At 35.5% G+C, this 72,089-nt stretch overlaps 1 long non-coding RNA gene and 3 other non-coding genes across 9 annotated transcripts; 1 reads left to right on the forward strand and 3 right to left on the reverse strand.

Annotated features, from left to right (window-relative positions):
• Positions 1 to 20,577: 20,577 nt before the first annotated feature.
• On the reverse strand, positions 20,578 to 29,598 carry LOC141724624 (uncharacterized). 6 transcript variants are annotated; one of them, XR_012576814.1, is made up of 10 exons: positions 29,365 to 29,598; positions 29,213 to 29,282; positions 28,980 to 29,113; positions 28,722 to 28,898; positions 28,292 to 28,602; positions 28,092 to 28,199; positions 27,893 to 28,003; positions 26,667 to 26,761; positions 26,480 to 26,512; positions 20,578 to 20,832 (listed from the first exon to the last, which is right to left on the reverse strand). It is a non-coding gene; the product is annotated as an uncharacterized LOC141724624 (long non-coding RNA). The 6 variants fall into 6 exon arrangements; XR_012576813.1 differs by lacking the exon at positions 20,578 to 20,832 and adding an exon at positions 20,854 to 22,081; XR_012576812.1 differs by lacking the exon at positions 20,578 to 20,832 and adding an exon at positions 25,774 to 26,343.
• On the reverse strand, positions 25,021 to 25,127 carry LOC141662882 (small nucleolar RNA R71). The gene has a single exon (XR_012550983.1). It is a non-coding gene; the product is annotated as a small nucleolar RNA R71 (small nucleolar RNA).
• Positions 29,599 to 47,240: 17,642 nt separating the features above from the next.
• LOC141663363 (small nucleolar RNA R71) lies at positions 47,241 to 47,347 on the reverse strand. The gene has a single exon (XR_012551438.1). It is a non-coding gene; the product is annotated as a small nucleolar RNA R71 (small nucleolar RNA).
• A 15,348-nt stretch (positions 47,348 to 62,695) lies between these two features.
• On the forward strand, positions 62,696 to 62,802 carry LOC141662636 (small nucleolar RNA R71). Its single transcript, XR_012550742.1, has one exon. It is a non-coding gene; the product is annotated as a small nucleolar RNA R71 (small nucleolar RNA).
• The last annotated feature ends 9,287 nt before the right edge of the window (positions 62,803 to 72,089 follow it).

Here is a 72,089-nt window from a genome sequence, read left to right on the forward strand (position 1 = left end):
GTTCAATCAGATTTGTCCTATGTGGAGCAACCAATCCAGATATTAGATCGTAAAGAGCGAGTACTTAGAAATAAATCCATCCCTATAGTTAAAGTACTTTGGAAAAACCCTAGGGTAGAAGAGTCTACCTGGGAGTTAAAATCAGATATGCTTGACAAATATCCTCACTTGTTTAATTAGTTAAGATTCTGAGGACATAATCTTTTTAGGGGGGGAGGATATAATGACTCGTACATTTTTGTAATATTTAAATATGTAATTATTGTGTAAGTAATTAAATAAAGAATTTTATATTGATTATGGTCTCCGTGTTGTACTTATAATTATTTATATGTGATTGTTGGACTGCGTGGTGTGTTTTATGATTAATTATTGCACCATAATTTTTTTGTTTCGCTTTTAAAAGTGGTGTTATTGCAGCTTTAATTTCATAAATATTTGGAGTGTCTTTAAAATTGTTTTTATGAGTTTGTAATTTCAATAATAATTTTTGGGATTTTAGAAAATTTACAAATCAATATTTTGTGAATTACTTATTCTTAAATGATTTTCGGATTGCGTTTAATTGTAAAATCCATATTTAATTCCAAGATTCTTCAAAAATCATGAAACTCATATTTTACTATGTTTGCAATATTCTGAGGATTTTAAAATTAGTTTGATAATTTTCGGGATTAATTTCACCTGCGCATTGTTTCATTTAATTGGTAAAAGCGGGTATAGATTACATTTCAGAAATTATTTTAAAAATCCCAAAATTTATGATTTTATTAACTTCGAGTTGTTCATAATATTTTAAAACTAATTTGGAATTTTTTTGGTTAATTTTTATCCGTAGGTTTGTTTGTTATTTCGCAAAATACGAGTGCAATTTTGGGATTTACAGTAACAAAAGGGGACACGTGTCATAATAATATTAAACCACAGACATGTTTCTGTTTCCGGTTGCTTCGTTGCCGCCGCCGTCCATTTCCGGTGAGGCTTGGTGGTTTTGATCAGTCTTATTGGATTATATATGTATATATATGCCACTGTATATATATATATGTGTGTGTGTGGGTACTGTATGATTGTGTGTTTGTGTGTGTTGTGTGTGTTGTGTGTGTTTGTTAGTGTGTGCTGTGTGTGTGTTGCGGCGACGGCCGTGTGTGGCAATGTGGCGCCGTGTTGTGCTCTGTTTCTTCTTCCTGTTGTTGCAGTTGGGCCTTGCTGTTGGTTTTGTGTTGGGCTTTTATTGAGCCCGTGTGTGCAGATGAACTGGATTGTTATAATTTTTAATTTTAATTTCCTCTTTTCTGCAAGAAGTTCTTGACTAAAATTCCTGATGTTAAATTATAATTTAAGAGAGCGATAATTTTAATCGGTGAAATTTATTCGGATACCCGTATATTTTCGGACACCAATAAGTTTTGCCGCCGTGTGCGATGAATTCTTTTACGAGCGCACGATGGACGGTGATGACCCCGTTCTGAGTCCTAAATATTTTAAATAAATAAAGCAACTCGTATAAATTATTTTTGGGACTAAAAATTTATTTAAGTGGCAATTCGAATTGGTTGTTGGGAATTGGCGTCGATTGATGTTACGACGGGTAGGCCTATAAACAGAGGAGTCGCTGTCCAAATTTTTCTAAAAATTACTTTTAATTATGAATCGAGTGTATATATCTCGATAAATACAAATCAAACCCTGTTGCTATGTGTACTATTATTATGTGTATATTATTATTATTCGAATATATACGAGTCGGGAATTGTATCGTTGGGTAATTAGTTTAGTGAGGATAAGTCAAGCATAATCGGTCATTTATCCTAGGTTGTTTCGATTTCGTAGGTTCGAGTCGAAGGACCCAGTAGTTGAAGTCAATTAGAGTCAAGTCAGTGTTAGTACAAAGCTTCGCAAGGCAAGTACACCTGAACTAATCTCTTATAGTTCAGTATATATGAATAGTTGTGGATTTCAATTACGTACTGGAACATAACGTTTTAAGTTACGTATTCCCCGTATTTAATTATGTTTTACTAAACGATGTTTTGGGGAAAAAGTAACTTCTAAAAATGCCTATCTCTAGATTGTGATAAAAAAATTAAAAAGGATTTTCAGAATGTGTGCTGTAATCGTTTAAAAAGAGATAGGTGTAAATGATTTTGGAAACTGGATAAACACGAATCAGATATTGGATGGTCAGTTGCGTAAGAGGCCGTTATTAGCTAACGGCCCAACATGGTTGCGTAAGAGGCTAAGTCAGATGCACGCACTGGTAGGCCGCTTAGTCCAGCATAACAGAGACCTAGCTAGTCTCTGAGTTCCGGAACAAATTATGGTGGGATAGACTGATCAGCTATCCCTAGAATTCATCCACTTTTATATTTGACTTTGGTTTATGGTCCCGTAACGGAACAAATAATTTATGGTCCCCGTAACGGGACAGATGATTTATGGGTCCAACAATAGATATTGGTTTGGGAAAGGAAATAGCATGCTAAAATTTGACTCTGGTATTTTGACATAGCATACTATAGATGATATTATTTTATAAAGCATGCTAGTTTTGATATCCAGTTTATAGCTGTTTTACCTGTTTTACCTGTTTTCGTAAACCATTTTTGATATATGTTCCTATATTGTTTTATATATACTATTTTACTTGTTATTCATATAGAGGTACTGTTGAGCAATTGATTGCTCACCCTTGCAGCTTATTTTGTACTTATTTATTGCAGATGTCTAAAAGACCAGGTCAGCGTAGAGTGTCAGCCCCCTCCGGTCCCGGCTCCTCTGAGGTAGTTATATCAGACCCTGAGGTCTGATGAGTTGCTGTAATAAGTTAGGGTGTTGGATCAGGGAATAAGTTATTGTTGTTTTGTAACCTAAATAATACTTAAACCTGCATCGGCTCCTGGTTTGGGGTCGTGTTTAATAATAAAGTTTATTTAGTATTTTTATATTTTGGTGACGTCAGCCCCTGACCCCGGGGTTGAGGCCGTCACAAAAATGACCAGAAAAAGATTATCTACATGATGGAATCATCAAATCATATCAACAACATCAAGAACAAATTTTCATAATTTAATCTTTAAATAATTCAAAATAAAACAATTAAATAAGAAACATACCTTGATTCCTGCATAAAAATAGATGATTGATTATGAAAGTATTTTTCGAGAGCTTCGTTTTGATATATTGCACGCTTGAATCAGAGTTCGATAATGCCTTCGTTCATACGTTTGATTATGAAGAACGAAACGTTTTAAGGTTTTTCTCTGTAAATCTTATATGTTTACCGATCGATTATGATTTTACGAATAAAATAAAATAATAAAAGGGCTATATATATTTATGGAATATTGGATCGTGTTGGATCGATAAATTACTTTCTTAGCCGCTAAGTAACTGTAAAAATGATCTGATTTGGTACCTGTATTGGATAATTATCCAAACCGGGCTTTTTATAAAACACTTTATACGAAAATAATGTAATAATATCCCGTCTTTCGAGAATACGGGTTTTGATGATTCACCGAAATGATTATTGTATCGAAAATCTTGCGCCGGGCCGCGCACGGGTCAAACCGTAATCCGGATTGAAAAAGTCAAAACAAGGAAAATGTCCGGAATTACCAGATTAGGTTATGAAGGGGTTTTCGGAAGAGTTTTGGATTGTAAAAATGTAAAAACGGTTGAAGTCGGACGATTCCCGACTTTATAAAAAAATTTGTAATTATTCAAAAAATAATTAATAAATTCATAAATCAATATAAAATCATATAATACTCCAAAAATTACTAGAAAAATACCTTAATTATCTGTATTTTGTTCTGGACATAATAAAATTAACATACATATACTTTACCACATATCAACATCCACATAACAACACCAATCGTCAAATAATTCACCAAAAATCACATAATAATCACATAATAATCATTTATTGATGATATTACAATATGTTCAGAAAATACTGGATTTATTCCGATAGTTTTCCATGATGAGGAAGTTTGTAGCATTACAGATACAATAATAGATGACATACATGTTGAATGCTCAACGTTATGTCATATTGTGTATACATTAACAATATTTATATTATACAAATTCAACTTAAATGATTTTTCTAGGAAGAAGAGGAGGAGAAATTCCCGGATATCCTTAAACTTCTGCTCAATCAGAAGTACACGATCACAATTGAAGTTACAAAGGAAAACATAGATAAGGGATCAACCATTTACGAGGCAAAAGAAGTTATTGCAAGTTTGGAAATATCTGACAGCTTTGATCCAAACAAAGACACTGTAATGGAAGTTGTTGATGATCCTAAATTGAAAGTAAGAGGTTTAGAATATTTCCAAAAATTAGTAGTTTCCAGAATTTAAACTAATATGCAATTCTTCTTTTAGGATTTTGAAACACAGGAAATCCAAAACAATACTCCTCATACTGGAAATTCCTCCAACAAGAAGACTAGAGCAAGAAAAAATGTTGACCTAGTTGACTACGATCCCAAATAAAATATCAAGATTCAACCACTTAGGAATATTAAAAAGGAAAAAGTAAGTTCATAACTAGTACAAAATTTGGTTCAAATAATGGACTCTCCTAATTTCACAAATTTGGTTTCACAGAAATACGGTGGAGGTACAAAGAAGAAGAAGCGATACATGTTACTACATCTTACCATGTTGTAACAAATTTTATTTTTTTGTAACGCATGCTTTTCTTACTTGCGAAAATTATGTAATCACCTTTACTGTAAGAAGTGGAAAGTTCCTAATGGATAATTTAATCAACATTGAAAGTTAACAATTAAATAGCTTACATCTCGTTTAAAATTTTGGGAAGTACACTACTTACTTTTCACTTTCAATCATGAATAAATGCAAGCACAGCAGGTTGAACTTTAAGATAAAACAAACTTACAAACACAATCTTGCACAACCTTATTAAAACCATTCCCTCTTACAAACAATTTCACTAAATAGACTGTACAAATTTCAAAAACAAAATTTGATTCTATTTCAACTCTGAATCCTGGAAAATATGACTAAATTTTTTTAGCAAGGGTAGTGCGCCTGTGGAGAGGTGCAACTCTAGATAGGGAAGAGTTTAAGAGCTTCAACGTGCTACTACTTGATCGAGAGGTAGAAATTAGTAATTCAAATTTTCCTTTACGTTTGATATAGTACTATCTAACATATCTTCGCCATACCATATGCAGAAAAATAGAATCCATGCTTTTATACCAGGAGTATGTTCAGGAAATATTTACTCACAAATAATAGTTGGGAATGTTTATAGCATCAAATTTTTTACTATCCAACTTTATAAACCTACAGATCTGTTTAGATGTCTGCGGAATGACAACAAAATTATCTTCTCCAAAGATACTAAAATAGAAGATATGCACCAAACTACATCGATCATTCCAGAAGATGTTTTCGATTTCTATGATCATATCGAACTTAGAGCTTTGTGCGAACAAAAGGTGTACTTGGCATGTTTGTATAGTAAAACATATATGATCTGCCTTCTACAATCTACACATACAATTTTACTAATTAACAAAATTCTATCATTTTCAGATGTAGTGGGAATAATAAAAAAACATGAACAATTCAGAGAAATAAATACAAAAAAGGGAAGAAGCAAACTCAGGCCAAATTTACAATAACTGATGGAAGGTAAGTGCTCAAATACTATTAAATTTTGATAAACCTGAAATAATTTAAATTTTTATTATACTTTCTTTGCAGCTAAAACGTTAACGTAACTTTCTGCGATCATTTTGGAGTGAAGTTTGAAGAAGACATGAAAAATGTTATTGAAAAACCGGTTATCATTATCCTTTCATGTTGTAGAATTGGAAAGTGGAATGGTATATCCACTATATTTTCACTCACAAACAACTATATATCTATTATAATTTACATGATAACCTGTGATTATATCCAACTTCCACAGGAGAGGTGGACATCAAAAATGTGGCTGCTACAAAATACTACATTAATTTCAAAGATCACAGTATTTTACATATGAGGAAAATATACTCCAACTTATTAATCTAATATCACCTCAAAGTTAAAAGATGTATAAACGTAACCTGACTTGGTTAAATACAATAATAGGTTGACCAAATCGGATTTTGCAAACCAAGTTATCGTAACACCTCAGAAGAGAAAGATGGCATTACTTACGGTTGACGGTATTGTTAACTTAGAGAAGGATCATGTCGAGGTTTGGCTTATTTTTTCCTTATCTCTAATGCATTCTCGGTAAAATTTTAAAATATAATTTTTATTATAGGAAAAAATCTTTACACATATAAAAATTAGTCCGGTTGAAGAAAAGGAAACATGGTTCTACAACATATGTACCACTTGTGAGGTGGAAGCAAAGCTTGACAATGAGGTTTTTATCTGCGAAAAATGCACAAGAATCGTGCCACATCCGAATAAGAGGTGAAATTTGTTTCACTACACTTATACATTAAAATATAGCCTTAATATGATTGCTAAATAATATTTATCTCTCATTTTTCTTTAAAATGCCTCCAGGTACAAAATCCATGTTCTCGCCTTAGATAGCACCGTAGAAATTGAGATTATTCTCGAAGATAGAGAAGTGCGTACATTGGTTGGCAAGAGAGCACGTGAATTATATGAGGAGGTATCTAACATTACATTTTGTAAGTAATGTCATTTTCCTATACATAATACCAATTTTCTGTTAACAACTACACAAAGAAAACAAGCAAAATTTGTTCCCAGATTGTCTGAAAAGTCTTGCAAGGAATGACTATACCGTTGTCATCAAAATTAGAGAAATGAGCGTGCTACAAAAATTTAAGGTTTACTGGGCAACAAATATTTCCAAAGGTTTTGTACTGCCCATTGAAGAAGAAACTTATGTCATGCAAACCCAAACATCATCTTCGGTGGTAAGCTCACAATCCTTAGACTCAACTGCTTTATAGCACAAAAATATAACTTAAACATTTACTCTTGTAACAACAGGGAACAACATCGTTCTACCAGCTTCAACAAATATCAGAACTCAATTTCCAATCACCTTAGACCACACAATATTCGTCCAACAACAAAGGATTTCCTAAAATAATCAACAATATTTAATTTTAACAAGTATTATTTCGGATTGCAGTATGTAATTGGTTATGGTTTTTATTATCATTTTGTAACAAAGTTAAAAGTATGTAAACTGTACTCCCTCCATGACGACCTTCTGATTCATTCACGGATAGGTGTATACAAGAAAATTTTCCCGTGACTAATTTGCAGGGCCATGTGCCCAAAATACTTTTTTAGCTGTATTGTCATACATCGGCACATTTTCTCTTTTCAGAAGTACACACTATTCACTTTAATAATTTACAAGAAAAGAATATAATCTCTTTTATCCAACAACTTTCATCACTTATGTTTTATATATGACAGTGATCAAAGGTTCATTGCATTTCTACTTCACACTCCACTCTTTCATATACTCCATTAAGAAAATGGATGACATGCAATATCACAAACTACATGAACTTGAGAATGTTCTGAATTTTGAAGGGAAGATTAAAGTTCAGGTGGCAAGAAAATGGAGAACCAACCTTGACAATGTACAAGGAAATCTGAATGTAATTATCATTGATGTAAATGTAAGTTAATAGTTTTACTATGATGTTATTGTTTAATTACGTAGGAAAATCGGATGCATGTTACCATGACTTCACCTGTGAGCAATAATTTTGACAACCGGTTACTGGTGGGACAAACTTACTATTTGCAGAATTTAAGGGTCACACCGTTTACAAACAAGTACAAATGTGTGAAGGGTGATTCACACATTATCTTCACAAACTTGACAACAGCAAACATCATGCCATCGATGAAGAATCTACGACTTCATCAATTCTTCGACTTTACTCCGTTACGAACTATACATGAGGCTCAGTTTCAGGAAACCCACTGCATTGGTATGACATTCATGCATTATTCTAATGTCTTCCTTTTTTCCAAAACTAATGATTCAATTTTTCATTAGACGTGGTTTGAATAGTTCATACAAAATCATGTCGGATGCACTGTATAGTTCTAATGTTTCTTCTCTATTTTTATGAATTTCTTTGATTTTTATTAGTAAACAATACATACAGTTATATGCAGGAATCATGTTACAGTACAATTGTGGAATGATCTTGCTATATCTTGTAATGAGGCACTTACCAATGCTGAAACGTATTTTCTTCAACCAACCCGTATCATTCTTTCAAGCTGTAGAATGGTAAAAGAAAACTTCCGATGTGAAATTTCCCTCTCAAGCTTCCCTTCCACCATTTTTTTCGTCAACCATAACAACGAAAATTGCCATGCGCTTCGAGACATGTAATTTCATTTAGATTTGACATCAACTTAATAACTACCCTAAATTTATTCATGCTAATTACAGGTACTGGAAATATAGGATACTTCGCTAATTCAAGTGTCATGGCCGATGAAAATTCGATGGAGAAGAGCTACAATATTTATGTTCTCCCAACAATGTATCCGATTTACTTTCATTATGGCTATATTTATGATGATCATGATTTCCTATTGCTAGGAATTTCACTTATTTTATTAATTCATAATAATTAATTCACTTTGTCATTTCTATAACTCTATAACGGGAATCTTCAAAAATTAAATCTAACAAAATCTTTTCAAAGGCAATCAAATATTAAAACTACATAGATCATAATTTTTTTTCCTAAAACAACTAAATCATGCAACAAAATGAAAATGAAAAACTGTCGCCAATTCGTTCAACATTTCAATTTCAATATTATACAATTTCTTTAAAAAAATATTGCTTCCAAATCTTCAACAACTTAGGAAACATCAATCCAACTATGCGTTCAACTTTAACCAATGCGTTCAACATTTCAATTTCATAATTATACAATTTTTTTACAAAAAAACTTTAATTAAAACTTCTCAAATTTAATATTTAAATTTATACTTTTTAACAAACCCAGCAACACGGGCTTAAATACTACTAGGGCTGAGCATTCGGCTGGTTCGGTCAGAAACCGAACCGCACCGAATTGACCGAAAATCGAAATGATATTTTTTTCCTAACCGAGCCGAACCGAACTGAACTTACGCATAAACCGAACCGAAAACCAAACTGAATTATTTCGGTTGATTCGGTTCGGTTTATGAAAACTGAAATATTTAAAAAATTGACATCAAACATTGATCTACTGCAAGAGGCTTTCTTAGTATCCATATCGTAAATACATCCAAGCTGGGGCAGTGCTCAAAAATCAACAATCTAGTGAACAATGTAATATAACCAAGTAAACAAGCTGGATAACTGATACATGTTGCAAGAAGATTATAACTTATATGAATCATTAATACTAGAATTCTAGAAAATTGGAACGTATCAAATGGGTGATTCTATTCAAATTGAAGCAGCCGACACGGGATCTGTGTTTGTGACTTGTTATTTATAATCATTCACTCATTCTAGTCGACTCTGTATGTTCTTTTGTATATATTTACTACTCCCTCTTTCCCATTCAAATGGTACTGTATTTTTGCTAGAGATGCACAAAAGGCCCACCGGGCCAGGCTTTGACCGGGCCCTGAAAAGCCCGGGCTTTGACCAGGCCGGGCTTTTCGGGCTTTAATTTTGACCGGGCCGGGCCGGACCGGGCTTTCGGAAAATATGAGAGCCCGTTTGGGCCCTCGAGGCGGGCCTAACCGGGCTTTTTTTCGGGCCGGATCGGATCGGGCCGGGCTTTTTTCTAATTTCATCGGATCGAGTTTTATTAGATATTTCGAAGACAACATATGTTGGCAACTAGATCATAATAAAAATATATTAGTGCACATGAGTTATTTTATGAAAATATTACTTCGTTGAAAACATTTAAGTTCGGCAAAAAATAAACATGTTTATAGAATAATATATTTTATCATTGTTATCCAAATATATATATAGTGTACTTACTATATCTTCTTTCATTATTTATGCAATAAAGTATATAAATAATATTATTAATCACAAATATGTAAATATATATGTGTTTTAAGTATTATTTATACTAGCATAAATCTCGTGCGATGCACGGATTTCCATTAATATTTTAAATTTTTATTTATTAAGTTATATTATATTTTTAAAATATTTATATAAATATATAATGATTATAAATTTATAACAAAAATAATAGAATAACATGTGGTTGTAATTTAGTAGAATAAATAGAGTATTTCTAGTAGTTTAGCAGATATGTAACACTATTATTTATATATTTTAATAATAGGATAAGTTGTATTCGTAGTTTAGTAGGATAAGTATGCTATATTTAGTAGTAGTTTAATAATTTAGTAGTTTATTAGATATATAACACTATTTATCTATTTTTGTAATAATCAAAATTAGAGAATTATCGTTGAACCAAACCGTTGAATCAAATTATCTTTATTCCGGCTATTATAATATAGTACTAGCATAAATCCCGTGCGATGCACGGGTTCCCATTAATATTTTAAATTTTTATTTATCCAGTTATATTATATTTTTAAAATATTTATATAAATATATAATGATTATAAATTTATAATAAAAATAATAGAATAACATGTGGTCGTAATTTAGTAGAATAAATAGACTATTTCTAGTAGTTTAACAATTTAGTAGTTTAACAGATATATAACACTATTATTTATATCTTTTAATAATAGGATAAGTTGTATTCGTAGTTTAGTAGGATAAGTATACTATATTTAGTAGTAGTTTAATAATCTAGAAGTTTATTAGATATATAACACTATTTATCTATTTTTGTAATAATCAAAATTAGGTAATTATCGTTGAACCAAACCGTTGAACCAAATTATCTCTATTCCGGCTATTACAGTATAGTATAGATTTATAGTAAATGTGAATTGATAAATATATAAGAAAATATATTAGAATAATCAGATTTTAAACGGGTTTTTCAGGCTTTTAATCGGGCCGGTCCAAAGACCGGGCCGGGCCGAAGCCTGGGCTTTTAATTGGGTCAGGCCGGGCCGGGCTTTGCCTAAAAATATAGGGTCCGTCGAGGCCTTAATCCCGGGCCGGGACCGGGCCAGGCTTTAATCGGGCCGGGCTTGACTGGGCTTTGACCAGATCGGACCGGGCCAGATTTTCGGGCCCTGTGCTTTTTGTACATCTCTAATTTTTGATATTTTACTCATGCACCTATTAGCACGAAAACAAATGGCATTGCTTATTTTAGTGGAGTTAATAGTCTTGCAGCAAGTCTACTCACGTTGGTAACATCCCTTCCTCCGATGCGGAGGCAAAACTTCAAAGTGTTCTTTTGTATTCATTTACTTGGAGTTATCTGCTGGATTCATATATTTGTTTTGACCTTTTTTACGGAAGAATCTGTCGGCGTAAAAATGCAGTGAGCATTTACACTATACTACTGCTAGCTAATATTCAAAATTTACGGTCACCATAGGTTCTAAGTTTCCTAATAAGTAGAGTTAAGTTAGATTTATACAAAAACAATGGAATAATTTTGTGCTGATAAGCCGAGTTCAATTTATTATGTCTGTTTTTGTTCTGCATTCAAATTTTCTTTTGAATAGAAGTGTTAAATATATATCTATGTTATAACTTTCACAATATGCTTATACCATATGAGTCTCAATGGCTGCCAATGTTATAACTTTCGGAAATTTATGTGTAACTTTAGAGCCCGGTACACACCATTCTCAATTTATTATTCAAAATGCAGTCTTTCTGGCTGGCAATTTTTCTGCCCGAGGAGCTCAATTGTTGGTAGTCGGTACCGAGGTCTTATTCCCATGTCAACTACCAATATTGCGGTACTCCTGCACTTGGCCAAAGAGTTCGTAGAAAAGGTAGTATAACAAGACTAATTGTGGGCTACCAAAACTTTAAATTCTAACCAATGTTGCAAGACTAAATGTCTTAAGTTATTTTCTTGATCATCATTATTCAAACTTTATCTTCTATACTGTGAGATCACAGCTCAGTTGTATCTTCTTCTTTTTTTGTCTTTCTTACTTGCCTCTATAATCCACTCTAGAGGCTTTCTTAGTTCATGAAAAAGAAACTCCAGATTTTTAATGTGTAGCAGATGATAATTGTTGATACAACAGGAGCAAATGCAAGCCTACAAATGCAACGTCTTACCGAGGAATTCGTGCCATGTGCATAATTGTTTCTCTTTGGAATTTCAGCTGATCGCCATTGACTGACAACAAGGTATGAATATGTCCGTTGAAAAGTAAGGTGAATTGATAATTTTATCTTAGATATGCAAGAAACATAAGCGGCCACGCTCTACATATAAATATAGCATTATTTTAACAGCGGTAAGTTCTGTATTCATATATTGAAAAGTCATGGTTGAGTGCTTAACTTCTTTCATGTTATTTGGATCTTATTAATTCTGCAGTGTCTAAGATTAAGGAAATTTTGAATTCTGTATTCTAATTACATGTCTAAGAGTTAGTGACAGCTTTCAAGAGAACAAATCTCTCTTTCGTAGAGCTTATTTTATCAGAGTAAACCAAAAGCAGGTGTCAAAGGTACACAATATTATTTCTTAGATGAGTACAAACGTGCGAACTCCAAAATTCTCACCCTTAGTAGTACATTTCCGAACCGGATCAAGTTACTCACCATTAAAATTTTGAATTTTAACTATATATTTCTACTTAATTGCTTCATTACTTCTTTTTGTTTTCTAGGCTCCCCGCAACATCCACTTTATTCAGTGAATCAGAATATAATTTTTCAGATGAGTACGAACGTGCAAACTCCCTAATACTAACCGTCAGTGGAACATTTTTGAGCTGGATGAAGTTACTCACCATTAAATCTTTGAATTTTAACTATATATCTCTACTTATTTACTTAATTACTTCTTTTTGTTTTCTAGACTCCCCGCGACATCCACTTTATTCAATGAATCAGAATATAATTTTTGAGATGAGTACGAACGTGCAAACTCCCTAATACTAACCGTTAGTGGAACATTTTCGAGCTGGATGAAGTTACTCACCATTAAATCTTTGAATTTTAACTATATATCTCTACTTATTTACTTAATTACTTCTTTTTGTTTTCTAGGCTCCCCGCGACATCCACTTTATTCAGTGAATCAGAATATAATTTTTCAGATGAGTACGAACGTGCAAACTCCCTAATACTAACCTTTAGTGGAACATTTTTGAGCTGGATGAAGTTACTCACCATTAAATCTTTGAATTTTAACTATATATCTCTACTTATTTACTTAATTACTTCTTTTTGTTTTCTAGGCTCCCTGCGACATCCACTTTATTCAATGAATCAGAATATAATTTTTGAGATGAGTACGAACGTGCAAACTCCCTAATACTAACCGTTAGTGGAACATTTTCGAGCTGGATGAAGTTACTCACCATTAAATCTTTGAATTTTAACTATATATCTCTACTTATTTACTTAATTACTTCTTTTTGTTTTCTAGGCTCCCCGCGACATCCACTTTATTCAATGAATCAGAATATAATTTTTGAGATGAGTACGAACGTGCAAACTCCCTAATACTAACCGTTAGTGGAACATTTTTGAGCTGGATCAAGTTACTCACCATTAAATCTTTGAATTTTAACTATATATCTCTACTTATTTACTTAATTACTTCTTTTTGTTTTCTAGGCTCCCCGCGTCATCCCCTACATTCATTGAATCAGAATTTTATTTCTCAGATGACTGCAAAACGTGCAAACTCCGCAAAACACTATAGTTGCGCATGATTACTGGACGGTAACTGTTCAGGAAAATTTTCATCTTGCAATATTGCAGTTATGGAAATACAAAATTAATACTTGCTGCTTTTTTAAATTGATTTATAGCACTTAAGTTAATGAGGCAGCTTTGTTGTCTTCTAGAATTTCATTATCTTCTTTAGTAATTGTCCATCACATTAGTTTAATTCAACCTTTATATCCTAAGTCCATTTTTTCACAATTTCGGCAAACAAGAAACCAGACACATCATATAAGTTTAAGTTACTTATAAGAATAGGTACAACTACAAAGACTATAGATTTCACTATTATTAAATCATTGCATCGTTCACTACCATCAAATTTTATTCTAGGAGATTAAATATTTTAATTACATAAAAAATTAGTATTTTTCTTTTTACAGACTCCTATCACCTTGACAGACTACAGGAGAGTCCTCAATGCAAGTGTTGACTCTTGCTTCCAAAAAATATTTTAAATTTGGTCTACATTTGTGAATGCAATGGCCTCCCTAGAGTTGGAAACCACTTGATCCAGTAATCACAGAGAACTGTTACTAGAAAAATAAGTTTGTTAAACATACTAGATTTGAAGAACTTCAGCTCAGCCACACCAATTAATCAATTTTGATCTCACGTCAATTATGTTCAGCTGATCTCAACTACGGGTAGTCTTCTATCAGCGGCCAATAATACATTATCCTCTGGCAATCCTCATGGAAGCCCACTTGGTCAGCCTGGTGAAATTTGATATCCTTTGGGGCCTTCTAATACGGAGTTAAAAATAAAGGGTTGATGAAGTGATTGCAGATAGTGTGGTAACTTTTAACACAAAAAGAACAGGTTGTGCGTCTTTCTTTGGTGGCTTAAATCTCTGCTTCAGAGTCTGAAATACAGTTGTTGCGGCAAGAAATTGCAGTCAGAGATGAGAAACAGGAAGTAAATCTTTATCGAGGACTCCACCATTGTTTTATAAGCGGTTCTACTTATTATGTAATTTCTATGGTATAAGATTATACGCAAGTTCCAACGTACAAGTATGTATGCATATTTCTTGGACTGCTTGCTACATCAAGAATGTTTTAAATATGACTATGTTGTAGAAAGAGTTATACTATTTATCCATTATATATCATCATGGTATACACAACTTACATTTGCATATTTAGAAAAATTACATGGTTTTTAAGTCTCATGTACTACTTTTAAGTCTTGGAGCTGTATAATCTAAAGTCGTCCACATCATTTTATGTGTGGGCCATACTGCAAATCTAACCTATATGGTGAGTCCTGACTCCTGAATCTATTTATGCAAATTTTCTTTTTTAATTTCTCATCTTGTGGGTAATAAAACTTGGACACGGGATGTTTACATCTTTTTTACTCAAAATATTTCATTCACCTCATACCACTAAACTTACATATATTTTTTATCACCTAAATGAATATTTTATTTAATTTTAAAGATAGTTACTTGAATTCCGCAAAAAAAATAGTTACTTTAATATTTGTATAGTTAATTTTAAAGAATTAAATTCCGGATACAAAATTAGACATAGTACATAAATGAATTATTATCTTATTTATTAATCTTTTTTTCGTTTGAAAATATATCTCATATATTTTTAACATATTTTATTATTATAAAAAGTAATTAAAATGTACATGTATACTTATTAAAGAAAATATTGAAAATAGAATCATCTATATATAAATAATCTATAATGTTATTACATATTTAGATGAGTTCGAATTATAATGAGTCAAAAAAATTTATTTTATTCCAATTTGCAATTAGAACTCGGCCCATTCTTTAAAAAATACTCGAAATTTGACTAATGACCCGACCGAAAAACATCGTCACATTTTAAGTTTAGTAAATTTAAATTACAAGTTCGGCGAGAATATCTTACCAATAATATGAATTTTTTTAATATCTTATGTTAATAAAAATTAATGTGTTTGAGGTGTTTATAAGATCAAGTCAATTGGTTATTTATATTAAAATTACTACCTTTACTGATAGCACATTATTATTTTTGGGACTTGTCCCGATTTTAAAAGATATTCGAAATTTCATATGAGATCTCACGAGATTTTTTAAAACTACGATGATATATTAAATCGATTTATTTTTTATTTTTCAAAAACTAGCTTTTTAAAAAAGAATTCTTCTAGATAAATAATATTCATTGATCAAGATAATATTGTACAAATATTTTGAATTATTTTTATATTTTATATTATTCAAATAAATGTTATATCTATACTATATTGTATATTTTGATTCAATGTATTTTATACTATTTAAAGAAAAAATATACATTGTTCAATAATCTGAATGAATTAACCAGTTCAACTGATATTTATAAAACTTTATCAAATTAAAAAATATTTAATTTTAGGAGAATAATATACAATGTTATCAAATTATTATATGAATAAATATTAGAGTAGTAATGAAAGGAACTTAAAAATGGTTTAAATAACGATATAATTATAATTTTTCCTTCGAATACTTAAAAAATCATGAATATCAATAATAAGTCTTTATAATATATAATTTATTTTTATGTTACAACCATGATTGATACTCAGTTGCGTAAAAACTAGATATAGATTGTTTGTTAGTGATAATATGAATACCATATATAGATTATTGCAATTTATTTATTACATAATTTTAGTTTTTGAATAATTATAAATGTATGTTATTTATGTAATCATTTGTCTCACTAGATGTTAATAGTGATTAAAAATGTACATAAATAAGATATTTAGTATATAAATAATTGAAACCATCGTAATTTACTAAAAATGTAACATACGACAATTTACATGCAGACACACACATATAACTTAATGTTACTTTGGTAACCGTAGTGTAAATAAAAAACTAACATTTTTTCATGCATACATACGTTAAATTTCAAAAACTAACATTTTTCATTAAAATCAACTTTTATATTAACAATAGTGTAAATTTTACATTATTATATATTATGATTGCAAGTCATCCTGACTTCAATTATGCATTTTTTATCTTTTTAAATTGAGTAAGTTAATTGTAAGTTAGTAGTGAACTCAGTAATAATATAGACCAACACATATAGTTTTTATAAATAAAATTTAAAAATTTTGGTTAACTCTGTATTCAACATAAATGTTATTTTTTAACTTTTTATTTGTAAACATACTAACGGCATTCTACAGATTAGGTATAATCGTTTCGTTATAAACGTGCACTAACTACCCTATTTATATTCATTCATTAAATACGAATTATACAACACAAACAAGAATATATATATATTTTTCTTAATGAGTTATATTTGAAACGCTGTGTAATTTGGTATTGTCTTTTATGAAAATAATACACAATGATAAACAATCAATTTGTATTTGATATACTTAGACATTGTACAACATTTATAAATAAGAAAACAATTAAGAACATTATAATTGCATGATGCATAAAAAAATTCTAGAAAATGACCTGTGCCTCGCACGGGTTATTATGCTAGTTTAGTATGGAAACTCAACGTACTTATATTGTTCTGAAATCGTAAATCCCGGCTACTGTATTTGCAGTTGATGCAAAATTGGCGGGTTGTTGCTATGTTAATTGATCACAAACAACTTCTACATTTAGGGTTGATATAAGATTAGCGAGTTAATTATTTTTTCTAACAATATGTTACGAGAAAGACTAATAAATATTGCTGTTTCCAAATTTCTAAACCTGAGCCTATTATGAATGGATAGTTTTTACAGATAATATTATATAAGCATGGTCTATACCAAATAATTTATATTTGTGTGTTTCCAACTCCTTGAATTACTCGAGATTATGGAAGTAATTTTACTGTGTTGGATCCTGTCGTTGTTGCCATCTAAAATTTTTGGAGGATCAGTAAGACTAATAGTTCATGTTGAGCAAGGTTACAAGACGTTAGTTCTTTCTTCTCAAATTATGGTAACCATATTTTGTTAAAATCTTTGGCGTCTTTACATTATACATGACTTTTAAGGAGAATATTTATTCAATTATAAGCTTCTGGATGCTTAAAATTACAAGATTTTATTAGTGATATGCTATTACGGGAAAATTTAAATGCTCTAATTTTTCTTATAGTTTGTACAAAGGTGATTGTGTGCAGGCCGACGCTGCTGCAAGTGGTAGGGACAAAAGGTGTCACATTGTTGTTACAAGGTGTCACTGTTGTATCAAATATCCTAAGTTCTAATGATTATAGAATTTCATTCTTATATGTTGAACTTCAAGTTTGAATTAACATTGTTATTTTTACTGTTTTTCTTAATGCTTTATTTAAAAGTTGGTGAAGACTTATACATAATCAAGAGGTGACTTTGGTTCATGGATACATCTGTTCGCCGAGGTCATGTTTACTACAAGGTTTATTTATCTCCCTCATTCATGTGCAGCTTTGTGGTGGGACTTGCCAAGTTAAAATATTTATAAATTTGGAGTCTAAAAATGAATAGCTATGACAACTACTGACTGCTACTGAAAAGTTACTAAAATTATGATACATGTTTGATTGCAGCGGGGGGGAGAGTGTTGATTTGTGACGGAGCACGTGCACACCGAGTTTTCTATATCATATGCACCAGGATTCTAAATTACTTTATTTGATCCCCCCTTTCTCCATCAATCCCCAATATCCCTTTATCTATGTCTTTTACTATGCTGAGTAGTGTTAATGCTTTTTGTTAATGTATTTTAGGAATCATCTTAACAACTGAATGGACATTATTGCATATCTACTCATCCAAATTACTTCTGACATTAGTACCTAGCTACCAGCCAAACGGATACTACCATTCAAATACATTTCCTATCACAGGTACACAATCAGATATCCTACTATTTTCTTACATGTAATGATAAAATGGTCAATTGAATATGTGAAACTTGACGTACTTAGTCTCTTTACAGTGACGTACTTGACGTACTCAAGATTTGTCCTTGAGCCTATCTTCCCAACCCCCAGGCCTATATAGCACAACTACTCATCTATGTGATAAGTGGCATTTTATACCACTTAGAACGTCTTATAATGGCTTAAATTGATGTCTTGAAATCAAGTATTTTGTATATTTGATGCGCTTTCGTGTGTTTTTGCATTTCAGGGTGTAGCTTGCGTATGTAGGGAGATTTCATCAAAATAAGCCTAGGGAAGTACTTGGGATCAGTCTCGGGGGAATGTGCGAGGAATTCAGCAAAATCAGGAGCAGGAAAATATTTTTTCCAGAAGCCTGCCAGGGGCCCGCCTGGGATCTGGGGCGGCCGCCTAAGATCTGGGGCGCCCGCTTGGGAAGCTGGGGCGGCCGCCCGGAGTCAGGAAATTCTATTCTGATTTTTATTAAGTCGTGTTCTACTGGACTTCTGAGACGGCTGATTCTTGTGGACTTCTATATAAGTAATCTTCAGAGACGTTTCACAGCACGAAGTATTCATCAAGCAAGGAGCAAGGAGAGAAGAAAAGAAGACCGTTTTAGCACACCGCAACGAAGAAGAGGAAGCATACGTTAATTTGTTATTCTTTTATTCGTTGTAACAGTGGATGCTAGTTTTCTTTACTTTGAACCTTAATACTCTTGTGACGTACTCTGGTTTTAATAAATAGTTAGTTAGTTTATATTCTCATGTTATTATCATATTTTCATATGAACCTATGGTGACGATGAGTTCTATCATGGGCTAATCGTGATCATGGGGTCGTAGCGGATTTACTATGGATTTCCTTAGTTAATTGTTTAATACCTTGGTATGTGATGATTGTATGATATCTAGTATAGGTTGTGCTTATTTGTCTTATGTGCGTTGCGAACATATAAGATAGTCTGTTAATCTCTTGTGAAGCGACAATGAATCTTGAGATTTAGAACTTGCCATGCTAGCATAGGTTCATGTATTGTATGCATGAGTAGTGGGTAACTCTAACCGTTTTACTTGCCCTGTGTAATCGTAATGAATAACTTGCGCTTAAATCGTTATGTTGTCAAATTCTGTAGATATATAGGGTCTCAACATAATTGATGACTATGCAACTTCTATCTTAATTGTGGATGCTTGGTAGAATGGTACTTATACAACGAAAGTTGGTTTTTACCAGTGTTGTGTTGTTCGATTAATATCATCACCGTTACATGCTAAGGATAACAACAATAACTATTGAATGAAGTAGTAATGAAGTTATGATCTTATGTGTGTTTAATATTGTTAATTCAAGTAATAATTTAAGTATTTTATTCACATAGTTAAATGTAGTTAAAAATTAGTTAATCAACCTTAAGTGTTATTGTCTTGACATTGAGAAGTAATCATACATTGGTGAGTGAGTGTTAATTAAATATAATTAGTCTGAGTCTCTATGGGAACGAACTAGAAATCATTCTATATTACTTGCGAACGTGTATACTTGCATGAATTATTAGCGCCTATTTTGTGCCTAACAAGTTTTTGGCGCCGTTGACGGGGACTCGATGTTAATTTATTTAGTTTATGTACTTACCATCAGTGGTCGTTAGGACTCATTGATTAAGACTTGTTACTTATTGTTTCCAGTTGTGTTTCAGGTACTCTAGCGAGCGTTTATGCAAACACGTTCTCGCACTCGCAAGAGGACTCTAGATGTGATGCCCTCAATCTCGGGGTTAGGAAATGAGGACTCACACACCTTTACTCTAATAATTAAATAAGCATAAACCTCGATTAACTACTAACAGGATCAACAGGATATAGTATGAGACAAGATTACAACTACCAATCATAAGATATAACTTACAACCCCAAAATATCATTAAATAAACAATATCGATTCCGGCTGGGAACCGACAGATAACCCATTGTATCTTTACAGATTTCCTTCTAGGTGCGTGCTCACTCAAAAATACCACTACCTGCTCTGGCAACCGGAAGCCCTCAACACGGTAGGGACCACCAGGTACGCTCTTACGAGCAGTGCGCCTAAGCCTCACCATCTTCTTGCTTAACTGTCATGGTTAGATTAAAACAAAACATATGAGTATAAAACTCAGCAAGTAACTATAAAACAGTTCTACGATATCAAATCACAATATACTTTACCAAACTCAGGGCATTCTACTTTATTAGTTCTAGGTGGCAGATTTCCAGCTTTTGGGTTCAGAAAAGGTTTTGAAGGAACAATATGGAGCTTTTAAGGAACAAGGCTCAATGTAGGTCGAAAGCCGACATTCATCACAAATCATTTAAGGATCAGAATAGATCTTTCAAAAAGAGGAAAGCAACAGTATTTCAATATATGGAATCAATCATATGATCAACAGATTTAAGAATCAGGGTTCTCGAGCTTTAAGCTTCACATTGACATAATCTACTCTTTTCAAAACAATATAAACCATTTTCATTTTTTTTCAAGAATCAATTTACTGAACAGAAAGTTTCAGTTCCCTTTTTAAATAAACATTTAGAACCCTTGATTGGATCACTTTATCTTTCCATTTCATTATAATACGGGTGATCAGCCCGTACCGACCTCCATCCGGTCTTTAAGGTACCAATCGGCATAATTTCAGTCTTAAGTTGGACTAGCCCCGCTAGCCTCTTACCAAGACTGGACTAGTCCCACTAGCCTTTTACGTCCCAATCCAATCCATCAGGAATTCATTCGGAAAACCTTGAGTTGGAAAAACAAATAGGTTTTCTAAAATCCATTTTATCATTACCAAGAATATGAAATCATTCGGGCTCTTTCGAGTCGAAACTCATTCTTAAGTCAGATTTCAAGATAAACAAAGTTCAGAGAGTGATTCAAAGATAAGCAAGGAACAATTCTTAAGGATTCTGTATCAAGGATAACAAGGCACTTAAGTTAGAAGGATCAACATCTGTTTAGGAATCAATAGGGTGATCAGGAAATAAGGTATCATTAAACAGGGTTCACAAGGATAATTATAGGGTTCAATACAATTCATGGCTTAATAAATAACTTGAACAGAAAGGACAGAGATTATCAAAGGGTTGAATCAGTAAGCTTATTAATAACAGTTTATCAAGATCAAAGGCAGGGTATCTCAAATCAATATCAGGGTTTCACAATTAAACAATTCAATACTCTACATGGTATGAACAACATTCTCTTTATAACCATTTACACAAGTAATCAGAGTTACTTTCCTGAATTTGCTTTCCTGAAGGTTGAACTACTGCCACCTAGTATATCCTTTCCTTTCCTAGCCTGAATGCCCTCACGCTCCGAATCTACAATAAAAACCAAAATCTTATCAGTTTCTCAACTTTCGTTCCCGGACGATCACTCAATTACGATAACTCGATTATATCCTTGACTTGAGTATACGAATATAGCTTATACACATAAGCACATAACACATAACATATTCCTTTCTCGTAACCTTTATATCTTTATATACTTAACAATCAAAAGTACTTGCTTAACCTTAGCTATTTCTCAAATTACACTAATATAATTCTTACAAGTACACGATTTATTCACAACTAAACCTTTACGACCATAACTATCACTTATGGTTATCAAAATCAATCAATCTCCACCTTAGCTCACATAAACATATAACATAATCAAAAATCTTTAAAAAGAATCATTATCTTCTCTTTTAACATCAAAATTCGAACCCAAATAAACATATAAATCACATAATCTCTAAAATTACTCATGCATTGACTTAGCATCAAATCAATTCCTTTTATTCCTACATTCCATGCGGCTATATTCACAAAACACGATTCAAAGGTCGAACATTGACATGCAAGTATTATATTTGCTTAAAAACTTGAGAATATTCCAACACTCATCCTTTTTAGCTTATTTTTAACTTGACATTTACCTCACTAATTCCTCTCGTAAATCAACATGCAAATCTCAAGACTAGCTATTTAACCAAGAATTAAGTTACAAAATTTTATCTCCCTTTTCATTAGTACAAAACTCGGACCAAAACTTAGCATACAATAACAATTTCACTCCTTTTAATCCATTAACCATTCTAATAACAATCCATAATTACTTTATTCAACAAGAAAAATCAAATCAATCACTTTAAGGATCAAAACCATTCGGGTTTTTCAAGAAAACAACACATGCAAATGATTTCTCTTAATCCTTAAATCACAAATCAACCCATAATCAAATCGACAACTCATTTCCAATAAAAACTTATCAATTTAACTTTTGGAAATCAAAACCCTTTTTGAAATTTAAACGATCCAAGCATGCAAACACCAAAATCAAATTTTAAGGTATTAGAGTTCAGTTTTTAACATCACAACTCACCACCGGTTCACCGGAGTTCATCATCGGTGGCGGTGGCTTCACGGTGGTGCCCTCATTCGAGGGTATCCAACCATAAAACCTCCGATTCTCTAAAAAAATGCAGCAACACTACATGCAATATGATTTCATCACAATAATCACAAAAACACGAATTGATCAAGCAAACCCCGGGTCTCGGCTCAAAACCGAACCCAAACACACACATACACACTTCGCATGCAAGCATAAACACACACATGCACACTCCAATAATCACTTATATGTGTTAATCAAGAGATTTTGAGAAGGATTGGTGAAAGTTATCAAAGAAGCAAGGAGTTTACCAAGAGAAAAGAAGAAGAACAGAGAGAGAGAGAGAGAGAGAGTAGCCGAGAGAGAGTGTGAGAAAGAAAGAGAGAAGAGAGATTGATGTGCTCGGGAAAAAGAAAGAAAAGGGGGGAAATGATGAGTTTTATACTCAATCAAAATCAAGGGCAATTTAGTACATTTCTAATTCCCTTTTATAAAGTGATTTTCCTTTCTCTTTTTACTCCCATAGATTATTGGTGGAAAATAAATATATCTCTCTCAGAAAGTTAGAAATTATAGCGATTGACGATTTTTAAACGTAGATCTCGAAATTAGCTTTCAAACCATTACTCATAATAGATTTTTGAGCAAACGGTTAATTTTATATGATTTTCGCAAGTTCGAGCTTATAATAACACTTTTCCACTTAAAAATCAATTTAAAATACAAAGACCACCAAATAAATCCTTTCATCATTTTTTTAAAAAGTCTCTAGGACTACTATGAAGATAACAAAATAAATCCCATGTTTTTATCTTACTCGGATAATTTTATAAAAATGCGCGAAGGTTAAATAAACCTTTATTTAAATCAAATAATTCCTTTAAATTCATAAAAAAAATGTCACAGAGCACATAGTCATGCACACAAACAAGCAATCACACATATACGATCATATAACGACTCAGGTCCGATCATACATTGTATCCCTCTTTAATCTTTATCCTTTTCTACGCGTACCGGGTCACGTTCAGCCTGACGGCCCGATGCTCAGCGTTTCGATTACGCTTCTCATTATCATTACCATTCGACACGTCACTTAGGACAAAATACTTTATTTACACATTCATTTCATTCAATCACACATAATTCGCATTTTATATTCTTTAACTCCTTATTAGGACGGGTTCCGTTCTACGTGACGGCCCGACGACACAGCTTAACTCCTAAGCTGACTCTTTAAATTGGAACGTTTTTATTTACGCTCATATATTCTAATATACAGAAAAAACAATTAATCAGCACTTAGTCACATAATTATAATCACATCACATAAAGCATACTTTATTGACTTAATTACGTCGCAAAATTCTCAGTCGTCACACTAGATACAGCTGAGGAGACATACTCGGTTCTGGATATTACGGAACAGATAGATTTTGAAGATTCGGATAAAGAGAGCGAGCAGAAAGAACCGATAATCATGGGTGATCGTATAGTTCCAGCAACAGATCCAGCTCTTATAGACTTTTCTCGGCCTAAAATTGATGACATTCAGTCAAGCATCCTTCATCCGGCTATTCAGGCTAATACTTTTGAAATCAAGCCGGGCACTATTCAGATGGTGCAGAATTCTGTTTCTTTCGGAGGTGCTGCGACTGAAGACCCCAACATGCATATCAGGAATTTTGTCGAGATTTGTGGTACTTTCAAATATAATGGTGTTACTGATGAGGCTATCAAGCTAAGGTTTTTCCCATTCTCTCTGAGGGATAAGGCTAAAGACTGGTTACATTCTGAACCAGCTGGGTCCATCACTACGTGGCAAGATCTTGCACAAAAGTTTCTGGTGAAGTTTTATCCAATGGCCAAGATTGCAGCTATGAGGAGTGCTCTTACTCAGTTTGCACAGCAACCAACAGAATCTATGTGCAAAGCATGGGAGCGCTATAAGGAGATGTTGAGAAAGTGTCCACATCATGGTATGCCTGACTGGATGGTGATCACTAGTTTCTACAATGGTTTGGGGGCCCAATCTCGGCCCATGCTCGATGCAGCAGCTGGAGGCGCCTTGTGGGCCAAAAGCTATACTGAAGCCTATAATCTTATTCAAACTATGGCTGCAAACGAGCATCAAAACCCAACTCAAAGGATGATGCCTGGGAAGGTACACTACGCCATAAGTGGGCTATTGTAATGCCTAAATGGTGTTACAATAAGCCCCAAAAGCGTTACAATAGGTCTATTGTAACACCAGGGGGGCGTTACGTATATGAGCATTACAATAGATACTCTAATGTAACACTTCACCGATCTATTGTAACAGAGAGGAAAACATTACAATAGGCACCTACTGTAACACTAACAGGCCCAAATGTAACACAAAATGAGTGATACAATAGCTTGATCAAGATTGCATAAGTGGGACCACTAGTGCCACGTGGTCTCACGTGGGCCCATCTTTGGGTCCCGCATTGCCTATTGTAACAGTAGATTTTATCTATATTGTAACACCAGTTTTTAGTTAGGCAACACTGAAATATGTGTATTGTAACAGTCTTTTTATCTATTGTAACACTAGTAACATATGTAATGTAACATTATATGTAGACAAATATTACACCAGAACAAGTGAATGTAACAGTTATTATAAATATTTTTGAAATATAAGGTATGTTTTAAGAACAATCCATAATCAATAAAAACATCAAAGTTGCATACATAAGAGTCTCAGCTCTGCAAACCAAACAACTACATAACAATAAATTCTTCAAACCATCCACAATGCCAACAACGACCAAAGTATTATAAAATAAGATCCGAGCTATCCTTGAATTGGAAAAAACTACTCTTCAACTACTCTTGGATATGAAATTATACAAAATGATCAGGGAGAGAATCATTTTTTGCCCTTCCACACTTTCATGATCTTGATACAAAATGATCAGGGAGAGATACTTGTTCTCCCTCATTCACCATTCTCCCGTACACAAGTCACACCAAATTTCATAAGAATCAATAGAAGTTGATTTGGTATTAAAATGACATAGTTGGAAGTTAATTGAGGATATGACCTGAGGAATCAGTCACTTTTAAATTTAAAAAACCAGAACCTCCATTGACGGGATTACGTTTAACATTACCAGGTAAATTATTCTCATGACCTTCCATTAGACACTTTTCTGAATTACAGTGTTTTTTCCTGTTAAAAAATATAGGGAATAAAGGGCACAACATCATGCTCATACTACAATGAATATGTAATTACACATGAAGCTTGTAATTACAACAAATTCACCAAATTTAAAACTCAGGTGGAATAGGCGGAATAGGCATACCTGTGACGTAAAAGAGGTGCTAATGTTGCATAACTGAAAAGATACCACATAGAATTAGTGATCGCTCATGGAATGTATAAACGTGAAACAGGTAAAGACAGAAGTCAATCTGCGCCCTTAAGAATAACTTTTGAATTCTTAAATGGTACAATCAGCCCAGGATGATAATTTGGTCATAACAATATACCTCTCTTGGCCATAAGTATCCCATATATCAAAATTGACTGTTGTAGAATCTTGCAAGGCTATTTTTTATGACAAAAACGAAGCCCCAACAGTTACCTGGAAATGTAATCCTTATATAAGAAATCAAAATAGATTAATGATTAAGGACTGTTCATAAATAATTACACACACATGCAGCATAACAAAGACTTTACGCCACTTTAAAATAGCAGAACTTTGTATACTCATAAACAACTTAGCTTGGATGTCAACTTTAACAGCTGAAAGTTTCTTTAAAGTTACGCAAATAAAAAATAATGTTAGTAATATGTAAAAGGTGATGAGTTCAGCTGCTAATGCAGAACAGGTGATGAAAGGTGATGAAACCCTGGTGAAATAAAACTTGTATAAATTGTACAAGACAGCCAATGTAGAACAATTTCAAGCCTGATATTACCAATATAATTGTAAAGCTGATAAGGAAAGAGGTAGCACGGAGAATTTGAAATTTGAAAGAACAAGTTTGAGAGACAGATGATACTTAAAACTAAACTAATACCAAGAAATGTTAATTCATGTGTATTTGTGTTGCTCTGTTAAGCCATCGGCTCTGTGATGCATATAATATACTACCTTAAAACATTTTTAAATATTATTTAATTATAGACATAATTAAAAATTTTAATATTCTAATATAATAAACATTGTTAGAGTTATGTATTTTTATTTTAAAATATATGTAAGTAATGTTTGCTAATTTTGTTTTTGCCATTTTTAAATATGTTATTATTCTTATTATTATAATAAATTTTCTTTAATTTATAATTTATAAGTTGAAATATTTATATATATATAAAAGTATAAAATCACTATCATGAATATATATTTTTTATTAAAACACGTATTTTATTTTTAATTGTATTAAATAAAACTAACTTAAATTTACTTTAATTATATGCACAACCAAAGATACACGAAGAGAACTCATCAGTTTAATTAAAAAAATCAGATATCTTTCCTACAAAATTTTGAAGCCAATAAACTAAATTTTTCTGAGAACTTCTCCTCGAGCTTATCCACATTGTAGCCAATGGCATACATAAGAGTAGAGCATACATAATTACATAAAAACTAGTTTAAAAAAGTTAATGAAATATCACCACAGTTTTGTCAACCACCCAGAATCACAATGCTGCTCTATAAGTATTACAAAGAAAAGATTTACAAGGATAAAACTAGTTTATGTACCTGACTTGTAGGTACAATAGGTGCAACACTGATAGTCTTTTCCATCTTTTTCTTTTCAATTTTATAGTACACGTTACTATTCCATCCTTGTTCCTTGAACTGTGCAATAATCTGAAGTTATCCTAAAATAAAAATATGTTATTGTCTATGCATGCCTGACAGCCTGAGAAAAATTTAGAATTATAATAGATAATATAACCTCAGTAAGCCTCCTATCAAATTCATTCTGGACATCTTTACTTTGTTGCTTCATTGCCTTCACAATTGATGAATTGTGACAAGTTTTCCATTCATACAATTTATCGACCTGAAAAGTTAAATTTTGATGTTAAGAAGCCAGACAAGTCTAGGAATACATTATCAACAATGAACTTAATAGGTAACTAAAGTTTATCTCACCTTGTTCAAAGCAACAATAAACTGTGTCTTTCACCAAGAAGCTTGGAATCATCCTCACCAAGAACCACACAGAAAGCATAAACACCCGTTTTGTCTGATATCTTCCCATGTTGAAAATACTCAGGAGCCAAATACCTGCATATGAGATTTTAAGACTCCATAAACAGGGATGTGTTAAAAAATAAAGGAATTCTCAATTCATCCGGTGTTATAGGTTGCAGAGATCAATATCCAAATGTTCCTTTAACAGTTTTGCGAAGAAAAAGGACATAAGGTACTTCAGTCCATGTAGCTAATCCAAAGTCACACACCTACAGAATCATTTAAAGTATTAAGGTTAACATTTTAATCAATCATCTAATATGTTCCTTCTATAAAATCAATATTAACTACTATGTAAGAATTTTACTAAACAAAGCTCATCTCTCACCTTCCGGTTTTTATTGGAAGAGAGAAAAATGTTTGAGGGCTTAATGTCTCTATGAACTACACATCTATCAGTTCCATTATGTAAATACCCAATGGCCTCTGCAATTTCTGTAGCAACCTTAACTATACCTCACAGACCAGGGAAGTGAACAACCGCCATTTACACCCTTCTTCTTTTCTGCAATATACACAATTTTGTTAGATAGAGTTTGAAGTTATCAAGATGAACAGTAGAACTAATAAGAGTTAAAAACCATACCATGCAAATATCTCTCTAGGTTTCCACCAGACACATACTTGTACAACAAAAACAAGCCCTCATCCGAATTAACACAAAATCCGACAAGAGGAACAATTAAGGGGTTGTAGAGAGAACTAGCAATCATCAGTTCCCTACATACACATAAATAATTCAACAAAACCAGTGCATACATACACATATATATAAACAGAACCCAATGGAATTTGAGAAAAGCCCTAATTAGGACATACATTCCTAAAACTAGAAACCCAATTGGATATGAGAAAAAGCTCTAACGTCCAATTTCACAGCTCTAGTCACCTGAATTTCACAATGAAATATATGTTAATTGAAGAAAATATTTAGATATGTTAAAATCGGAGAAAATAGAGTTGATATTTACCACTAAATCTGAGTAAAAGAAAAAAGCCACAATTTGAAGCCCTAAAACCCTGAAAAATCAAATAAATTGAAAAATTAGTAAAGCCCTTCAAATTAGAGCCATAAACATGTGTATTCAAATACCAAATCTTCATTGTATTCTTCAATTCATTCTTCGATATAGTGTTTTCAGAAAGCCGAGAGAGAATATTGGTAAAAGAGTCGACTGAGCAAATGTTTGGAAGAGGGTGGTTTGTCTCTGTGTTTTTTGGTCCAAATACCACTGTGTTTTCATCCGGAGGGAAAATTACCGCCCAATAATTCACCTAGTGTGTTATTTTTTAATAATTTATATTTTACTTTAATATTTGAAATATTAAATTATTATTTATTAAATAAAAATTAACAAAGCAACTTTTATATTTACGAATAAATTTTATAAATTTTATTATATATATTACATTTTTCATTCACTAATAACCAGAATATAGTTTTATTAATTTATAAGAATATTTCCACTTTAATATTTTTAAAAATTAAAAAAAGTAACTAATGTAACACCAGGTGCTGGTGTTACTTGTTGTGCAACACCGCTATTTCAATGCAATACTAGTTTTATAGCTATCGTAACGGTAATTGACTAGTGTTACAATAGAGCAAAAATTTCTTAGCTAATGTAACGCTCCTTGTAACACTTGCATTACAGTAGCCCACTTATGGCATAGTGGTAGCAGGTATTTTGGAAGTTGATACAACCACAGCTATTGCAGCGCAGCTCCAAGCGCTGTCCATGAAGGTCGATTCTTTAGCCAACTATGGAGTCAATCAGATAGCTATGGTCTGTGAGCTTTGTGCAGGCTCTCATGCTATGGATCAGTGTTCTCTCGTTAATGAATCTGTTCAGTATGTGAACAATTATCAGCGACCACAGCAGTCTGTGCCAGCTACTTATCATCCTAATAACAGAAATCATCTCAATTTCAGCTGGAGCAATATTTAGAATACTGTTCAGCAACCATATCAGTAAGGTGTAAGTAAACAGTTTAATCCACCTGGATTCATGCAACCTCAGCAATATGCTCAAAGGCAATCATATCCTCAACAAGGAGGTGCTGTTCCACCTTCTAGTGCTGATTTCGAGGAGCTAAAGTTGTTATGCAAAAGTCAGGCCTATCAAGACCTTGGAAAATCAAATCGGTCAAATAGCCAATGTCGTGCTCAATCGTCAACCTGGCACACTTTCCAGCGATACTGAAGTGCCAAGCAGGAAGGAAGCTAAAGAGCAAGTCAAAGCTATTATCTTAAGGTCTGGAAAAGTTGTTGATGCTGAAAAAGCAAAAGATGAAGGAGCTGAATTGTAGAAGAAGAAGAGAAGTAAAAGGAAAAAGAGGCGGAACCAAGGAAGACTACTGTTGAACACACTCTTCCTGAGGGTAATACAGGGGAGAAATAACTCTATCCTCCACCACCTTTTCCTAAGAGATTGCAAAAACAAAAGCTGGATAAGCAATTTGGTAAGTTTTTGGAGATGTTCAAGAAATTTCACATCAGCATACCTTTCGTTGAGGCTCTGGAGTAAATGCCTAGTTATGAGAAATTTATGAAGAGTATTCTTTCAAGGAATGTGAAACTGGATGACCTTGATACCATTGCTCTAACGAAAGAGTGCAGTGATGTGCTGTGCTGCAACAAAAATTACCTCCAAAGCTTAAAGATCCAGGTAGCTTCACCATTCCTTGCACCATTGGCAAGTTGTCTTTTGACAAGTGCCTTTGCGATTTGGGAGCAAACATCAATCTGATGCCGTTGTCTATCTTCAAAAAGCTGAATTTGCCTGATCCAAAGCCCACTTACATGTCTCTACAATTGGCTAATCGTTCTATTACATACCCACGAGGCATCGTGGAAGAAGTGTTAGTAAAGGTGGATAAGCTCTTTTTCCCTGCAGACTTTGTCATTCTGGATTTCGAGGAAGATAAGAAGATTCCCATAATCTTAGGAAGACCTTTCTTGGCTACAGGCCGTACCTTGATAGATGTGCAGAAAGGTGAACTTACTATGAGGGTGCATGATCAGGATATGACATTCAATGTATTCAAGGCGATGAAATTCCCTACAGAAGATGAGGAGTGCTTAAAGGTGGATCTGATTGATTCTACGATAACTTCAGAACTTGATCATGTGCTAAGGTCTGATGCTTTAGAAAAAGCCTTAGTGGGGGAATTTGACAGTGAAGATGAGGAAGGCAATACGCAACTACAATATCTAAATGCTTCTCCTTGGAGGCGAAAGTTAGACATGCCATTTGAATCTCTTGGTATTACTGATCTCAAGAATGCTGAGGGAAAGCTCAAACCATCTATTGAGGAAGCACCTACTTTGGAGCTTAAACCATTGCCTGAACACTTGAGGTATACTTTTTTAGGTGATGCATCTACTTTACCTGTTATTATTGCATCTGACCTTTCAGGTAGTGATGAGGACAAGCTCTTGAGGATCTTGAGAGAATTTAAATCGGCCATCGGATGGACTATAGCAGATATAAAAGGGATCGGCCCTTCGTATTGCATGCATAAAATTCTGCTAGAGGAAGGTAGCAAGACGACTGTTGAGCAACAGTGAAGACTTAATCCTATCATGAAAGAAGTGGTGAAGAAAGAAACTCTAAAGTGGCTGGATGCAGGAATCATATATCACATTTCTGACAGTTCTTGGGGGAGCCCCGTGCAATGTTACCTAAGAAAAGAGGTATTACTGTGGTAGCAAATGAGAAGAATGAGCTCATCCCCACTCGAACAGTCACATGATGGAAGGTATGCATGGACTACAGAAAGTTGAACAAAGCCACGAGGAAGGATCACTTCCCTCTTCTATTTATTGCTCAGATGCTTGACAGGTTGGCTGGACATGAGTATTATTGTCTTCTGGATGGCTATTCGGGTTATAATCAGATTTGCATTGCACTAGAAGGTCAAGAAAAGACTACTTTCACTTGTCCATTTGGCACGTTTGCTTTTCGCAGAGTTTTGTTTGGCTTATATGGTGCACCTGCCACTTTTCAAAGATGCATGATGGCTATATTCTCTGATATGATTGGAAATAATGTCGAAGTGTTCATGGACGACTTCTCCATCTTTGTACATGCGTTTGATGAATGTTTGAATAATCTTCGTTCGGTGCTCAAAAGGTGTGTGGAAACTAATTTGGTGCTCAATTGGGAAAAATGTCACTTGATGGTGCAGCAAGGCATCATTCTTGGGCATAAAGTTTTTAGCAAGGGCCTTAAGGTTGATAAGGCCAAGGTGGGGGTCATTAAAAATCTTCCGCCACCTATTTCTGTGAAAGGAATCTGAAAGGCATATGTCATAGCCTATTTGTTTATTCGAGGATTTAACTCAACTCAAATAAGAATGTAACAAGTAAATAGTGGATCTACCGTCAAAGAGATCTCTCAAAGTAACATCTGTCAAAGGATTCAGAAACAATGTTCATCTACAGACTTGAGAAATTACTTCACTGGAAGAAGTTCAAGAAATTGATCAAACCTCAGGATATAAATCAAGGTTGTGGATTTAATCAAGTGACAGAGATCTTGTCAGGGTATCAAATAGTTACAGGGATTTAATCTGAAGAAAATCAAGTTATTAAATTCAAGACATGAAGAAACGTCACAAAAGTTAGTCACTCATGAACCAGACAGTACATCGAGTCTCAACATTGAAGTGGTGGAATTGATTCATAATTTTCAGAAGATTTTCAGAAGAATGGTTGCTGTTCAAGTGTAGTATTAATTCTCTATTAATTAATTAAGTCATATAATTTAATTAAGAAAATAAATTAAATCTGCAAAGATTAATTTATTGATTAATTAAATTAATTGATTAATTAATTCTGAATTAATATTAAGAATTTTCTGAATTATAATTGAATTAAAATCAGTTTTAATTCAGTAAGATAATTGAGATTGAACTGGCATGACAATCTGGATTGTCATACCGATTGTCATGCCATACCATTCCTGATTGTCTCACCGAAAGTTCTACTGGAAGGATGATTGTCTTGCCAGATCATTTTTATAGTCTTGCTAGCTCATTCAATTGTCTCACCGAAAGTCATGGTGGTTCAACAGATTGTCTTGCTAGCTCAACGGATTGTCTCACTGAAAGTCATGCCAATTCTCAGATAGTCATGCTACTTCAAGTGGATTCTGTTGATTAATATATGAAAGACAGAAGCAGCATAAGACATTAACATCAACCAATTCAAGACAGCAGCCGCAGAAGAAATATTTTATCTCTCTGCCGAATTCAAGATTATACATTTCTAGTTTTAAAGTTAAATCCAAACCACTAGAAATCATTCTCTTGTTCTTGTGTAACTATCTAGCGGATCAAAATCCCTAGAACTTAATCTCAAATTGCGTTTTGCATTTGATTCTTTTTATTGCAAAAATAGAAAAAGTTCATGTCGAATTTATTCTAGATTTGTGATAATTAATTTGAGATTAATCCCTTGTAATCGATACCGTTGTTGTAACACCTTTCAAGTTTAATAATATTTTTATTTAACTTGAATTTTGTTTCAATTTTTTATTTCCGCACTAAATTCGATTAAATGGTATAGTTTGTATTCAACCCCCCCTTCTACAAATATATTGGGACCTAACAATTGGTATCAGAGCCTTATGATTAACGAAAAAATCAAGATCCTAGACTTTTGTGATTTTTCAACTTCTTGAATTTTTTTTTATTCAAAAATTCATAATGACTTCACAAAAAGTTGGAACTATTAAAATCCAACTATTTGATAAAGAAAATTATATTATGTGGAAGAAGAAGATGCTCTTGTTTTTACAAGTTGCAAATCCCAAATATATGAACTTGTTAAAGAAGGGTCCAAACATTCCGATGGTTATTGAACCAGAGGTGATTGAAGATGATGTTGTAATTACCAAAGCTAGAACCTACGCAAAAGAGCCTGAGGATTTTACTCCTGCTGAAAAGGAAGAAGCCTCCTTGAATGCCAGCCTTCAATTAATTTTAGTTGATTCTCTTGATCCCTTTATTAACAGACATGTGATGAACTGTAAAAATTCCAAACACATGTGGGAAACTATTGAGGTGATTAACGAAGGCACAGAGGAAGTTAGGGAGAACAAGTTAGAGATCCTAACCTCTGAGTCTGAACATTTTAAATCCAATCCAGGAGAAGGAATTACTGAAGTGTTTGAGAGGTATAATGCATTGATCAACAACCTGAACATAAATGGAAAATATTATTCAATCAGGGAGGTCAACAACCTTTTAACACTGCCAACTCATCTTGAACATAGAATCACTGCCATAAGAGAAGCTAGAGATCTGAGTGAGATTTCTTTGGATAGACTCTATGGTGTGTTAAAAACCTATGAGTTGGAGCAGATTCAGCAGAAGGAAGTCTACGGGAAAGGTAGAGTGGTCAGCACATCTACTGCTCTAGTAGCTGAAGGTCAACAACAACAACAACAATCTCAATAGTCAGAGAAAATGGTACAGTATTCCAAGGCTGAGGAAAATGTATTAGTAGCAGAATATGATCCTCCTACTACAAATCAATCCAGTGATGATTTTTACTCCTTGGAAGAGCTGGAGCAATTGGAAGATGAGTCAATGGCCCAGATTGTCAAGAGATTCTCCAATGTCAGATTCAAGAGAAATCCCAAGTTCAAGTACAAGTCCAACTACAACAGATTCCAGACAGCTAGATCTTCATCCTCTAACACCAGTAGTGGTGGATACAAAACAGGGATGGTTGATCGGAGCACCATTAGATGCTATAACTGCAATGAGTTGGGACACTTTGCCACAGAATGCAGGAAGCCAAAGCAAGGAAGAACTCTTATGATTCAAATCAGAAGAGTAACTCTGAAAGGGCTTATCTGGCAAAGGGAAGAAGCTGGGATGATACTGATATTGAAGATGAATAAGAAGGGAATCTTGCTCTTATAGGTATTGATGGAAATACTTCATCCTCAAGAAAAGAGGTAAAATTTACTGATGCTGAATTAGTTTATCATCTAGGAGGTTCCTTAGATTGTGCTCGTCGTGAAATGAACTGTTAAGTCAGCAGATCAAAGACCTTGAGAAAGAGGTCAATGAATTAAGACTTGTGCACATTAATCAAGACAAATTAAAAGAACAAGTATCTTTTCTAGAGAATAGAGTTAACTGTTATAGACAACTCGAAACTATTCTCAAAGACAAGATCACCGGTCTTGAGACTAAGGTTAAAGCTTACTTTAATTCTTGTTCGAAGGCTAAAGAGTTCTACAGTAAGCAAGCTGTTAATCAAACATCTGGAATAGATTTTGATTAAAATACTGCTATTGAAGAATTAGGCATAAACTCCCCTCCGCATGTCTGTGCTAAAGGTAGGGAAGTACCACATGTGCTTAAGGGTGTTGATAAACCCCTCTATAAAGGATTAATTGTTGAACCATTTAATGAGACCTCATTTATTATTTAAGAAGAAATACGTGCTGAAGATCGTGCTAATGAGAAGGTTGTTTCCAAGCCAAGTGTGTCGAAAGTTCCAGTCAAAGTTGTGAAAGCAACTGAGACTAACTCAGACACACATGAGTTGGATAACAAAAATGCCATGTCTACCATGCATAATTTGCCTGTTGTTAATCCCTCTCATAAAGTATGTGGTGTTTCTAATTGTATATCTTGTGCTTTTAATTTGATGTATGCTTATTTTAATGGTAAGCATGTTTCTAGTGATAAGATTACTCCTCGTCAATATGTGAATAATAGGAAGCATGATAGGTCTAAGACTGCTAGTCCTTCCAAGGCTAGAAAGGAGACATTTGTGCCTAAGCCTAAACAGAAATTTGTTAAGGCTTTTTACAAGGTCAAATGTCCAGTCATTGAGAAAGTTGAGAACATTAAAGTTAAGAATGTTGTTTTGCCTGACAAAGGTCAATTCTACAAGTATGCCGGGTCCAACCAAGTTTGGGTTTCGAAGAAGGTTTAATCCATTTGTATTGCAGGGCATTAAATAGGTGGAACCGGCAGTGTGGATTCTTGACAGTGGATCGTCAAGACATATGACCGGAGATAGAGCCCTGCTATCAAATGTGGTTGAGAAAGCTGGCCCAGTGGTTACCTTTGGAGATAACAACAATGGTTTAAATGAGGGATATGGCTGTTTACAAGCTGGAAATGTTATCATTGAACTCAAACTTCTTTCAACATTAGTGATTTCTTATTTCATTTAAAATCTTTTGAAATCACTATTGTACATCATTTCTCTCAAAAGATTAAATGTATAATTTTCATTCATTATCGATCTTAAGTACATTTTATCTCTATATTGCCATATGTTCCATGATACAGGTTCAGTCTCCAATGGCTTTCTTTCATTGACAGTCATGAGGTTGAAAACCCACAACTTCTATCCCAGATTGTAAAGACAAACACAGAAACATAACCAACCAACACTCTCTTACCACTAAAATGACGTATGAATGAGTGTGAGGGAGATAGTGCCTTAGTGCACCACATAAGGAAGTCTCTGAAGTGAACCCAGCAGCTCTGTCTCCTACAAAGATGAGTAGTATTTAAATCGAGACAACTGCTAGCTCCCATACATCTTCTCAAAAAGATGTAATGGCTGAAAAAGGCACAAAAATAGTTACTAGATTCACCCTCTCAACAGGGTGCGTCTATTGAAATTTGCCTGTCAGCCAGGGTATCCGTTGTAGTGTCACCACCTCAAACATAAACAATTCTTGATGCACAAGGAAAGGTTACACAAACAAAGGAGGAGTTGATGGAGACAAAAGTTTCGACCATTTTAAGGTCAGATTTGATTGTTCAAGGTTCTTTAATGGACCAATTGCCTTTATAGGTGTTAGAAGAGGATACTGATCCAAAAGTCATATGTCAGTGGTCAGTGTCTACCTCCTCAGGCTTAAATCCCCTGGATGCATCTGCTGATAGTGGATCTGACATAGGTGCAGATCGGCAACTTGTTGACAATGATTCAGATATTACCTGATGAGTCACAAGGAAATGTCTTCACAGACATTAGAAGGGAACTTTGATCTTTATGCTAAATTCGTTGGATCAAGCCTCGGTGATATAAATCAAGATTGTGGATTTAATCAAGTGACATAGATCTTGTCAGGGTATCAAATAGTTACAGGGATTTAATCTGAAGAAAATCAAGTTATTAAAGTCAAGACATCAAGAAACGTCACAGAAGTTAGTCACTCATGAACCAGACAGTACATCGAGTCTCAACATTAAAGTGGTGGAATTGATTCATAATTTTTAGAAGATTTTCAGAAGAATGGTTGATGTTCAAGTGTAGTATTAATTCTCTATTAATTAATTAAGTCATATAATTTAATTAAGAAAATAAATTAAATCTGCAAAGATTAATTTATTAATTAATTAAATTAATTGATTAATTAATTTTAAATTAATATTAAGAATTTTCTGAATTATAATTGAATTAAAATCAGTTTTAATTCAGTAAGACAATTGAGATTGAACTGGCATGACAATCTGGATTGTCATACCGATTGTCATGCCATGCCATTCCTGATTGTCTCACCGAAAGTTCTACTGGAAGGAGGATTGTCTTGCCAGATCATTTTTATAGTCTTGCTAGCTCATTCAATTGTCTCACCGAAAGTCATGGTGGTTCAACAGATTGTCTTGCTAGCTCAACGGATTGTCTCACTGAAAGTTATGCCAATTCTCAGATAGTCATGCTACTTCAAGTGGATTATGTTGATTAATATATGAAAGACGGAAGCAGCAGAAGACATTAACAGCAACCAATTCAAGACAGCAGCCGCAGAAAAAATATTTTATCTCTCTGCCGAATTCAAGATTATACATTTCTAGTTTTAAAGTTAAATCCAAACCACTAGAAATCATTTTCTTGTTCTTGTGTAACTATCTAGCGGATCAAAATCCCTAGAACTTAATCTCAAATTGCGTTTAGCATTTGATTCTTTTTATTGCAAAAATAGAAAAAGTTCATGTCAAATTTATCCTAGATTTGTGATAATTAATTTGAGATTAATCCCTTGTAATCGATACCGTTGTTGTAACACCTTTCAAGTTTAATAATATTTTTATTTAACTTGAATTTTGTTTCAATTTTTTATTTCCGCACTAAATTCGATTAAACGGTATAGTTTGTATTCAACCCCCCTTCTACAAATATATTGGGACCTAACAATTGGTATCAGAGCCTTATGATTAACGAAAAAATCAAGATCCTAGACTTTTGTGATTTTTCAACTTCTTGAATTTTTTTTTATTCAAAAATTCATAATGACTTCACAAAAAGTTGGAACTATTAAAATTCCACTATTTGATAAAGAAAATTATATTATGTGGAAGAAGAAGATGCTCTTATTTTTACAAGTTGCAAATCCCAAATATATGAACTTGTTAAAGAAGGGTCCAAAAATTTCGATGGTTATTGAACCAGAGGTGATTGAAGATGATGTTGTAATTACCAAAGCTAGAACCTACGCAAAAGAGCCTGAGGATTTTACTCCTGCTGAAAAGGAAGAAGCCTCCTTGAATGCCAGCCTTCAATTAATTTTAGTTGATTCCCTTGATCCCTTTATTAACAGACATGTGATGAACTGTAAAAATTCCAAACACATGTGGGAAACTATTGAGGTGATTAATGAAGGCACAGAGGAAGTTAGGGAGAACAAGTTAGAGATCCTAACCTCTGAGTCTGAACATTTTAAATCCAATCCAGGAGAAGGAATTACTGAAGTGTTTGAGAGGTATAATGCATTGATCAACAACCTGAACATAAATGGAAAATATTATTCAATCAGGAAGGTCAACAACCTTTTAACACTGCCAACTCATCTTGAACATAGAATCACTGCCATAAGAGAAGCTAGAGATCTGAGTGAGATTTCTTTGGATAGACTCTATGGTGTGTTAAAAACCTATGAGTTGGAGCAGATTCAGCAGAAGGAAGTCTACGGGAAAGATAGAGTGGTCAACACATCTACTGCTCTAGTAGCTAAAGGTCAACAACAACAACAATAATCTCAACAGTCAGAGAAAATGGTACAGTATTCCAAGGCTGAGGAAAATGTATTAGTAGCAGAATATGATCCTCCTACTACAAATCAATCTAGTGATGATTTTTACTCCTTGGAAGAGCTGGAGCAATTGGAAGATGAGTCAATGGCCCAGATTGTCAAGAGATTCTCCAATGTCAGATTCAAGAGAAATCCCAAGTTCAAGTACAAGTCCAACTACAACAGATTCCAAACAGCTGGATCTTCATCTTCTAACACCAGTAGTGGTGGATACAAAACAGGGATGGTTGATCGGAGCACCATTAGATGCTATAACTGCAATGAGTTGGGACACTTTGCCACAGAATATAGGAAGCCAAAGCAAGGAAGAATTCTTATGATTCAAATCAGAAGAGTAACTCTGAAAGGGCTTATCTGGAAAAGGGAAGAAGCTGGGATGATACTGATATTGAAGATGAATAAGAAGGGAATCTTGCTCTTATAGCTATTGATGGAAATACTTCATCCTCAAGAAAAGAGGTAAAATTTACTGATGCTGAATTAGTTTATCATCTAGGAGGTTCCTTAGATTGTGCTCGTCGTGATAATGAACTGTTAAGTCAGCAGATCAAAGACCTTGAGAAAGAGGTCAATGAATTAAGACTTGTGCACATTAATCAAGACAAATTAAAAGAACAAGTATCTTTTTTAGAGAATAGAGTTAACTATTATAGACAACTCGAAACTATTCTCAAAGACAAGATCACCGGTCTTGAGACTAAGGTTAAAGCTTACTTTAATTCTTGTTCGAAGGTTAAAGAGTTCTACAGTAAGCAAGCTGTTAATCAAACATCTGGAATAGGTTTTGATTACAATACTACTTTTGAAGAATTAGGCATAAACTCCCCTCCGCATGTTTGTGTTAAAGGTAGGGAAGTACCACATGTGCTTAAGGGTGTTGATAAACCCCTCTATAAAAGATTAATTGATGAACCATTTGATGAGACCTCATTTATTATTCAAGAAGAAATACGTGCTGAAGATCGTGCTAATGAGAAGGTTGTTTCCAAGCCAAGTGTGTCGAAAGTTCCAGTCAAAGTTGTGAAAGCAACTGAGACTAACTCAGACACACATGAGTTGGATAACAAAAATGCCATGTCTACCATGCATAATTTGCCTGTTGTTAATCCCTCTCATAAAGTATGTGGTGTTTCTAATTGTATATCTTGTGCTTTTAATTTGATGTATGCTTATTTTAATAGTAAGCATGTTTCTAGTGATAAGACTACTCCTCGTCAACATGTGAATAATAGGAAGCATGATAGGTCTAAGACTGCTAGTCCTTCCAAGGCTAGAAAAGAGACATTTGTGCCTAAGCCTAAACAGAAATTTGTTAAGGCTATTTACAAGGTCAAATGTCCAGTCATTGAGAAAGTTGAGAACATTAAAGTTAAGAATGTTGTTTTTTCTGACAAAGGTCAATTCTACAAGTATGTCAGGCCCAACCAAGTTTGGGTTCCGAAGAAGGTTTAATCCATTTGTATTGCAGGGCATTAAATAGGTGGAACCGGCAGTGTGGATTCTTGACAGTGGATCGTCAAGACATATGACCGGAGATAGAGCCCTGCTATCAAATGTGGTTGAGAAAGCTGGCCCAGTGGTTACCTTTGGAGATAACAGCAAAGGTTTAACTGAGGGATATGGTTGTTTACAAGCTGGTAATGTTATCATTGAACTTAAACTTCTTTCAACATTAGTGATTTCTTATTTCATTTAAAATATTTTTAAATCACTATTGGACATCATTTCTCTTAAAAGATTAAATGTATAATTTTCATTCATTATCGATCTTAAGTACATTTTATCTCTATATTGCCATATGTTCCGTGATACAGGTTCAGTCTCCAATGGCTTTCTTTCATTGACAGTCATGAGGTTGAAAACCCATAACTTCTATCCCAGATTGTAAAGACAAACACAGAAACATAACCAACCAACACTCTCTTACCACTAAAATGACGTATGAATGAGCGTGAGGGAGATAGTGCCTTAGTGCACCACATAAGGAAGTCTCTGAAGTGAACCCAACAGCTCTGTCTCCTACAAAGATGAGTAGTATTTAAATCGAGACAACTGCTAGCTTCCATACATCTTCTCAAAAAGATGTAATGGCTGAAAAAGGCACAAAAATAGTTACTAGATTCACCCTCTCAACAGGGTGCGCCTATTGAAATTTGCCTGTCAGCCAGGGTATCCGTTGTAGTGTCACCACCTCAAACATAAACAATTCTTGATGCACAAGGAAAGGTTACACAAACAAAGGAGGAGTTGATGGAGACAAAAGTTTCGACCATTTTAAGGTCAGATTTGATTGTTCAAGGTTCTTTAATGGACCAATTGCCTTTATAGGTGTTAGGAGAGGATACTGATCCAAAAGCCATATGTCAGTGGTCAGTGTCTACCTCCTCAGGCTTAAATCCCCTGGATGCATCTGCTGATAGTGGATCTGACATAGGTGCAGATCGGCAACTTGTTGACAATGATTCAGATATTACCTGATGAGTCACAAGGAAATGTCTTCACAGACATTAGAAGGGAACTTTGATCTTTATGCTAAATTCGTTGGATCAAGCCTCGGTGATATAAATCAAGATTGTGGATTTAATCAAGTGATAGAGATCTTGTCAGGGTATCAAATAGTTACAGGGATTAAATCTGAAGAAAATCAAGTTATTAAAGTCAAGACGTCAAGAAACGTCACAGAAGTTAGTCACTCATGAACCAGACAGTACATCGAGTCTCAACATTGAAGTGGTGGAATTGATTCATAATTTTCAGAAGATTTTCAGAAGAATGGTTGATGTTCAAGTGTAGTATTAATTCTCTATTAATTAATTAAGTCATATAATTTAATTAAGAAAATAAATTAAATCTGCAAAGATTAATTTATTAATTAATTGAATTAATTGATTAATTAATTCTGAATTAATATTAAGAATTTTCTGAATTATAATTGAATTAAAATCAGTTTTAATTCAGTAAGACAATTGAGATTGATCTGGCATGACAATCTGGATTGTCATACCGATTGTCATGCCAGGACAATCCTGATTGTCTCACCGAAAGTTCTACTGGAAGGAGGATTGTCTTGCCAGTTCATTTTGATAGTCTTGCTAGCTCATTCAATTGTCTCACCGAAAGTCATGGTGGTTCAACAGATTGTCTTGCTAGCTCAACGGATTGTCTCACCGAAAGTCATGCCAATTCTCAGATAGTCATTCTAGTTCAGGTGGATTCTGTTGATTAATATATAAAAGACAGTAGCAGCAGAAGACATTAACATCAACCAATTCAAGAACAGCAGCCACAGAAGAAATATTTTATCTCTCTGCTGAATTCAAGATTATACATTTCTAGTTTTAAAGTTAAATCCAAACCACTAGAAATTATTCTCTTGTTCTTGTGTAACTATCTAGCGGATCAAAATCCCTAGAACTTAATCTCAAATTGTGTTTAACATTTGATTCTTTTTATTGCAAAAATAGAAAAGTTCATGTCAAATTTATCCTAGATTTGTGATAATTAATTTGAGATTAATCCCTTGTAATCGATACCGTTGTTGTAACACCTTTCAAGTTTAATAATATTTTTATTTAACTTGAATTTTGTTTCAATTTTTTATTTCTGCACTAAATTCGATTAAACGATATAGTTTGTATTCAACCCCCTTCTACAAACATATTGGGACCTAACAGAATCCGTAGTTTCCTTGGTCATGCGGGTTTTTATCGGCGTTTCATCAAGGACTTCTCTAAGATATCTAAGCCGTTGTGCAACTTGCTCGAGAAAGATGTGCCTTTCAAATTTGATGATGAATGCTTGACAAAATTCGAGACTCTCAAGAAGAGTTTAATAACTGCACCAGTTATAACGGCACCTGATTGGGTAGAACCTTTTGAGATGATGTGTGATGCAAGTGATTATGCAGTGGGAGCAGTTCTTGGGCAGCGGAAGAATAATATATTTCATGTGGGACGCTTAATGGAGCTCAATTGAACTACACCACTACTGAGAAGGAGCTCTTGGCTATAGTTTTTGGTTTCGAAAAATTTCAATCTTATCTACTTGGGACAAAGGTGACTGTATTCATTGATCATACTGCTATTCGCTATCTGGTCTCAAAGAAGGATTCGAAGCCTAGACTTATTCGTTGGGTGCTCTTGCTACAGGAATTTGAGTTGGAGATCAATGATCGAAAAGGTACTGAGAATCAAGTAGCTGACCATCTCTCTAGATTGGAGAATCCCGATTCTAATTCATATGATAAGACATTGATCAATGAATCTTTTCCGGATGAGCATTTGTTCGTAGTTCAGGAGGAAGAACCATGGTTCGCAGACATTGTGAACTATCTTGTCAGCAATATAATGCCTCTTAATATGAATACAGCTAAAAAGAAGAAGTTTCTGCATGAGGTGAAGTGGTATATATGGGATGAACCATATTTTTTTAGAAAATGAGTTGACCAGATCATCAGGAGATGTATCCCATTCTGTGAGACGGAGGGGATATTACGAGACTGCCATTCCACAGTTTATGGTGGACATTATGGTGGTGAGAAGACAACAGCTCGTATTTTGCAAGCAGGTTTTTTTTCTGGCCTACGTTGTTTAAGGATGCACATCAGTTCGTTTTAAGGTGTGATCGTTGCCAAAGAGTTGGGAACCTTACTAGAAAGGATGAGATGCCTTTAAATGTGATGCTTGAAGTTGAGGTCTTTGATGTTTGGGGAATCGATTTCATGGGACCATTAATCTCGTCCTGCAATAATCAGTACATCTTGCTGGCAGTCGATTATGTCTCGAAATGGGTAGAAGTCAAGGCTCTACCGACAAATGATGCAAAGGTAGTGTTGAATTTTCTTCATAAGCAGATATTCACAAGGTTTTGAACACCACGAGTAATCATAAGTGATGAGGGGTCGCATTTCTGCAACCGTAAGTTCACTTCTATGATGCAGCGCTATAATGTGAATCATTGTATTGCTACTGCCTATCATTCGCAAACTAATGGTCAAGCTGAAGTGTCTAATAAAGAGATCAAGCGAATTCTAGAGAAAGTTGTTTGCCCGTCAAGGAAAGATTGGTCTTTGAAGCTCGATGAAGCTGTTTGGGCTTATAGAATAGCATACAAGACTCCACTTGGGATGTCCCCGTTTCAACTTGTCTATGGTAAGGGATATCATTTACCTACGGAGCTTGAGCATAAGGCTTATTGGGCCTTAAAGAAGTTAAACCTTGATCTAGATACAGCTGGGAAAAAGCGAATGCTTTAGTTAAATGAACTTGATGAATTTCGACTGCAAGGGTACGAGAACAACAAAATATACAAGGAAAAAGTGAAAAGGTGGCACGACATGAAGTTATCTCCTATGTCATTTGTGCCAGGGTAACAAGTTCTTTTATTCAATTCTCGTCTCCGACTTTTTCCTGGAAAGTTGAAATCAAGGTGGTCTGGACCATTTATAGTAAAAATTGTGTCTCCACATGGAGCGGTGGAGATTTTTGAGAACGATCCAGGCCAAGCATTCAAGGTTAATGGTTAGAGATTGAAGCATTATAGCGGGGACACGGCAAACCGGGAAGTGGTTAGTGCCGTTTTATTGTCAAATTGATCAAGCTACTCTACGTCAAGCTAATGACGTAAAAGAAGCGCTTCTTGGGAGGCAACCCAAGATTTGAGACTATAGGAACCCTTAGAACTTCGTACTCTATCCAAAAACCCAAAAAAATCAGAAAAAAATGGGCATAATTTTTTTTTCCAGAGGCGTCCTGGGCACCCGCCTGGCAAGCCCGGGCGGCCTCCTGGAAGCTGAGGCGCCCACCGATAAGTGGCATTTTATACCACTTAGAACGTCTTATAATGGCTTGAATTGATGTCTTGAAATCAGGTATTTTGTATATTTGATGCGTTTTTCTAGTGTTTTTGCATTTCGGGGTATAACTTGCATAAGTAGGAAGAATTCATCAGAAATAAGCCTAGGGAAGTGTGTGGCATTGGTTGTGGAAAGTTGGTGGCAGAACACAGCAAAATCAGGAGCAGAATTTAGAATTTTCCAGAAGGTGCTTGGGCGCCCGCTCAGGATGCTGGGAGGCCGCTTGGGAGCTTGGGCGCCCGCTCAGGGACAAGAATTTTAATACTGAATTTTATAATCCTTATTCAGATGGACTTCTGAGATGGTTGGTTCTTGTGGGCTTCTATATAAATAGTTCTCAGAGACGTTTCACAAGTGTGGTATCAAACAAGGAGCAAAGAGAGAAGGAAGAAGATAATTTTAGCACATCGCAACGAAGAAGAGGAAGCATACGTTTTCTTATGATTCTTTTATTTGTTGTATCAGTGGATGCTAGTTTTCTTTACTTTGAACCTTATTACTCTTGTGACGTACTCTGGTTTTAATAAGTATTTTTATTAGTTTATTGTGTGTATTATCATGCTTTCATTGGAACCCATGGTGACGATGAGTTCGATTATGAACTAATCGTTGTCATGGGATTCTAGCGGATTTACTTATGGATTTCAATAAATAAATTGTTCCGATATCTTGGTGTGTGGTGATTGATTGATATCCTAGTATTGGTTGTGCTTATTCGTCTTATGTGCGTAGCTAACATGTAAGATAGCGTGTTAATCTCTGTTGAAGCAACAGTGAATATAGAGGTTTAGAACTTGCCATGCTAGCATAGGTTCATGTATGCATATGCATGATTCGTAGGTAACTCTAACCGTTTTACTTGCCCTATGTAATCATTATGGATAACTTGTGTTTTAATCGTTATGTTGTCAAATTCTATAGACATATAGGGTCTCAATATCATTGGTGCCTATTCAGCTTCTATCTCTTTTGTGGATGTCTGGTAGAATGGTACTCGTGCAACGAAAGTTAGCGTTTATCAGTTTCGTGTTATCTGATTAGTGTCATCACCATCACATGCTAAGGTTAAGAACGAAAAGGCTATTGAATGAAGTATTTAATGAAGTTAAAATCCCATATTTGTCATATATATTAATTTAACCTCAATTCTCTTAGTTAATATTATTTAGTATAATCTCTTAGTTTAATCAAAACCCAATTTGTTATTTGTCTTAGCATTGAGCGATAACCATACATTGTTGCATAGGTGCATAAATTGAACTTAACCTAAACCAGTCTCTGTGGGAACGAATCTGATTTATATCTTATATTACTTGCGAATGCGTATACTTGCGTGAATATTAGCGTGTGTTTTCACCCTAACAAGTTTGTGTTTTCACCCTAACAAGTTTTTGGCGCCGCTGCCAGGGACTCGGTGTTAATTTTTAGTTTATGTGCTTGTCATCAGTGGTCGTTGAAGTTCACTGACTCAGATTCTTTTACTTTTACGGTTTATTTGTTTGTGTTTCAGGTACTCATTACAATGGGAGATCCAGCAGCACAAACGAGAGCCTTGATGGATTTTTCTCAACCCAAGATCAATGACATTCAATCTAGCATTGTCCGGCCAGCTATCACAGCTAATACCTTTGAGATCAAGCCTGGCGTAATTCAATGGGTGCAGAATTCAATCCATTTTGGGGGTTCTCCAACGGAAGATCCCAATATGCACATTAGGGATTTCATTGAGATCTGCGACACCTTCAAGTTCAATGGTGTTTCTGAAGATGCTGTGAAGCTGAGACTGTTCCCATTCTCTCTGAGGGATAAGGCTAAGAGCTGGTTACACTCTCTACCAGCTGGTGCGATTACTACTTGGGAAGATCTTGCTCAGAAGTTTCTTACTAAATTCTTCCCTATGGCGAAGACAGCTGCACTCAGGAATGCTATTACTCAATTTACGCAGCAAATGGGAGAATCGCTATGTGAAGCTTGGGAGCGCTACAAGGAGATGCTTAGGAAGTGTCCTCATCATGGAATTCCTGATTGGATGATAATCACTTGTTTTTACAATGGGTTGCGGGCACAGTCCAGACCCATGCTCGATGCAGCATCAGGCGGAGCATTATGGGCAAAAAGCTATGAGGAAGCTTATGATCTAATTGAACTGATGGCTGCTAATGAATATCAGTATCCAACCCAGAGATTTCCACAGGGCAAGGTAGCAGGAGTTCTTGAAGTGGATACAACTACGGCTATCACTGCTCAACTGAAGGCGTTGTCTATGTAGATCGATTCTCTGGCTAACTTGGGTGTTAAGCAGATAATTAGTGTTTGTGAGCTGTGTGCAGGTCCGCATGTGATGGAGCAATACGCTATATCTAGTGACTCAGCTCAGCTTGTGAGCAATTTTCAGAGATCGCAGCAGCCAGTTCCTACCACTTATCAGCCTGACAATTGGAATCATCCTAACTTCAGCTGGAACAACAATCAGAATGCGACGCAACAGTCGTTCCAGCAGTTTGGAAATAAGCTATTCAACCCTCCGGGTTTTCAACAACAAATTCCACCAAGACAACAACTCCAAATTCAACAACAAACTCATGGTGCGTGTCTATCTTCGAATGAAAATTCTGAATTGGAGGAGTTGCGGCTGATATGCCAAAGCCAGGCTTTTTTTATCAAGACCCTGGAGAACCAAATAGGGAAAATTGCTAATACCTTCTTGAATCGACCACCAGGAATGTTTTCTAGTGCTACAGAAGCCAATGCAGGCAAGAAGGAAGTTAAAGAACAGGTGAAAGCCATCACCTTGAGGTCTGGAAAGGTCGCAAGCCCCCAAATTCAGCAAGACGAAGAGCCTAAAAAATCTCAAGTTTTAGAAAATGTGGATGTGGTTGAAGAAGGTGTGCAGAAGGAAGCAGAGGTGGAACCAAGGAAGACTACTGTGGAACACACTCCTCCTGAGGGTAATACATGGGAGAAATAGATCTATCCTCCACCTCCTTTTCCTAAGAGGCTGTAGAAGAAAAAGCCGAATAAGCAGTTTGAGAAGTTTTTGAAGGTGTTCAAGAAACTTCATATCAACATACCTTTCGCTGAAGCTCTTGAACAGATGCCTAGCTATGCGAGGTTTATGAAAGGTATTCTCTCTCGGAAAGTGAAGCTCGATGACTTAGAGACCGTTGCCCTAACGGAGGAATGCAGTACTATGCTGCAACAGAAGTTGCCTCCGAAGCTTAAAGATCCTGGAAGCTTCACTATTCCTTGCACCATCGGAAACTTGTCATTCGACAAGTGTTTATGTGATTTAGGAGCTAGCATCAATCTGATGCCCTTGTCTATCTTCAAGAAGCTTGGTCTGCCTGATCCAGAACCAACATACATGTCATTGCAACTAGTTGACCGTTCCATCGCTTATACACGAGGTATAGTGGAGGATGTCTTGGTCAAGGTGGATAAACTCATCTTCCCTGCTGACTTTGGGCGCCCGCTCAGGAATCTTGGGCGGCCGCTCAGGGACGAGAATTTTAATACTGAATTTTATAATCCTTATTCTGATGGACTTCTGAGACGGCCGGTTCTTGTGGGCTTCTATATAAGTAGTTCTCAGAGACGTTTCACAAGTGTGGTATCAAGCAAGGAGCAAGAAGAGAAGGAAGAAGACCATTTTAGCACATCACAACGAAGAAGAGGAAGCATACATTTTCTTGTGATTCTTTTATTCGTTGTATTAATGGATGCTAGTTTTCTTTACTGTGAACCTTATTACTCTTATGACGTACTCTAGTTTTAATAAGTATTTTTATTAGTTTATTGTGTGTATTATCATCCTTTCATTGGAACCCATGGTGACGATGAGTTCAATTATGAACTAATCGTTGTCATGGGATTCTAGCAGATTTACTTATGGATTTCAATAAATAAATTGTTCCGATATCTTGGTGTGTGGTGATTGATTGATATCCTAGTATTGGTTGTGATTATTCGTCTTATGTGCGTAGCTAACATATAAGATAGCGTGTTAATCTCTATTGAAGTGACAATGAATATAGAGGTTTAGAACTTGCCATGCTAGCATAGGTTCATGTATGCGTATGCATGATTCGTAGGTAACTCTAACCGTTTTACTTGCCTTATGTAATACTTATGGATAACTTGTGCTTTAACCGTTATGTTATCAAATTCTATAGACATATAGGGTCTCAATATCATTGGTGCCTATTCAGCTTCTATCTCTTTTGTGGATGTCTGGTAGAATGGTACTCGTGCAACGAAAGTTGGCATTTATCAGTTTCGTGTTATCTGATTAGTGTCATCACCATCACATGCTAAGGTTAAGAATGAAAAGGCTATTGAATGAAGTATTTAATGAAGTTAGAATCTCATCGTTGTCATATATATTAATTTAACCGCAATTCTCATAGTTAATATTATTTAGTATAATCTCTTAGTTTAATCAAAACCCAATTTGTTATTTGTCTTATCATTGAGCGATAACCATACATTGTTGCATAGGTGCATAAATTGAACTTAACCTAAACCAGTCTCTGTGGAAACGAATCTGATTTATATCTTATACTACTTGCGAACGCGTATACTTGCGTGAATATTATCGTGTGTTTTCGCCCTAACACCCGCCTGGAAAGCCCAGGCGGCCGCCTGGAGCCCTTCTGTTGGAAAATTTTATCGGCCTTATAAAAAAAATAGAAAAACAAAAAAACAAGAATACCACCAACCATAACCCCACTACCCATGTTTTTTCCTCCTACAAACAATCCACAACCCCACTCCTGTTCTAATTCTAAACCTAAATCCTACCCTATATATACACACAACCTCTCATATACACTCCCATATACTTTCAACTTACAGACTCTCTCCTACACACAAAACACAACTCTCAAATACTTATTCTCAGTTTCAATGGCCCCAAAGAGATCTCGAACTGTTGATAGCAGTAGCACCATTCCTACTGTTGATTCTTTGAGGGGTACTGTTGTGAGGCCCCGATTGGTGGATAGGGCTGCTGAGGAGGAGTATACTAGGCTTCTGACTAAGCCGATTATGAAAGAAACGGGATTTTTGCCATCGGGGAGGGATGGTGAGTTATTGCCGATGATTGCTGAGAAAGGGTGGATTTCTTTTTGTGAGTAACCGGAAGCGGTCCCGATGAGTGTGGTTCGCGAGTTTTATGCGAACGCAAAGGCTGACATGAATGGGTATACTGTTGTTAGGAGGCTTACGGTTGATTACCAGCCCAAGGCGATTCGTCATGTTATTGGGCAGCGACAAAGGAAGCTCGTGGAGGAGAATTGGAATGAAAAGACCCCCGAGGATTTTGATTTGGATTTGATTGTTGCTACTCTCTGTCAGCCAGGCACGGTGTGGAAGTTTATGACGGGATCTAACGAGTATCGTTCTTTTCCGACTGTTACGATGAACAGGTATGCCCATGCATGGAATGCCTTTATTTGTGCTAATATTTTGCCTTCTTCGCATGCACATGAGGTTACAATTGAGAGAGCCAAGTTCTTATGGGGGATCTTGAATGAGGAGTATTATGTGGACCTTGGTGAGTTCATCAACCAAGGGATTTTAAAGTTTTTAAGGGGGAGGACGCAAAGTAACATCCCTTATGCCTCTACTGTCACGAAGCTGTGCAGGGCAGTTGGAATCTACTGGCCTTCTTATGAGTAGTTGTAGATGCCGACCGCTCCTATTGATTCATCGACGTTGAATCCAATGCAGGAATGGACGGGTGGAGAGCCCGAGGAGCATGGTTTGGGATTTCATATTCCAGGAGGACATCCAGCAGCTGGTGCTACGATGGCTAGGCCTAGTCAGGCTCATAATGAGGCAGGTTCTTCTAGAGCCCAAGGAGGTGCTGCTTCAGGGATGGCTAATGCCCAGTATAGGAGGCTATCCAGGAGGATGGATGCGATGTATGATTCACAGAGTAGGTTTTCTCAGGAGCTCACCCTAGCACTTGGGACTGCTTTCAGAGGCCTTGGAGCTGACATCCAGTGGCCCGTTTTTGGTGAGGACTCTGCTCATCCGCCTCCTGACACTCCACCCGCTGAGGGTGATGATGATGATTTCTCTAAGTAGGTATACCCTGTGTTCGTTTCTACTACCTTCATTGGGGACAGTGAAGATTTTAGGTTTGGGGGTGGTAGTTAAGGATCATATTTGTGCGTGTATCATATAGGTGCATATTCATGATAGTTTAGTTCATATAGTTGCATATTTTTGCCATATAGTTTTTTTTTGTTTTTTATAGCTATATTTATCATGTCGTTTAGTTCATGCATATACCATGATCCCTTTTGTGTTGCTTTACCGATTGATATTTGATATTGATGCGAGTATAGTGATAGTGTTAGAGTGATGTTGAATCTTGTAGGTTGACATGCATGCTAGAAACACTTGTAATTTCACTAAGTCTTAGAGTATGCTTGAGGACTAGATTGTTGTCATGGTTTGATGGTTTTTGAGGTTAATCTATTGATTATGTTTAGAATTTATGATAGGCTCTTAATGATAAAAGGCATGAAAAGATAAAAATTGGAGTGAAAATTGGAATTCATTGCTAGTCGTGGCTAGGCGTCAAATGGCTAGTAGCCGGCTCGTATTGTATGCGAGTAGTCTAGGGTTGAGCAAGATGGAGCGAAACGCACTTGCTCAGAAATTTGAAAAAAAATTCTAGAAAAAAAAGAAAAAAAGAAGAAAAAAAAAGAGAAAAAATATAGTTTAATGCATTATTGATCACGAGTGAGCTCTTTGGTATTCGAGTTATTAAGTTCTTAGGGGACTTTGTGCCTAGTGACCTAAGGCTTTTATAGTCCGGGATCCGCTAACCTAACACTCGTTAAATGGATGTCATTGCATAAGTCTTTTGTGGACCTCACTCATTGCACGATCAAATAAGCATTTGTTTATTGTGTTCAATAAAAGCATGATTCCTTAATAAGCTCCAGTGATCTTGAAGTGTTATAAGTCATTTTGTGTCTAGAATTTATTCTTCGTATAATCATGTGATTGCCTTGAGGATAATTGAGTTATGATAATTGATCTAGTTTCGAAGCATATCTATTAAGCATCTGCACACACCACGTTTCTAGTTGTATGTTAGCTTGCATGATTTGATTGACCTTTAGTCACCTAATTGCATTTGTTGAGATGTCATGTGTTGGTTGGTTCAGTCATCGTGAGGGGGATCGCTGAATTTCATGTAGTCTGCATTCATGCATGTTTTTATTTTGTTTTTGAGTCTGTGACGCTTGAGGACAAACATCAATTTAAGTTTGGGGGTGTGATAAGTGGCAATTTATACCACTTAGAACGACTTATAATGGATTGAATTGATGTCTTGAAATCAAGTATTTTGTGTATTTGATGCACTTTCGAGTGTTTTTTGCATTTCAGGGTGTAGCTTGCGTATGCAGGGAGATTTCATCAATATAAGCCTAGGGAAGTACTTGGGATCAGTCTTGGGGGAATGTGCGAGGAATTCAGTAAAATCAGGAGCAGGAAAATATTTTTTCCAGAAGCCTGCCAGGCGCCCGCCTAGGATCTGGGGCGGCCGCCTGGGATCTGGGGCGCCCGCCTGGGAAGCTGGGGCGGCCGTCCGGAGTCGGGAAATTCAATTCTGATTTTTATTAAGTCGTGTTCTACTAGACTTCTGAGACGGCTGATTCTTGTGGAATTCTATATAAGTAATCTTCAGAGACATTTCACAACATGAAGTATTCATCAAGTAAGGAGAAAGGAGAGAAGAAAAGAAGACCGTTTTAGCACACCGCAACGAAGAAGAGGAAGCATACGTTAATTTGTGATTCTTTTATTCATTATAATAGTGGATGCTAGTTTTCTTTACTTTGAACCTTAATACTCTTGTGACGTACTCTGGTTTTAATAAATAGTTAGTTAGTTTATATTTTCGTGTTATTATCATGTTTTCATATGAACCCATGGTGACGATGAGTTCTATCATGGGCTAATCGTGATCATGGGGTCGTAGCGGATTTACTATGGATTTCCTTAGTTAATTGTTTAATACCTTGGTATGTGATGATTTTATGATATCTAGTATAGGTTATTCTTATTCGTCTTATGTGCATCGCGAGCATATAAGATAGCCTGTTAATCTCTTGTGAAGCGACAGTGAATCTTGAGATTTAGAACTTGCCATGCTAGCATAGGTTCATGTATTGTATGCATGATTAGTGGGTAACTCTAACCGTTTTACTTTCCCTGTGTAATCATAATGAATAACTTGCGCTTAAATCGTTATGTTGTCAAATTCTGTAGACTATAGGGTCTCAACATAATTGATGACTATGCAACTTCTATCTTAATTGTGGATGCTTGGTAGAATGGTACTTGTACAACGAAAGTTGGCTTTTACCAGTGTCATGTTGTTCGATTAATATCATCACAGTTACATGTTAAGGATAACAACAATAACTATTGAATGAAGTAGTAATGAAGTTATGATCTCATGTGTGTTTAATATTGTTAATTCAAGTAATAATTTAAGTGTTTTATTCTCGTAGTTAATTATAGTTAAAAATTAGTTAATCAACCTTAAGTGTTATTGTCTTGACATTGAGAAGTAATCATACATTGGTGAGTGAGTGTTAATTAAATATAATTAGTCTGAGTCTTTGTGGGAACGAACTAGAAATCATTCTATATTACTTGAGAACGCGTATACTTGCGTGAATTATTTGCGCGTGTTTTGTGCCTAACCTTATGCTCACTGTTTAAGTTTTTTTCTTAATTTAAGTATGTAACCTATCACTTAGATTTGGGAGATCTGTAATTGTTTTAAATCGACTAGGAAGGTGTTGGAAATAATATTGCCTAGAAAGAGGGATAAAAGAGGTAAGAGGTTTGGCTTTGTTAAGACTACTTCTGAATTGGAGGCTGGGACAATCATACTAAATACGAAAGAGAAAGGGGGATTGTGTTCTAAAATAAAAATTAGTCTCAATGAAAGGATAATGAGAAGGGTTTAAGATGTAAGCGGCAGAAAGATGTTGAATTTTAGTAAAAAAAACGGTTTATAAACATAAGGGATTGAATATAGGGAAAGATAAGAAGGATGATAAAAATGCAGATGTAGAGGTAAAACATAAAAATAATGAAGCAGAGAAGGAGCTGGGTAGAGATGTTTGAATATATTGAGGCTGTAGTAGATAAGGATGTTGAAGAGGGGCTATTTGAAACAAAGGTTTCCTTCTCAAGAGTAGAGGAATCAGCTAGATCTTTGTAGAATAAGCTGTAGCAAGAAGGTATAAATAAGGTAAATGTAATTGGTTTAACTTCTATGAAGTTGTTGTTGGCTAATATGAGTGAAAAGAAATGGGAGGATATTGGGGCTAAGGTTTTTCAAAAATGGTTTAGTAACATGGGAGATTTTAATGAGAAGGATCTAGTTTTACCTAGAATGGCTTGGATGCAGACTTCAGGGATTCCTATGAATACTTGGTTAGAGAAAAACTTAAAGGGTTATACGAGATGGATGGGAGATTGGATAATGTGATCATATCAAAAGGATGGAGAAAGTGAATTCTTTGATCCGTTAGTTTGTGTTTCTTCTGTTGGAAAGGAAAAGAATGATGAGAAGATGAATATATTAGTTAAAGGAAAGACCTATCGAGTGAGGTTTGTTAAAATAACATATTTAGGAAATTTAAAAGGAAAATAGAACCAATGAATGTTTAAAGTAGTGATATGATTCCTCCTGTTAAAGAATTAAGGGTTAAGCAAGTTATAGAGCTCAAAGAATGTGAGGTATTCAAGGCCTTTGAGAAGGATGAAGCAACAGTTGAAATGGGGAGTTTAAATAACTCTAGATTCATTACTAGAGCAGAGGAGGAATCAAGATCAGTGGTAGTAGATACTGAAGACAAAAGTAGAGAAGATGTTAACTCAGGTTAGTCAAATAGGAAAAAGAAGCAGAGGAAGGGGATTGATTTGGAAAATAACATTTTGGAGGAGGTAATAGAACAAAGCAGAATAGTAGTTAAAAAATCGAGTTTGGTTGATGGAAAAGAGCTGGTGGGAATGAAATAATGGTAACTTTACAAACCAGAAAGGATTCAGATTAAAATTCTGATTCTTTTTTTAAGAAGCGGTAATTGAGAAGCCTACTTGTTTTGACTCTGTGGAATTAGAGCTAATTCACATGGCTAATTATATAACGAAATTATTAAGCTCAAAGTAAAAGGTGTTGGTAGATCTAGTAAAATTTGTAGAAAAATCATGTTAGATATATTTGTGATGTCATGTCTAATATTGATTTGTATTTAGTTTTCAGATCTTAACTAACAGGACAAATCAGGACTTAACTGGAAATCAGTACTTATACTGAAGTCAGAACTTAAGATATCAGAACTTAAGATATCAGAAGATATTTATCAAGAGATAATATCAGGACTTAAGAAGACATTCAGATGAGGAAGATGACTGATTGAAGGAAAGAAGATTAAGGCAAATACAAGAAGAGATATGCATGGAGAAGAATTCTATGAAGAATAGAATACATGGAAGAAAAGATAACTAGTTGATATATTTTAGGATGTAGACTTATGTTCGATATCAATTAGAAGTTTATCTTGTAACTGTGTGTCTATATAAACACAGCATAGGGTTTACACTATAAGTGTTATCTTAATCGAGAATATTATTCATTGTAACCCTAACAGCTCTCGTGATATTTGTTCATCACTGAGAGAGAAAGGTTCCATTGTAATATTGTTTCATTAATAATATTATTCTGTGTTTCATACTTGTGTTTTTAATTCGATTTGATTGTACTAGACACTGTATTTAACCCCCTTCTATAGTGTGTGTGACCTAACAAGTGGTATCAGAGCAGTCTGTTAACACATATACAGTAAAGATCCAAAACAATCATGTCTGAAAAAGAGAAAACTCCAACCAAGCCCACCAAAACTGAGGAAACTCTAAAAACTCAAATCCATAATTGATATGAGACTATTAGGGTTCCCATACTGAAACCTTCTGAGTATCCCATATGGAAATTGAGGATCACTATGTTTCTGGAAGCTACAGATCCAGAATACCTTGACATAATTAATGAAGGTCCACATAAGCCAACCAAGCTCTCTGTTGTAGTTACAGATCAGCCAGCACAGACTGTACCAAAAGAAAAAGTGAATATATAGCTAAAGATATCTCAACTATTGCAAAGGATGCAAAGGTAAGGCATTTGCTGCATAGTGCCATTGATAATGTCATGTCAAACAGGGTAATTAACTGCAAGACTGCAAAGGAGATATGGGATGCCTTGGAGACAAGATGCCAGGGAACTGATTCAATTAAGAAGAACATGGAGACTATACTCACTCAAGAGTATGAGCACTTTGACTCAAAACCTGATGAGTCATTAACTGGTTTATATGACAGATTTGTCAAACTCTTGAATGATTTGTCACTGGTGGATAAGGAATATGATCTTGAAGATACTAATCTTAAATTCCTTTTAGCTCTTCCTGAAAGTTGGGATTTGAAGGCAACTAACTATAATAGACAACTATGCTCTTTATGAAACTACTCTTGATGAAATTTATGGTATGGTCAAAACTCATGAACTTGAGATGGATCAAAGAAGCAAGAGGCATGAGAGAAAGTCAAGAACAGTTGCTCTTAAGGCTGAGGAGGAATCCCCCAAAGTGGTTGTCTCAAAGAAAGGAAAAGGAAAGGCTCTCATCACAAAGTCTGATACTGAAGCATCAAGTTCTGATAGTGATAAGGATTAAAGGATGAGTTGCTGCACGAAGGGCACAACTTCAGATATTCAATCCACTTAGGAAGTACGAAAATGTACCGTGGCCTTAAAGAATATTATTGGTGGCCGAACATGAAAAGTGAAGTAACGGAGTGGGTCAGCAAGTGCTTGACATGCCAGTGAGTGAAGGCTGAACATCAACGACCGAGTGGACTATTACGGCCCCTGGAAATTCCGGAATGGAAATGGGAGCATATAGCCATGGATTTTGTGACAGGCGTACCAAGAACGAAAACCAATCACGACGCCATATGGGTTATCATAGATAGACTGACCAAGTCCGCGCACTTCCTACCAATCAACGAGAGGTACACCGTAGACAAGCTGGTGGATATCTACTTGAAGGAAATTGTAGTGAGACACGGCGTTCCTGTTTCCATAGTGTCAGATCGAGACCCAAGGTTTAATTCCCGATTTTGGAGAAGCTTCCAGGAGTGTGTAGGTACCAGAATGAATATGAGTACCGCTTACCACCCCTAAACTGATGGGCAAAGTGAAAGGACTATTCAGACCCTAGAAGATATGCTACGAGTGTGTGCCATCGACTTTAAAGGGAATTGGAATGACCACTTACCCCTAATCGAATTTGCAACAACAATAGCGATCATGCTAGCATAGGAATGCGTCCGTATGAAGCTCTTTATGGAAGGAGATGCCGCTCTCCCCTATGTTGGGATGAAGTTGGAGGACACAAGATAATAGGACCCGAGTTAGTTCAGCAGACCCGAGAGATGGTGGGACTCATTAGGAAGAGACTGGTAGAAGCTCAAGATAGACAAAAGAAGTACACTGACCAGACCAGGAAAGATAGAGAATATGAAGTAGGGGATTCAGTGCTATTAAAGGTATCTCCATGGAAAGGAGTGATGAGATTTGGGAAGAAAGGGAAGCTGAGTCCCAGATTCGTAGGACCCTTTGAGATTTTGAGGAGAATAGGACCTCTAGCTTACGAGCTCGCCTTACCTCCTAATCTGCAACAGGTGCACAACGTGTTCCACGTGTCAATGTTAAGAAAGTACCATGCGGATGTGCGACATGTGATAGAAAATGACCAGGTAGATTTACAACCTGGCCTGACCTACGTTGAGCAGCCAGTAAGGATAATGGACCAAAAAGAACAAGTGCTGAGGAACAAGACTGTGAAGCTGGTTAGAATCTTATGGAGAAATCAAAATGTTGAAGATTCAACATGGGAACTAGAAGACGCAATGAGGAATAGATATCCCCGCCTATTTTCTAATTGATTCCGGGACGGAATCCTTGTTAGAGGGGAAGACTGTAATAACTCGAATTTTTCAGACTTTGTAAAAATGTTTAATGAATAGTAACCCTGACAGACGGGGAAAACTTTTTAGCCCACACTATGTTATGCATGAGAAAATGAGTTTTAAAGTTGATATTATGATTATACATACCAAATGAGTGTATGTAACGCTATTAGTTTTCGAAGAAAACGAACTTTGAAAAATGACCATATTTACGAATCATCGAGGATTACGTGAATCACAATATAATTATGAATTTAAAACCCTACGGATTTACATCCCGGGATGATACTTCAAAATATAAAGAATAAATATGAAAGGATTTACGCCGCGAACCGTTTGTGAGAAATTATTACAAAAATGTTTAAGCAACCGAACAAATGCGTAAACGATTAAATAAATGTATCGCACTAAATAACCATGGTAGAAAAGTAACCATGGTTACTTTATCAAATAGTAAGCTAAGGTTATAGGAATGATCATCTAAGACTAGAGAATAGTAAGCTAAAGACTAAACTACTAGCTTAGCTTGTAATCTAGAAAGGGCTAGCAAAATTTGTCCAAGGATTTGCCAACATAAATCTATTATAGGTTATATACTAGAGAATATACAAACATATCACAAGAATTATTCAAAGAAGTACCCAAGAAGTAACACAAAAACTCTCTCTCTCTCTCTCTCCCAAAGCTTCTTCCCTTCGGCCCTAGCAAGAAACAAAGGGAAATCAAATTCAAAACTTCAAGCTCTAGCCATGAAAAAAATCCCCCATTAATTCTCAAGATTTATACATCCTAAACTAAGGTAATATAAATTTTTAAGCTCATTTTATCAAGGTTTAATGGGTGAAATAAATTCAAGAAAGATGATAGTGAATAGTGTGAATAGTAATTCTTCTTTGGTTTCTCGATTTTAATGGTTGTTTTAGGTTCTAAAAACCCTACCAAGCACTCCCAAGACTTCACCATCATCAAGAACACATCTCAAGCTTACAAGAAAGGTATAAATCTTTGGCCCATCCTTACTTAAGATGTAAGTTCAAGAATCTTTTAGAACATAGTTGTAAACCTAATTTTGGTGAATGAATTGTGGTAATCTTGATGTTTAGTTAAGTAGATTTAAGGTTAATGATTTTTGCCTCAAGAACATGATGTTCTTGAGAGGAGTTAGTGTGGTGATGATGATATGATGATTTTTGGTGGTAGTATAAAGATTTAAGGTGTAAACGAAACTCGGATCGTAACCGTAATCTCGCTAAAACAAACAAAACATAACATTAAGTTTCTGCAGAAAGTCCCGAAGATATAAACTTTAGTTTCTTGACAACTTACTCGATTATGATATAAAATGTTATAAGGATTATTTAGGGGCTTGAATCGCTTGATTCTGATTAACGGATCAAAATTTATGGCCGTTTTACTAAAAGTGATTTACGCGATAAAAACTACTACGAATTACGAAACTTGGAAATAAAAAGGATCGACTTAATAATGTTCATAAATCATGAAATTTTTACAGAGAGTATTAAATAGAGTTCCTTAACTTTTATAAAAATTTCAAGTGAAAAAAATGATTTTTCAATTTTATAAAAATATCGGAGCCAAGACCGCGCGATTAGAAAACCGTAGAATCCATAAGCGGAGCCGGCGATGAAAATGAAACGGACATAAGGTACTTCGAAAAAGGAAGCATCCATAATTTGAATAAGGACTTAAAGAAATAATAATGGTAATATAAGCTGAGAGGGTGCATAATACATAGCATATGAGTGCGAGTTGCCGTAAATTAGAACGGGACCTAACAAAATGATTTGTGTTTATGGTTATAAATTCCCGAGCGGAACCTAGAGCATCCTCCACCTCGAGATACCCAGGCAAGTTTACGAACCCAACTCCATTTACCGTTGTATTGTCAAAGGGTTTTTTTATTATTATTGCATAAATACCATGTTTGCCATGAGACTTAGTAATTGAGTTTTTGCATAATGTAGCGATGTTGTACGATACGTATATGTCGTAAAATGTTTAACTCCACCACAAGCGTGACGTATAATTATAAGACCGAGAGTCGGTCGGGTATTTAAAATAAAAACCCGGGAATCATTCCGGTGGTATTTATAGGACGATTGAAGTCCATAGTAGTTACGTTTTAAGGGACTCAACGTCCACTTACGAAATATTAAATACCTCGAACTTTTATTAAAACGGTTTCCAAAGTTCGTATTCCCTCAACTATATTTTATTGTTCGAATAATAAATATTAATTAACTATTCATTTATTATGGGAGAAGTATTATCCAATGATTATTTATTTCAAACCCGATAAAATATTAAAGATTATTAAATTACTTAAACATAAATAAGTTGAGGATTATTATTTCAATATTCTTTTAAAGTATAACTATTCGAGGTTTAATTATTTAACGATTAATATTTAATTATTAAGTATTTATTAAATAATTTATTTATGATTTAAAAATCATAAAACCTGATTTAAAATACTTTCTGATTTTTGAAAAATCATTCGAATAATTTCAGATCGTCGGAGAATATTATTTCGACTTATATTAAATATTTTGAATATAGTTTTAAAAAAACTCCCCCTTATTTACTTACCAGTTGACAACAGTCAACTCACATCCTTAGTACTTCCTCCGAAAACTTTCGGAAGTATATATATATATATATGGGGTAAAAGTTGTGCCTATCAACAAGCAAAATACTTGGGGAACTTCGATATAGTTCAATGATTCCAAGCATATGATAGGATTCTTAAAAAGACAAGGAGGGGTAGAGATCCAGTACTTCATGGACTGGGGAGACTGCCATATTTATTTTTCGTATGAGAAAGTACCATGTGTACTAAGGACATATGAAGTATGCAAAATATACCCGGGTGGAATGGGGAAGCATATAAAGCCCAAATGCGGCTTGGGTGACAACCAGGATGTTAGGAAGTCATCCCTCTACATGTAGAAAACGTTACTGTTACCGTTATATGACTGATCATCGTATCTCGGGGGCTCCAGTGAATGTCCTATTCTTTCAATTGGAATTGTGATGCAATACCATAACCCAAGCCTAGGTGTTGGGTTTACCATTAAGGTATTCGCAGGATAATAAATCCATTAAAGAATTGTTTCCAAAAGAAGGTGTGTATCACAAAGGAAAACTATTTTTGAATAAAATGTAATTGTCATATATGACATTTTTACTTGAGTTTATCATACAGTCATTTCATACTGTACATTATTATGCTGGGCATTATAGCTCACACGTATTTTCTTAAATTGACACAACACAACAGTGAATCAAGATGCCTATCATGGGAATTACAGCCAGGAAACGGGTAGGAAATGGCCAATTGTTTCGTAGGATGTTTGGTGTTGTACCACAGGTAGACCGAATAAGCTGGATTGGTTTTCAGTTGTTTTTAGTTCGGCTTATTTACAAGTACGACTTATGTAAGACAATGAATAAGAAATAAATATCTGGCCAACGGACTAGCCTTACTTAAAGGTTATTTCCTCCGTAAGACTTAATTACTTTTGGGTTATAATAATTATCACCTTGTGGGGTCGTAAAAGTGTGAGTATTTATATATTGTGATACGAGGTATGTGTTATATAGTATTCAAGATGGCATGGCATCCTAGATCCTTGACCCCAGATTTTGGGGCGCCACATAAGCATCAACTCCTCCAATTCAGATTTTTCATTCGAATATTGACTTGCACCTCCATGAGTTTGTTGTTGAAGTTGGATTTGTTGTCTTGGTGCAAATTGTTGGTGAAAACCAGGAGGGTTGAATTATTTTGCTCCAAACTGCTGGAACGGCTGTTGCATCGCATTCTGATTGTTGCTCCATCTGAAGTTAGGATGATTCTAGTTGTCAGGATGATAAGTGTCTGGAACTGGTTGTTGCGATCTCTGAAAGTTTCTCATAAATTGAGTTGATTCATTACATATAGGGCATTGCTCCGTCGCATACGAACCTGCACACATCTCACAAACTCTGGTTATCTGATTAACACCATAGTTAGCCAGAGAATCGATCTTCATAGACAACGCCTTTAGTTGAGTAGCTATAACCGTAGTTCTATCTACTTCAAGAACTCATGCTACCTTGCTCTGTGGCAATCTATGGTTGGATACTGATATTCATTAGCAGCCATCAGTTTAATTAGATCATAAGCTTCCTAATAGCTCTTTGCCCATAATGCTTCCACCTGATGCTGCATCGAGCATGGGTCTTGACTGTGCTCCCAAACCATTATAGAAGCAATTAATGATCATCCAATCAGGCATTCCATGTTGAGGACACTTCCTAAGCATCTCCTTGTAGCGCTCCTAAGCTTCACATAGAGATTCTCCCGATTGATGTGCAAATTGAGTAAGAGCATTCCTCATTACAGCTGTCTTCACCATAGGGAAGAATTTACTGAGAAACTTCTGAGCGAGATCCTCCCAAGTAGTGATAGAACCTGCTGGTAGAGAATGTAACCAGCACTTAGCTTTATCCCTTAGAGAGAATGGGAAAAGTCTCAGCTTTATAGCATCTTCAGAAACACCATTGAACCTGAAGGTGTCGAAGACCTCTATGAAATCCTTAATGTGCGTATTGGGATCTTCCGTTGGAGCACCCCCAAACTGAACTGAGTTCTGCACCATCTGAATTATGTCAGGCTTGATCTCGAAGGTATTAGTTGTGATTATAACGACTCATGTATTTTCTTTTATTTTTAATATTTTAAGAATGTAATAATTGAATAAATAATTAAATAAAATATGTGCATTGATTTTTGGCAGCAGTGTGTTGATTTTCATTATTTATCTGTGATCTGTTGATATATGGCTTGGATTGTGTGATTTATTATTGAGTTATATGATTATGTTTCACTTGTAAAAGTGATTTTATTACAGTTTAAATTCCATAAATAATTAGATTGTCTCTAAAATCAGTTTTATAATTTTTATAATTTCAATAAATATTTTTAGGACTTTATAAAATTGAGAAATCAATATTTCATTAATTATTTACTTTTAAATGATTTTCTGTTTGGGTTTATTTGTAAAGTCCATATTTGATTCCTGAATTCTTCAAAAATCATGAAATTCATATTTTACTAAGTTTAAAATATTCTCAGAATTTTAAAATTATTTTGGAAATTTTTGGGATTAATTTCACCCGCGCGCTGTTTCGTTTAATTGTTAAACGCGGGTATAGAGTGCACTTCAAAAATTGTTTTAAAATCTCGAAACTTATATTTTTTTTGGCTTCGGGATATTTTTAATATTTTAAGATTATTTTCGTAATTTTATGATTTCGGTTTCGGGCGCACTTAAGTTCGTTAATTGCGAATTATAGGGCAAACCGAGACTCGAAACCTTTGTAATTATCCTATAGCTACGTGTTGGTTTTCAGAAAACATGAGGACACATGTTTCTTTTCTTTCTTGCCACATCTTTTAAGCAAAATAAAAAAAAATTATTAATTCACAAACCCCCACCCCCTTGTGTGCCTCGTCTCTTTGGTTAGTCTCAGTCTCTCTCTCGATTTATTCTCTCTCTCCCTTTGTATCTCTCCCTTTCCCGTTTCTTTCTCCATTCATTTCTTTTCTTTTTCCAGCGTTCTTCTCCGGCTTTTCTGTTGCTCCGGTCTCGCCGCCTCCGTGTTTTTTTCCGGTGAGCTTGGTGGTCCTGTTGCTTATTTGTATATATATATATAGATATGTATGCGCTTGTGTGTGTGATTTATTATGTGTATGTATGCTCGATTGTGTGTGTGAGTGTATGTGTTGTGTGTGTGCGTTTGTGTTGGTGGTGTTGGTTTAGGGTGGCGCGTGGTCGCGTGCTCCCCTATTCCCCTGTCCTCTATGATGTTGTCATTGGGCTGGTTCTTTGGGCTTGCAGTTTGGGCCGGATTATTCGGGCCTCTACTGTTGGGCTAGGTTATTGTAAATTTATTTTGATTTTCTTTTTTGCGGGGAAATAAATGAATAACATTCGTGAAATAAAAATTTTCATTGCGGGAAATTATATTAATCGGTGTAATTTATTTGGGAACTCGTACTATATCGGGCGCCAATAAATTATACCGCCGTTGACGATGAAATTCAGCAAGTCAACGATGGACGGTGATGAATTTATTCTGAGTCCTACTTTTTATAAATAAATAAATAAATATAATAAATTTTATAATCGATCTTGTATATAAGTGACTTTGGTGCGAATTGTGGATTGTGACTGTTGAGAAAATTGACGTCAATTATAATCGACGGGTAGGCTTATAAACAAAAGAGTTACTGCCAAAATTTTCTAAAATTTATTTTCAAGCATACTCTATTATATTAAACGTTTTACCCCTATTTTTATATGGACTATGTGATTATGTGATTATGTGTATAATAACTATACGAGTCGGGTTATCGGATTGGGTTATTAGGGTTCGAGGATATCAAGCATGTCAGTATAACTGATTAGGGTATTCTGTATTTGTAGATCCCAGTTGAGTTTCGCCAGGACCGAAGTCAGCGTAAAAGCTACTTAGGGTTTCCAAAAGTGTTGAAAGGGAAGTACCATGATCATTCTTTTATGGTTCAGTACGTATGAATAGAGTAATGTTTTATTCTCATTAAGGAACAGAAACGTTTTAAGTTACGTATCCCCTATAGTTATAAATCACTGTTTTCAACCTGTTTTGGGGTAAAATAACTTCCAAAGGTACCTATCTCGAATGAAATGATTTGCGAACTAGATTTTTATATGTGTGTTGTTAAAATGAATGGTTTTGGAAATGAGATAGGTACAAGTGATTTTGAAAACTGGATAAAATGATCAGATATGGGATACATTGGGGCCAGGGGGCCTATTGAGGTGACGTAAGAGGCTAATTTGATTGCGTACAAATTATAACTGATTAGTCCAGCAAGTCAGAGACCTAGCTAGTCTCTGAGTTCCGGAACAGGTAAATAGGATGGCAGTTAGAGCCGTCTGGTGTTGATAGCCTATTCAGCTGTCTTCACATAACCATTACGAATCTGATTTGGCTTTGTGATTCCCGTAAGGGTATAAGTATTTAATACAGTGGTTTTATAAATGTGAATAACATGCTAAAATTGGACTCTGGTACTTACACTGAACACTACTACGTTTGTTTTGTTAAACGCATGCTAGTCAGTGATATCCAGTTATCTCCGCTTTTCATTATATAACGTTATTCGCATGATTATAGCTCTGTTCCTACCATTGTTTACATTACTGCTTTTATCTTGTTATTCATATATTGGTACTGCTGAGCGAGTATGCTCACCCTTGCAATCTGTTATATATATATCGCAGATGCCTAGAAGACCAATCAGACCTTGGCAGAACCGTGTTTCAGCCCCTTCAGGACCCAGCTCCTCAAAGGTAGTTAGTATCATGCCACGTGCGGTCCGATGAGTTGCTGAATAAGTTAGTGTGTGTCAGAGTTTTGAATAAATGGTTTGTAAAAATGTGTGGCTTGGATTATACTTGAACCTGGATCGGATCTTGGTTCAGGTTCGAGTTAGTTTATTTTAATAATAATCTTGTTGTTTATATTTCTGGTAATTGTGTTTGGTGACGTCAACTCCTGACCCCGGGGTTGAGGCCGTCACAGTTGGTATTAGAGCCACAGGTTCAAGTCCCTAATTCAGGTTAGGGATTGTGTCAAATAGGTGTTAAATTGTGTCTTCAGGTGTGAGTCAGAAACTCACATAGAGGAGCAAACCCTAGAGTCAGTCGAGGGTTCCGACGGCGTTACCTTGGCATCTATTAAATGTTTTGATAGAACTGCCTTGACCCTGTTATGTCTTCCTGTATATTTATTCTGTTGGCAGTGGCCTATTATGATTTCTAGTTCTCCATCTCGGGAAAACCCCTCAGATTCGGATTGCTTTGACTCCGAGAGGGCCTTGGATGTTGTAGCTGAGGAGACCCCTTTGCCTCCCCCACCAGTTTATTCCTTTGTACCGAGGGACATCCCTGGACCTAGTATCCGTCCTCGCTGGGTACGAAGGTCTGTGTCTGCTATTAGGGATTTTCCTCCCGGCTGTGGTCCTAGTTCTTCCTCTTCGAGACCCCCGGTTCCTCCAGTGGCCCCTAGTGATACCTCTTCTCCGATCCCTTATCATGTTCACCAAGCGGTGAATAGATCTTTTATCAGAGAGCAGAGTCCGGGGCTAGCTGCTCAGCTTGACCGGATACCGGTTGCACCTTTCGAGGGCATCCCTGCCCCTTCCCCTTGAGGTGCAGGCCCGTGTGCGATCTTTGACCCAGATGGATGCTGAGAGGGCTAGATCCATTGACCATTTTATTATCTCAGAGTTCAGGGCTGTTCAGTATCAAGATTTAGTGAACTGGTTAGTGTTTGAGCTAGGTTCTATCGGTGGCAGTGGCAGTGGTTAGACCAGGGTTGCAGCAGAGAGATACAAAGCTCAGTGTTGGCTTCCAGGAGTTTTGTAGTTGTTTTCTTTTATATGTATATTATGTTATGATAGTTGTAGTAGGCGGAGGCTGCTATGAAAGCCAGTTTTGATGTGTATCTGGATGGTTTCTTTTCAGTTGGATTTCAGTTGTAGCAGTTGGATTTCTGTTGGTTATTGTATCGTAGCTGCTTTATTTTATTGTTCAGTTATATATATACATGTGCGTTGTTATTATTGTTGTTACTATTATTGTTGCTTCTGTTGCTGGAATTTCTAGATTATGATCATTCACTCAGGATGGATCCAATTAAACTGAGGATGAGAATATTGTCTTAGTGGCAACACTCTCCTGATGTATATGTATAAACTGCTTGGAGAAATCCATTTTCTAATATATGACTATTATGTTTCAGGAGAATGCCGCTAAAGAAGAATTCTCAACCCAATAACGGATCTGCTGGGGATCCCTCCATGAGTGAATTGATGAATTTGTTGTATCAGTAGTCTACTCAGCTGGCCCAACAGCAACAGCAATTCCAGCAGCAGCAACAACAATTGCAGCAACAGCAACAGCAACAACAACAACATCAGCTCATACAACAATAATAGCAACAAATTTAGCAGCAACAATTACAAATCCAACAGCAGTATGAGATGAGGGGGAAAAACCAGGTCGTTAGTTTTAAGTCTTTCCAGGAAGTGAAACCCCTAGAGTTTAAAGGTGAAGTGGATCCTGTTGCTGCTAGGATATGGTTGAAGGAAATGGAGAAGGCGTTTGCGCTCACCAAGGTGAGTGAGGATTTCAAAACAGATTATACTATGTACTTTCTGAAGAATGATTCGAACTATTGGTGGGAGTCTACACGAGCATTAGAAGGAGAAGGTCATGTCCCATGGACCAGATTCACAAAACTGTTCTTAGAGAAATATTTTCCGGATTGTCTCTAGAGTCAGATGGAGATGGAGTTTTTTGAGTTGAAGCAAGGAGACGGGAGTGTTATAGAGTATGAAGCAAAGTTTACAGAGTTGGCCCGTATAGCACCAGAATATGTGAGTTCGGAAGCACAGCGAGCGAAGCGGTTTCAACAAGGGTTGAAGCTAGAGATAAGGAGTGAAGTTGTAGCCTTACAACTCAAGACATATACTTCGGTAGTTCAGGCAGCCCTTGTGATAGAAAGTGACTAGAGATTAGGTGCTAAGGAGCAGGGTGAGAAGAAAAGGAAGTTTGAAAGTGGACCTGCTAGGTCAGAATCAGGTGGAGTAAGTCAGAAGTTCCAGCATTGGGTTGGAAAGAATAAGAATACGAAGTTCTGAAGATAGAATTTCCCCCAGGCTAGGCCCAGTACCACTTCAGTTAGCTCTACCCCGACAAAGTTTAGTAAGCCGGTGAATGACTGCAGGACATGCGGGAAGAAGCACAGTGGTTAGTGCCGAGAAAATATCACATGTTTTAAGTGTGGCTAGAAGGGTCATTATTCTACGGAGTGCAAGTCTGAGACCCAAGGAGTAACTTGTTTTAGTTACGGAAAAGTGGGGCATATTGCTAGGAATTGTAAATCAGTGACCCAAGGTAGTGTTGAAAGGAGCGTGTCCCAAGGACCAGAAACCAGTACTGCTAGAGCTAGAACCATTAAGATGACCAAGAAATCTCCAGCTCATGATTCTAATGTAGTTGCAGGTACGCTTTCTATTAATTCCGTACCTGTTAATGCTTTATTTGATTCAGGAGCATCCAAATCTTTTATATCTATGAATTGTGTGAATAAATTGCAATTGATATTGGAAGACTTAGATGAACCTTTGACCATAGAGGTGGCTAATAAGGATAAAATGCCCGTAAGTCAATTATGTCCTAAGTGCTCCATAGAGATTTCAGGATATACTTTCCCTGCCGATATAATACCTTTTGAGTTAGGAGACTTCAATGTTATTCTAGGCATGGATTGGTTATCTTTGTATAAGGCAAATATTGAATGTAAGAAAAAGAGAGTTATTATGTACACCACAGATAAAAAAAGGATCAGTTATCAAGGACAGAGGAGGGATAAGAAGTTCCTTTCAGTATTGCAAGCAAAGAAATTGTTTCGGCAAGGGTGTGAAGCGTATTTGGCTCATGTGGTGGATACGAAGAAAGAGACCCCTACTTTGGATGAGATTCCCATAGTAAAAGAATTTCCTGATGTCTTCCTAGAGGAGTTTCCAGGATTACCACCTGATCGAGAGATAGAGTTCTCCATTGATTTGATGCCCGGAGCTGAACCAGTTTCCAAAGCTCCATATAGGATGGCCCTAGTGGAAATGAAAGAATTGGCTAAGAAACTTCAGGAACTATTATATAAGGGAGTTATTCGACCCAGTGTTTCTCTGTGGGGTGCTCTAGTGCTATTCATAAAGAAGAAGGATGGAAGTATGAGGTTGTGCATTGACTATAGAGAGCTTAACAAGTTGATAATAAAGAACAAGTATCCTTAGCCACGCATCGACGATCTGTTTGATCAGTTTAATGGGGCATGCTATTTTTCAAAGATTGATTTAAGGTCTGGTTACCACCAACTGAAGATAAAGCCTGTAGCTATTCCCAAGACTGCATTCAGGACAAGGTATGGCCATTATGAGTTCTTAGTGATGTCATTTGGATTGACAAATGCGCCAACAGCTTTTATGGATTTAATGAACCTAGTGTATAAGGAGTACTTGGATAAGTTTGTTATTGTATTTATTGATGACATCCTCATATATTCAAAGACTCCAGAAGATCACGCAACGCATCTATTGATTGCCCTTCAGAAGTTGAGAGAAAAGCAATTGTATGCAAAGTTCTCCAAGTGTGAGTTTTGGTTGACAGAGGTACAGTTTCTTGGACATGTGGTGAGTAAGGAAGGTATCAAGGTAGACCCTGTAAAGATCGAAGCCGTATCCAAGTGGGAACAACCGAAGACTCTGACAGAAATAAGAAGTTTTCTTGGACTAGCTGGATATTACCGAAGGTTTGTAAAAGATTTTTCGAAGATTGCGTCCCCATTAACCAAGTTGACTAGGAAGAATGAGAAGTTAATTTGGACGTAAAAGTCTGAAGAAAGTTTCCAGGAATTGAAAAGGAGGTTAGTTACAGCTCCAGTATCAGCATTGCCAGATGAGATGGGAAACTTTGTGATTTATAGCGATGCTTCTTTGAAAGGATTGGGTTGTGTACTAATGCAGCACGACAAAGTTATCGCCTATTCCTCCAGACAACTAAAGCCTCATGAGCAAAAATACCCATTCCATGATCTTGAGTTGGCAGCTATAGTATTTGCTCTGAAGTTGTGGCGTCACTATTTATATGGAGAGAAGTGCAATATTTATACGGATCATAAAAGCCTGAAGTACATATTCATGCAAAAGGATTTGAACATGAGACAGAGAAGGTGGTTAGAACTGATTAAGGACTACGATTGTTCGATTAATTATCACCCAGGTAAAGCCACTATGGTGGCGAATACTTTGAGCAGAAAAGAAAAGTTGAATGTAGTTCAGATTGTGGAAGAATTGGCATGAGACTTAGATAAGATGGATATTGAAGTTCAGGTACCAAGTGAAAGTCAGGAGCAACTATATGAAGTTACCTTCCAGCCAACATTGATGGAAAAGATCAAAAGGTGTCAAAAAGGAGTTATGGAACAAGAATTGGATACTCTGACAGGACAAAAATTGTGTACTCAAAAGGATAACCAAGGTTTATTTAGATTTTCTTCCAGAATTTGGATTCTTAATATAACGGAACTAAAGATTGAAGTATTACACAAACGCACAACTCTAGGTTTTCTATCCACCCTGGTAGTACTAAGATGTACCAGGACTTGAAGAGAAGCTTCTGGTGGCCAGGAATGAAGAAGGATATTGCCAATTGGGTTAGTAAGTGTTACGTATGTTAGACGATAAAAGCAAAACATCAACGACCGAGCGGATTGTTACAACCTTTGGAGATTCCCCAATGGAAGTGGGAAGAGATTGCAATGGATTTTGTAGTGGGATTGCCAAATACGAGAGCAAATCACGATGCCATGTGGGTAATCATTGATAGGTTGACCAAGTCAGCATATTTTCTTCCGATCAATGAAAGGTATCCTTTGGAAAAGTTAGTTAAATTATATCTGGATGAAATAGTTACCAGACATGGAGTTCCTATGTCTATAGTATCAGATCGAGACCCGAGGTTCAATTCTACATTTTCGTCCGAATTTCAAAAGTGTTTAGGAACTAAGTTGAATATGAGCACCGCCTATCATCCTCAGACAGACAGTCAAAGTGAGAGAACAATTCAGACCATAGAGGATATGTTGAGAGTTTATGTTTTGGATTTTAAGGGAAATTGAGATGAACATTTACCTTTGATTGAATTTTCGTATAACAACAGTTATCATGCAAGCATTGGAATGCCGCCTTACGAAGCTTTGTATGGACATAAATGTAGATCAGCATTGTATTGGGACGAAATAGGAGAGAAGAAAGTGTTAGGCCCCGAGTTGGTTCAGCAAACCAGAGATGCGGTAGCATTGATTCGGAAAAGGTTAGAAGCAGCCCATGATAGGCAGAGAAAGAATGCGGATTTGCATAGGAAGGATATGAACTTCGAGATAGGAGCACTGGTGTTATTAAAGGTATCACCATGGAAAGGATTAGTATAATTTGGTCAGAAAGGTAAACTTAGCCCCAGATTTATAGGACCATTCAAGGTTCTGAAGAAAGTAGGAAATGTTGCCTACGAGATAGCGTTACCACCGCGGTGGAAGCACATTCATAATGTGTTCCATATCTATGTTGAAGCCCTATCTTCCTGATTCAAATCAAGTCATAGAATATGAACCGATTGAGCTTCATCCAGATTTGTCCTATATGGAACAACCGATCCAAATCTTAGACCGTAAAGAGCGAGTCCTTAGAAATAAGTCGATCCCCATAGTGAAAGTTTTGTGGAGAAATCCTCGAGTAGAAGAGTCTACTTGAGAATTAGAGTCAGACATGCTTGATAAATATCCTCATTTGTTTAGCTAAGTCAGATTCTAGGGACAAAATCTTTTTAAGGGGAAATGATATAACGACTCCTGTATTTTCTTTTATTTTTAATATTTTAAAAATGTAATAATTGAATAAATAATTAAATAAAATATGTGCATTGATATTTGGCAGCAGCGTGTTGATTTTCATTATTTATATGAGATCTGTTGATATATGGGTTGGATTGTGTGATTATTATTGAGTTATATGATT

The sequence above is a fragment of the Apium graveolens genome, chromosome 5 (genome assembly GCF_009905375.1).
Source record: "Apium graveolens cultivar Ventura chromosome 5, ASM990537v1, whole genome shotgun sequence".
Lineage (NCBI taxonomy): Eukaryota > Viridiplantae > Streptophyta > Magnoliopsida > Apiales > Apiaceae > Apium > Apium graveolens.